The 51478-nt window shown below is 44.3% G+C and overlaps 1 protein-coding gene across 1 annotated transcript; it reads left to right on the forward strand.

Annotated features, from left to right (window-relative positions):
- The first annotated feature begins 5387 nt into the window (after positions 1-5387).
- On the forward strand, positions 5388-50386 carry LOC117702542 (cytospin-A-like). The gene is made up of 7 exons (XM_034493629.2): positions 5388-5505; positions 12554-12637; positions 14989-15145; positions 18969-19071; positions 44681-44797; positions 45994-46053; positions 47732-50386. Exons 1-7 carry the CDS (start codon positions 5394-5396, stop codon positions 47819-47821), a joined length of 723 nt encoding a protein of 240 aa, XP_034349520.2. The 5' UTR covers positions 5388-5393; the 3' UTR covers positions 47822-50386.
- Positions 50387-51478: the final 1092 nt, after the last annotated feature.

The raw sequence follows: 51478 nt of genomic DNA on the forward strand, positions 1-51478 counted from the left end.
TAGACCCTCGTTTTCAGTTATGGCCACATGTCTCAGGTAAACACATGACTCCCCTCAGAGGATGTTTTGTTATAAGATTTGGTTGGTTGGTAAATACATGAATATCCTAATTGATGCGATTATAAATGTAATTTTGTGTGCTTCTTCTGGAAACTTGGATATCTTTCTGAGTAGTCTGTAGGTGGCACATTTTATCTTTTGCTGTCTAATAGAGAATTTCAAATTGTGCTGACTCAGTGGTTGGAGAGAGGGTTGAGCAGTAAGAGAGCTGTTCCCAGCACTCATGTGAGACCTCATACAGTACCCTGCAACTTGAGCTCCTGTGGCACATCTGACACCCTTTCTAGGCCTCCTTGGCACACCTGAATGTAAGCACACATATCTACACACTTGCACATACACAACCCAGAGTTCAGTGTTGGTCTACACAGGCATGGGTCGAGAGAAGTCCTGTTTATTGAAGGCCGTTTGTCGCAGTTAAGCTGGAGGATATGACATGCTGATCCACTATAAGAACTTTGAGAGCTGCTGTTCTTTGCCACTGTTGAGTGCATCCAGCAGCAGGCAGAGGGCTGTTCTCTGTGACTCAAGAGACCCTCTTGTCATGCCTGTTTTCTTAGCCACTGTCAGAATACGGCTGAATCACATACTTTAACAGGGTGAGAATAGCCAAATGGTGTTCTGTGAACACAGGGAGCAGTGGCTGACTCCTAAAGTTAGGCTTGGGATATTTTCTTTTTGATTTGAGACTTGATTGTTGTGAGTGACTTTGAAACTCTTACAGTCTAAGATGAATGCATCCTCTCAACCAGTGGCTTTGCATCTTCATGTTTATACGAGATGTCTTCTTCATTTTAAAGGAAGGCAAGGAAACCTCCACGTTTTGCCTGCAGATTTAAGCTTTTTAGATGTTCTTTATTAATCTGACTTGAAACCTACAGGTACAGAGCAAAATTCCAAGTCAAACAGCCTCAAATAAGCTGAATAATATATAGCTTCTATTTGTTTTTGTCAGGACACGGTTTCTCTGTGTAGTGCTGGCTATCCTATAGACCAGTCTGCTTTGAACTCAACAGAGATCTGCCTGCCTCTGCCTCCCAAGTGCTGGAATTAAAGGCATTTACCACTACCTGGGCAGGAATCCTTGTTACACTGGCTACAACAACATCAAGAGTTGTCTCAAACAATGGAAGCTGGATAAAATGTAGGAAGCCATTGTTGTCAGATACGGCACTGCTGTGGTCCCTGAGAAACACTGCTGACAGATGAGGAAGCCCTGCTGCAGCTCTCTCTTCCTGAGGCAGTTTCTAGGTGATGGTGTAGGAGGATGATCCATCTTGGAACAGAAAAGGACAAACCAGTTAGATCTGAGGACACAAACCAACATTCAAGGAAAATGAAGTCGCTAGACTCTTCAGGGCAGAGCCCCTGAGAAGAGGAAGCTACACAGACAGGGTCCAGACATTTCCATAAGAATCCTTTTAAGTCTGCCTGAAGTTGGCTGGGTGTCTTTTTCTGATTGGAGTGAAGTCCTATATGGCCGGTAGGAAGACTTTTCAGACAGATGCTTTCCATAGTGTATACAGGTCAGGGAATCCTGTGATTCCAGTCAGCCACTATGAAGAACCTCCTGAACAGATAAGGGAATAAAGTACTGTGTAGCTAGATCTCGAGCGCTTGGTAGTTAGTCTGCCCAAAAGACTATAAAAGTAACTTCCAAAGGATTAGAGAGCCGCAAGTAATGTCGTAGGCAGTCTATAAGCTCCCAGCGAGTCAGGTACTGGCAGGCATTGTTTGTGTGCTCCGCTCTTGTTGAGTGTTGGCTGACTTACTCCATGATTTATTTCTAATGAATAGAGTATCGCAGCAGTAATATAATGGCACTTCCCAGAGAAGTCATACAACTGGCTTCTGTTGAGTGCTCCTCTTACGTTCACTCTTCTCGATACTTAGGTTCACTCACTCTGCGGGAACCTCTAGTTGCCACATTGTGAGCTTGTTCCTTGCAAAGGACCATTGAGTAAGCTTAGAAGTGGCTCTGAGTCTCATCAACAACCGCTGCTGACGGACTTGAAATTTGGAGCTCTCCCCTGTACCTTCCCTCCAGTCTGTCTTTGTGATAACCGATAGCCAGATTTACCTGCTCACTGAAGACTGAAGCTGCAGTTACCTAGCTAAGCTCTTGACCCATAGAAATCATGAGATCATAAACCTTTGTTGTTTAAAGTCACTGTAAAATATTGGGGTATTTTGTCATACAGTGTACATAAATAATATAGTAGGTTATTTCTCACAGTTAGACTGCCAGAACAGTCTTACAAATTTTTAACAGAATCCAACAAAATGAAATGTAATTTTGTATTTATATAGAAATGCAAAGGGACTTGAGTATGTGAAAACATCTGGAGGATTTGGAGTACTTGATTTCAACATTTACAATATGACACTTTGTTGAGGCCCCCAGCAAAATGTTGAGGCCCGGGCTTGCCCCCGCGTTTGGCGGCCACTGTATCCCGACCCAAGCTGCCGCTCCGGTCCGCGGGTCGGGGTTCAGCAAGAGAGAGAGTGAGGACGGACTCGAAGAATGGAGACCAGACAGAGTGTGATTCAATCCCGTTTATTCTTCAGTCTCTCTTCCTAGTCCAAGTCCCAAGTCTAGCTGTGCTCTCTAAAGAGTCTCCCTAAAGAGTATATCTCTCTGCCGTCTGCCTCTGCCTTTTATATGTCTCATGTCTTCTAAGCCACGCCTCTAAGTTACACCTTTAATCATGCCCTTAGGTCTTGTCTCTAAATCTGATCTCTAGGTCACACTCTTAAGTCACACACCTTTAATCTCACACACCCAAGGAAAGTCCTGGGTATCCAAAGCAAGATGTTATCAGAGTGTGCTCAGCTGTTGTAGGCTATTGTAATCCAAGTCTCATGTCAGGGTATATGGCTCAAGATGGCTGCAAAGCTGATAGCCGCTTTCTGCTAAAAGTCGGCCCCCAACAACACTTAACAGTATGTTTCATTGAAGAGAGATTAGAGAGTAGATAGAGACTTGCGGTAGACAGCTGACTTCAGCCCAGCTGTCGGGGTTAGTTAGTATGAGGGTAGGAATAGTCTGCACAAGGTTCCGAGTAACTAGATATCCATAGGACATACTGTCAGGATTAGTTAGTAGGAGGGTAGGAGTAGTCTGTACAAGGTTCCGAGTAACTAGATATCCATAGGACATACTGTCAGGGATAGTTAGTATAAGGGTAGGAGTAGTCTACACAAGGTTCCAAGTAACTAGATATCCATAGGACATACTGTCAGGGTTAGTTAGTAAGAGAGAAGGAGTAGTCTGTACAAGGTTCCGAGTAACTAGATACCCATAGGACATACTGTCAGGATTAGTTAGTAGGAGGGTAGGAGTAGTCTACACAAGGTTCCGAGTAACTAGATATCCATAGGACATACTGTCAGGGTTAGTTAGTAGGAGGGTAGGAGTAGTCTACACAAGGTTCCGAGTAACTAGATACCCATAGGACATACTGTCAGGGTTAGTTAGTAGGAGGGTAGGAGTAGTCTGTACAAGGTTCTGAGTAACTAGATACCCATAGGACATACTGTCAGGGTTAGTTAGTAGGAGGGTAGGAGTAGTCTGTACAAGGTTCCGAGTAACTAGATACCCATAGGACATACTGTCAGGGATAGTTAGTATGAGGGTAGGAGTAGTCTACACAAGGTTCCGAGTAACTAGATATCCATAGGACATACTGTCAGGGTTAGTTAGTAGGAGGGTAGATAAAGTATATGAGATACTGAGGTTGGCCAGTAGACGCAAATTATAGCATTGTACATAAAGTTTATAGACAAGAACAGTAGTGAAAATCTTTGTATTCTTTGAGCATGCAAAGGCTTCTTATTTAGGACACACACACACACACACACACACACACACAAATGAGTCATAAAAGCAACTGATATTTGGGCATCAGGATTTTTAAAATTTGTCCTAAACACGTGGCAAATAAGCAAAGGCATACCATGCATAAGAGCATCTATTTATAATGTTTACTTGTTGTAGAAAAGACTTGCATGCAGTAACTTGAAGACAGCATGTACTAAAGGCTGGGTGATTTATATGTAAGCATATGCAAGGGTGGCCAGCATCAGCAGTCATCAAGAAATGGAAATGAAGTTCACAGTAAGGTACCAGTCCATACAGAGTAGAAGGTTAGCAGTGTGAAGATGTGGAGAAGCTGAGCCGTTTGCATATCTCTTAGATAGATCTTATGGGAAATCGAAGCAAGTAGCTGGAGGTTAGTTAGATTTTAGAGAGATACAGCTGAGGGCTGGGATGTAGAGGCAGAGGTAGGTGGATCTCTGTGAGTTTGAGGCCTGCCTGGTCTACTAGCAAGTTCCAGGACAACCAGGGTTACTTAGTGAGATTTTTGTCTTTAGAGTGGCTTGGGGGCTGGAGAGAAGCCAAGCAAATAGAAGTACAGAAGGAAGCATGGAGTTACATATCTTATAGGTTGGTGCAGTAGTGGAGGAAGGGTGTTTAGGCTGCTGTATATGCTTACATCAGGGGATAAGGAAATACCTAATAGTGATTTTGGCAGGGGTGCTGAGTAAAAAGCACAGCCTGATCTAGGGAAGTTGTCGAATTATTGATTGGGAGGCATAGTTGAGGTCTGTTTGGCATGGGGACAAGAAAAACAATAAAACCACAATAGAAACAATAGAAACACACCCATAGTTCAGTTTGGAACTTAATTTTGTGTTTAGTGAATTGGCATATGGTTGTTTAAGTTTTTTAAATAGAAGAATTAAATTGTAGAGTGCCAGAGCTGTTAAGGTCAGTGATATATGTTAGTATAACAGGGTCCCAAGGAAGTGTCTTTGTGTAGAGGAAGTGTCTTTGTCTCTGACTGTGCCAGTATTCTAGTTTTAATAATGTATGTTTAATAATGGTGTTTTAATAATAGAATTATAAGATGCTTCCATTAAAGGAAACTGAGTGATGAGGATGCTGGTTATATTATTTCTTAAAACCACATAAGAATGGATTTTTTTTTTAATAAATTTATTTTTTAAATGATTTTTTATTTTATATGCATTGGTGTTTTGCATGTACATTTATCTGTGTGAGGGTGTCATATCCCCTAGAACTGGAGTTACACACAGTTGTGAGCTGCCATGTGGGTGCTGGGAACCCAGGTCCTCTGGGAGAGCAGCTAGTGGGTGCTCTTAACCACTGAGCCATCTCTTTAGCCCCCAAGGAATTTTTTTTCAGTCTACAGATCATATACTGTGTCTATTGTGTGTTTATACCTTACCATAGCAGAGCAGAGGAATTATTCATTGTTTATAATTAAGTATCTGCTCTTGAAAACCTTTGTTTTTTCTGTGAGTCTCACATGCCTTTGCTTTCATTTCAGAGACATTCCATAAGTGGTCCAATCTCAACCTCCAAGCCTCTGACAGCCTTGTCAGATAAGAGATCAAACTATGGAGAAATTCCTGTACAAGGTACAGCTAACATGTTCATATCATTTTACTTTTCTGTTAATCTTTGCATTCTTTGGTAACTTATTTTCTTAGTGCTGACGTTATGCCAGCTGATCTGATGTGTCAAAGTTTTCATTGACGTGTCCTAACTACACTTAGGGAAATGAGCTGTTAGTTCATGAAGCTTTCATGATATACGTGTGTGTGTGTGTGTGTGTGTGTGTGTGTGTGTGTGTGTGTTTTGAGACAAAGTCTTGCTATGTACACAGACTGGCCTTGAACTGACTTCAGGGTCTTCCTGCCTAGTGCTGCAGAGTGTGGAGTTAGTTACACGTGTGCCCCTAGTGCTGCAGAGTGTGGAGTTACACGTGTGCCCCTAGTGCTGCAGAGTGTGGAGTTACACGTGTGCCCCTAGTGCTGCAGAGTGTGGAGTTACACGTGTGCCCCTAGTGCTGCAGAGTGTGGAGTTAGTTACACGTGTGCCCCTAGTGCTGCAGAGTGTGGAGTTAGTTACACGTGTGCCCCTAGTGCTGCAGAGTGTGGAGTTACACGTGTGCCCCTAGTGCTGCAGAGTGTGGAGTTAGTTACACGTGTGCCCCTAGTGCTGCAGAGTGTGGAGTTAGTTACACGTGTGCCCCTAGTGCTGCAGAGTGTGGAGTTAGTTACACGTGTGCCCCTAGTGCTGCAGAGTGTGGAGTGAGTTACACGTGTGCCCCTAGTGCTGCAGAGTGTGGAGTTAGTTAGTTACACGTGTGCCCCTAGTGCTGCAGAGTGTGGAAAGTGCATTACTGTCCCCCATTTCTACAGATACTGTCTGAACACATAACAAAGTTAAGATCCAACAACATGCTTTTAAAGACTCACACTTTAATATACAGACATAGATAAAGTAAAACAAAGGAAAAGATGTACGAGGCAAAGCCAAGTATGGTACTACACATCTGCGATCCCATTACTCAGGTAGGCAAGGCAGGAAGACTGAGTTCTAGGCAAGCCTGGTCTACACTAGGACCCTATTTCAGTGTAACTATAAATTTACACCATTCAGTGTTACCATGCTTATTCATGAGTCTGAACTAAAGTCTGCCATCTTGATAAATGTTTTCTACTTGCCTTGTCCTGTTCTTTTTCCCCCTCTATTAACATTAATACACTTTTCTCCTTCTCCTCCTCCTCCCCCTCCTCTTCTTCCTCCTCTTCCTCTTCTTCCTTCTTCTCCTCCTCTTCCTCCTCCTCCTCTTCCTCCTCCTTCTTCATCTTAAAGATAGTTTCTCTGTGTAACAATCCTGGTTGTACTAGATCTTTTTCTCTGTAGACCAGGCTGGCCTTGAACTTATAGAGAGCCTGCTTTTTCCTCCCGGGTGCTGGGATTAAAGGCATGCACCACCACTGCCTGGCAACATCCTATTTTTTAACTTAAAATTTTTATTAGGAGGCTGGAGAGATACTTCAGTGGTTAAGAGCACTGACTGCTCTTCCAGAGGTCCTGAGTTCAATTCCCAGCAACCACATGGTGGCTCACAACAATCTGTAATGGGATCTGATGCCCTCTTCTGGTGTGTCTGAAGACAGTGACAGTGTACTCACATACATAAAATAAATCTTTTGAGAAAATTTCTTTTATTGGATCTGGAAAGATGGCTTGGCAGTGAAGAACACTGCTGTTCTTGTAGAGGACCTGGGATCAGTCCCTGGCACCCACATGGGAATGGTAAAAAGTATGCACGACCATCTAGGCTCTCTAGTCTGTTTTCTTGTACTTTCCATTTGTCCATAGAAATTAGGAAAATAAGACAAACCATGAGAGAGTCATTCTCTAGATTCCTTCAACTGGAAAAAAAAAAAAATCTTGATTCCCAGAGGGACCATGTGGGTGCTAGCACTACCCACATGCTGCTACTCGTGTGAGCTTACCTTTCACTGTGCAGAGGTCACAGATCCTGCTAAACACCCTCCCCTTCACAGACAATCTCCACAACCAAGGTCTGTACAGCCCCAAATGTCAGTAGGGCCAAGGTTGTCAAACCTTATAACAAGTAATGATTTTCTTTAAAGATTTATTTATGAGTATGTGGTGATTGCCTGAATGTATGTATATACAACTGTGTGTGTGCCAGGTGCCTGCAGAGGCCAGAAGAGGGCTCTGGGTTCCCTAGAACTGGTTAGAGGCAGTTATAAGCCACTCTCTACATTCTTCAACATTCTTTTCTCCTTTGTTTTAAAATTAGTAACTATCACCTCCAGTGTGTCTGTCCATATACTTCTGGGTCTGTAGCCGTCTCCTGAAGCATGGTCAGTATACCAGGAGAGGAGCTATATCCTTAAAAAACTTGGCTCCCCCCTTTATATTCATTCCCCTTCTCTGGTTTTAAAGTCTTTCTTTGAGACAAGGCCTCATTGTAGCCTAGGGTGGCCTCAAAGTTGCTATGGAGCTGAGGACAACCTTGAGTTCTCTATCATGAGAAACCCTGTCTCAAAAAACCAAAAAAAAAAAAAAAAAAACAACAACAAAAAAAAAAACAAAAACAAACAAACAAACAAACAAAAAAAACCACAACAACCATGCTTAGGAGAGTGCACTCCATGAAGATTGCTGTGTCTGTGCTGTTGAACTATGCAGCTTCGTACAAGCCCTGATACAGGTGATGCCTGCATCTTCCCATTGTTGAGAACTCAACCTCACTATCTGACATACTGGCTAATTGAAGTAAAGGAGAAAGGGGTAGGCCCTTCTCAGGCTGCCTCTGATAGAAAACAAACCAACCAGCCTGTTTTTCACAACTGGTGACTTCTTAGTCTTTTCTGGACGTCTCAGCCCAGTCTCATCTGCTGTTGGGTTCCCAGGGTCTTTCTTTTCTCCCCATGAACCCTTTACTCACAGAATAGTGGCTGTCATGGTCCTACTCTAGCCTCCAGGTTCTGTGACAAGCAAGTTGTGTCCTCCTTTCTGTGACTTTTGCAGTAAGCTCAGTACCCAACAAGTAGGAGGTGCCCACATGATTTTTTGTTTGATGAATGACTTAAAGGTGAGGCCTGTGGGGTTCTCAGCAGGCAGAGATGCCTGACCCCACATCTGAGGACCTGACTTCAGTACCTGGGACCTGCACGGTGGAAGAAGGGAAGGAAGCAGCCTCTCTAATCTCAGGCTTCTACATGTGCCCACCACACACTAATACAAACATGATTAAAACTTAAGACTGCTTAAAAAAATAGCTTCAGATGTCAACACAGTAGAATTTATCACTATAAAATGTAAAACGTGAGTCACATTTCCTGAAGAGGGCTGACCCAACTTTACATGAAGACAGAACCCAGCCTGCTCACTGCAGACATACATGGACCCGCGGTCTTACTATGGCATGTGTGTCTCAGCTTGGGTTTCTAGAGTGAAAATTCGTTAGGAAACGCCCATGGCCTGCTTGACAGCTGCTCAGTTCCTAAGGGTGCTTTTACTTTTTGCAGTGGGAATGGAGCTCAGGGTCTCTCCCATGCCCTTAAGTAGCACTGGGGAGCTACTCCTCTGGCCCTGCTACACATAAGAAGAATAACTTAGCCAGGCATGGTGTTGCATACCTGTAAACCTAAGACTTGCGAGCTTGTTGCAGGAGAATAGCATTTGAGGCCAGTCTGGACTACATAGTGAGCTCCTGCTGCAAAAAAAAAAAAAAAAAAAAAAAGGTTTTGGTACATTTTGTTTGTTTGTTTGTTTGTTTGTTTGGTTTTGGTTTTGGTTTTGGTTTTTTTCGAGACAGGGTTTCTCTGTGTAGCCCTGGCTGTCCTGGAACTCACTCTGTAGACCAGGCTAGCCTCGAACTCAGAAATCCACCTGCCTCTGCCTCCCAAGTGCTGGGATTAAAGGCGTGCGCCACCACCGCCTGGCCTAGTTTTGGTACATTTTTAAGAAAGGGCAGCTGTATTATAACAGATTATCTGCTGAAATGGGACAGAGGCAGGGACCTTCAGAATGCAGTATAAACAGACAGGCGGATGAAGAGCCTGGTGCTGAGTGGGTGAGCATTTTCCTAGTTGCGTGTGTGTAGGGGAAGATTGAGTAAGGGGGCGGATTCTCACAGTTTCCAGCCAAAACTGACACTCCTGGGTTTGGAACAGGGTCACATTGTGTGACCTTGCTGGCCTGGGACCTGTTTAGACCAGGCTGGCCGTGAACTCACAGAGACCTATCTGCCCTGCTGTAACTAAATGTATATGCTATCATGTCTGGCTAGATATCTGTTTTGTTTTTATAACTTTTGTTTTACCTTCTTAATTTGCTACGTTGTTCTTTGGGAGACTAAAGATTTTTAAAGAAATGATCCTTTAGGTTCACAATTGATTCAATGTAAGACATTGATTACAGGACTAGATAGATAGTTCAGTTGGTAAAATGCTTTCTGTGTAAACTTCAGGCCTTTGGTTTGATGCCTAGCACCGATGTAGAAAGCAGAGCATGGTGGTGCACTTAGAAGTCCAGCACTGGAGAGGCAGTGGCAGTCAGATCCTTAGGGCTCACTGGCAAGCCAGTCTAGCCTAATTGGCAAGACCCAGGCACCAGTGAGAGACCCTTTCTCAAAAGCCAAGGTAGATGGCTCCTGAGGAATGACATCTGGTTTTTGACCTCTGGCCTCCACATGTGCATATGTACACACATACACGTAAATAAAGAAGTAAATAAAACCTTGGTTTCTGTTTCTGTTCTGTCCTTTAGAATTTGTACTTGAAATGTTCTTCCTTTAAAAGCTGATAGGATTTGGGATTCTGATTGATACTTGTAAACTGTTTGTATAAAAATGTTTGTTTAGTCAGGTGTGGTAGGTAGTACATGCCCTTAATCCTAGCACTAAGGCAGGGCAGAGGCAGGTGGATCTCTCAGTTCAAGGCCAGCCTGGTGTACAGAGAGAGTTCCAGGACAGCCAGGGCTACAGAGAAACCCTGCCTTGAAAAACCATCCAACTCATCAAACAGTTTTTGTTTATGATAATATTACTAATGATTTTAAGCCCGTGTGTCCTCATGTAGAAAGTCAGCTTTCCTTCCCACTTCCTGGGCCTCCTAAGTAGAAAGTAACTCTTTTTATTTCAGACTACATGTTCCTAAGACTCTTGCAGAATACTCCGAGGGGCTGGGGAGATGACTCAGTGGTTGAGTATGTGCTGCTGTTTCAGAGGACTTTGAAGCAGCAGTATTTTAATCTGCTCAAAACTTTTCAGTGGGTGCACACCTGCTTCTCGCTACTGTACCCCAGTGTTCTGGATTCCCCAAAGACAGACCACATACACAGCCTTATATTTTCAATACCTTAAACAGCTCAATGGCTGGGCCACTCCCTAACTCCACGTGGCACACACACACACACACACACACACACACACACACACACACACTCCCCTCTGATACTCCTGAGTTAATACTTACTAAATTTATATTTTATCTTTCCTGTCCTAGACCCTGCTGGGCAACCCTCCTGCAGCTGCTTTCCCCCTGCACCTACATGTCAGCTGTCTCTCTCTCTGCACCTTTCTGGCATAATCCATCTCCTATGCCCACATCATGGTGGAATCCCCTCTTCTTCCTTCCTTGGTTCCTTCCTGGGAATCCTAAAAGTCCCGCCTCTCTCTCCCTGCCCAACCTTGGCCTCCAGTAGATTTATTGATCAGTCAAAAACCAACTGGGGGCACTGCAAACAGGATAATATAATTAGCATGAAAATACAAGCTCCTCCTGGATTTGAGTGTGGTTCCTACTGCCCATGTTGGGTGGCTCATAACTTTCTGTAATTCCACCTCCAGGGTACCTGTACTCATACATGTATGCGTGCACATGCACATACAGACACAATTAAAAATACAACAAATCTTTTAAAAAAGAATTATTGGGACTAAAATATGTGATACTCTTAAAGTGATACTCAGTACTGTATGCCATATTTTTTGTTTGGTTGGTTTTTGCTTGTTGCCAATCATTGAACCTAGGGCCTCAGGCATCCTAAACCATACTTCATCATTGACCTGCTTTTCCAGCTACTAAATAGTTAATATATTAAGAAAAGAAATGGGTGGGCATTCTTGGAAAGTAAGGCTAATAATAGTCTTTATTAAATACAGGCGTTATTGTTTAGTTTTATACTAGTCATTTATCCCTAACATATCAGATCCTGGCTAGGCAGAACACATGCATTCATGTCTTCTGGCCTGAGCACAGCCTGTTGGGTTCGTAACCCTAGATAAGATGTGTGCAGGAAGAGGGAGTTAGCAGGACAGAAAGATTGCGCCAGTGTTCCAGGAACTAAAGAGACTCCTAAGCAAGTGTAAGAACCAAGCTGAAGCCATAATAGAGGCGGCGGGTGGCATCTGATTGTGTCATTCCTGGCTGCACAGTAGCAATGACACTAGCTAGACTAGTCCTCAGACCACAGAGTGGGTAGTGAAGGCTCTCAGTGTCATCGCCTTGGACAGCCTCCTCCCCTGCTGTCCAGATAACCCATGCTTTATCAAACCAGACTCTTACTTTCCCTCTCCTTCGTATCTTTTTTCCATTATTGTCTGGCTGAAATGCAGTTCCCAGCCCTTCTTTCTGGTAAGGCCCAGGCTACTCCACTATGGTTTTCAACCCTTCTCTGCTGCCTGAAATAAGAATGAACTATTTTCCTTTTTTTGGCTGTATTATGGAATTCTAACTATACCATATATCAATGGATACTTGTATATATGATGTCCCTTCTAACTGTAGGCATAGAAAGGCAAGGTTTTTTTTAGTTTATGCCTTAGGCCAGTGCAATAAGGAACCTCTTAATTTGATTAAGTTGCTTTGAAGAATTAATTAAGTGGCACAAAATGACTTAGAAAGAGTCAGCTGCATAGCATGTCTCACCATCATCTCTAGAAGAGGTCCGTATGGTGCTTGTCTGTGGAGATCATGTTTAGTAAACGTGCTGTTTTGGCGGGGTTGAAGTGCCTTTAATTAGGAGGAGGGACGAGCCTGAAGGCTAAGAACAGTAGGAGTCACCTTCCCTGTACTTCTGCCACCTCAGCATTCATCCATGTTGTTTTTGTGACCTTTCCACTTTGTGCAGAGCATCTACTAAGAACATCTTCAACTAGCCGACCCGCCTCTCTCCCAAGAGTCCCTGCTATGGAAAGTGCCAAGACCATCTCAGGTAATGACTTTTATCTGAAAAATTATTAAAAACAAACAAACCCCTAAAACCCTCCTAGAAGTCTTCAGTTGCCCACATTGTAGAGATGACGTGTTGAAGGTACATCTTTCTGAAAGTTGAGAGTTAGATATGCAATGACTAATTTGAAGAGTGAATCAAAGCACACTAAAAATTCCTGGAAGCTGCTTGCTGGTATGGTAAAGCCCCACACAGCGAGGGCACTGGAGGCTCACTGTGTTTGTCCTCAGTGTTTCGGCTACCTATATTACTCTCCCTTGTGGCCTTCTCAGTTGTACCTGGAAAGGAAAAGTCCTGATAGCTCCGCTGTGGTCTGGCTACTGTCCCCCTTGACATGGAGTGAGCACACCCCTCCCTGTGTCCTCTCACTCTTGATTCCGACTGACTACAGTGAAGGGTTGGCATTACTCACATAAAATGTTGTCTCATCTCAGAGTCTTAGCACACCACTTTAAAAACTTACTGAGTTAAGACATACAATGTACTTGGGGAAAAAAAAAGAATAGCCATAAAATTATGCCTAAAACCATGTAAGTTTGATATTCTATAGTCATTTAATATGAGAAAGCATCTGCCCCTTCAGGATCTTTAGGGTAACACTTTACTAATGCTGCCTGTTTGTCCTGATTTCATCCCGACCTTGTTAGCCCAGCATGAGTGTGGCAGCACACACCTGTGTTCATGTGCAGAGGCTGAGGCAGGAGCGTTCCAGGATGATTTTTTTTTTTTCTGTGTCAGCCTTGCAAACTTAGTGATAATTGACTTGATTGATACTTTTTAATTTTTGTCTTCCTGGTATGTGTTTGAAGCTGCATGCATCTCTGCAGAGATGCCCCTCTCCCTCCTCCCTTTCAGCAGTTCTGCATTTAGAGGGGTGTGTTTATTTTACTTGTAGGTGCTGGGTAGGGGTGGGTAGTTGCACATATTGCTTTGGTTTTTAGCTGTGTTTGTGTAGCTCTCACTGTGTACTAGGTAAATACTGGGAATGTTGCATGTTAATAAGGCACTTGTTCCCTTAAGATGTGATATGGTTTGTATTTCTACTACCAGCCTTTTCATAGATTTTAAATCCTTTAATTTTTTATGATAATGTCTCATTCTATAGCCCAGGCTAACCTCATGTTCATGGTGGCCTCCTGCCTCAGTTTGAAAGCACAGGGATTCTAGACATCAATCCCTCTGCCAGCTGTATAAGTATTCGGAATGAAAACTAAACCCAGTCATGAGTGGGTTCAAGGGTTAGCTCCTCCTCTCACAGGGTAATAGCTGTTCTTTAGGAATCTTCAGAAGAAATTCTCAAGCTCGAACTAAAAAATTTAAAGCATGTATATCACTCTATACTCTTAAAAGATATGCAATTGTAATTGTCAATATATATATATACAACATTTAAAAATTATTTGACAAAGCATTTTTTTTCTAAGAAAACAATCTAGATGTCAAAAAATAAAGTAACTCTCAATCTTTCTAAGACATTTTATCCTCAGAATTTTTAAACTTGTTTTAATTGAAATAGATTTTCTAGAATATATTCAGATTATGATTTCTCCTCCTTCAACTTTTCCCAGACCCTCCCCACTTACCCACCCACTCAAATTCACTCCTTTCTCTCATTAAATAACAAACAGGCAATAATAATAATAATAATAATAATAATAATAATAATAATAATACCAAGCTAACAAGTAGAGGGAAAAAAACCAAGAAACATAAACAGATGCCAGATCTGAGATGCACAAATTCTCACACACAGAACTCTTTCCTTAAATTAGAAAATGCATTGTATTTATTCATAGTACTTGGTATCATGTGACATAAGATTTTTGTACAAATACAAAAAGTTGATCATTTCCCTATCTTCTTCCCATCCCTTTCTTTACTTCTCTTTCTTCCCCTATACAGTTGTTTTCTCATATGTACTTAATGATTTTATGACTTGTATAGCATCCAGGAACCACAAGTGAGAGAAAACATATTTGTCTTTGTGAGACTGACTTAGTTTGGGTAATAATATAAAATGTTGGGAGACTGTCTCATTAGAGTGTACATCCCTTTCCCTGCAAATGATGAAAATTTGTTCTTTTTGGCATGAAGAAAAAAATCCACTGTGTGCGTATTCCCGGTTGCTTTGTCCCTTCCTCTGTTGTGAGACCTAGCTTGGTCCCATGACTTGGCTACTGCGACTAGTGCTGCAGTCCACATCGAGGAACCAGTTCCTCTAGGATACATTGATTTGGATAGATGGGAGCTCGAATTTCAGTTTTGGGTGAAACTTCCATGTTGAGTTGCACGGTAGTTGGACTAGTTTATATTCCACCATGACTTTCTCACAGTGTCTCGACGGAGTAGTGAAGAAATAAAACGGGACATCTCTGCATCTGAGGGAGCGTCACCAGCCTCTCTCATGGCTATGGGCACCACGTCGCCGCAGCTCTCCCTCTCTTCCTCTCCCACTGCCTCTGTCACTCCAAGCACCCGGAGCCGAATAAGGTAGGAAACATGTTCTGTGTACTGCTCCTGGCCTTTCAGAGTGAAGGACCTGCTTACAAGTCAGTGCTGACTGTCCCTCTTTCTTTTTTCCTGATACTCGGTGTTGAATTTTGTTTTGTTTGAAACTGGAAGTGGCTCAGTAAGTGCAGGTGAGGCATCTTAAATCTAAAAACCCAAGTGCATGCCCTTTTGAATGCCAACATGAAGGCTTGAGCATTTCAGACTTTGCATTTTCAAATTAGAGATGTTCTACTGGTAAATTCTATGAAGATACTTCAAAATTAGGTACTTGCTTTTGGGGAGAGTGTTGCTCAGTGGTCAGATACTTACTTAGCATGTGTAAAGGCCTTGGGTTCAATGTCCAGTGTCATAAATAAATCAGTAAATAAGGTGTAGGGAGGACAAAGAGAAAGAAGTAACACAAAGTAGACACAGGCATGCCCACACTCAGCACTCAGAGGATGGAGGCAAGAGAACTGTGCTAAGCTTGGCTACGTAGTAAGACTGTCTAAAAACAGACAGACAAACTGAAAAAAAACCTCTGAAATCCAAAATCCTATCCAAGCATGTATTATGAAGTGGAGTTGTGGGCATCCTGGGAGAGTGTTAGAGAAGGCTTCCCAGGAGGTAGAGCCTGCACGGAGTCTGTGAGCACTGTGGCTATGGACATTATTGGCAGGATAAGTAACTTGAATACATGTAGGAAAGGGATGACTGAGCATGTAGTCTGGGCACATACATGATCTGTAGGAAATGCTAGGGTTTAGGAGACAGAGACAGACAGCTAGAGGATGATGGCTACTGTCTCAGGGCAGAGAAAACCTGGTTGAGTAGCTAGGTGATAGGACCTCTGTGAAGTCAAAAGGCTCACTTTGGTGAGATGCGAGGTAATGAGTGGAGTGAATAAATCAAGGTGATGAAAGAAGTTTTTTCTTCTGCAGCAAAGTCCAGAAAACTAGTTCAAAGGATATTTCTTCTAGTATTATGGGTTGAAGTTATCAAGTCTGATCAGGGTAGTCACAGGGTTAGAGAACCCAAGAAAGGCTGGGTTCAGGAGTTTTATTGCAAAGGCGACAATGACTTTAACGACAGGTTTCTATGTAAGGAATGCAGGCATAGCAACTGTGAGTGGGGGGCAGCTCTGATTGGTCAGACTGGATCAGACAACAAGGTGCTGTGCTCTTCAGTGAGCAGCACATAGGAGTGTGAGTTCATGTGTTAGAAGTGCTTAGAGGAGTGGTGATACATAGTGTAAATCATAGCACACAGGACACACAAGCAGCTGCCCCTGTGAGTTTGAGGCTAGCCAGAACAAATAAATAATCAAAGCTTTTTTTTCCCTACACACACACACACACACACACACACACACACACACACACACACACACACAGAGCTTTTTTAGGTGGGAAAAAATATTGGAAATTTAGCATACATTGTAGGAATGAGAAAAACTGTTGACAAGTATAAGATTAAGAACAGGAGTAATGGAAAGGGTTTCAGAAACTTCACTGTTGCCGGGCAGTGGTAGTGCATGTCTTTAATCCCAGCACTTGGGAGGCAGAGGCAGGCGGATTTCTGAGTTCGAGGCCAGCCTGGTCTACAGAGTCTACAGCTTGGTCTACAGTTCCAGGACAGCCAGAGCTACACCTGTCTCGAAAAACCAAAAAAAAAAAAAAAAAAAAAAAAAGAAAAGAAACTTCACTGTCTGTTAGGTTCTAGGTTTTAAGGATAGAGTGTAGCACTTGACCATTCAAACTCAAATTATGAAATTTAAAAAAGATTTTTGCAGAGACAGGATCTTACTTCATAGTCTAGACCTGGCTTGAACTTTAGATTCTTCTATCTTAGTTTCCCAGGTATTGAGATTATATATAGGCTTATGTCACATGCCTGTTATATGAATATATTTTTATTTATATTTCTTTCTTCCTTAATTGTCTTTATTTTTATTTTATGTGTGTGTTTTTCCTGACTGTATGCCTGTGAACCATGTGTATGTAGTCCTCACAGAAGCCAGAAGAGGGCATTGGATTCCCTGGGCTGGCTAGTGGTTGGTGGGAATCAAACTTGGGTCCTCGAGAACAACCAATGTGCTTAACCTCTGAACCATCCTTCCGGCCCCATGAACTAACTTTTAAAGCCATACCTCTTGTGTGACCAGCCTCTGAGGAGTGTATACCCATAAGCAGTACATTTTATGAATAGGTAGACAGTGCAGGGCCACAGCAGCTTGGCCATTCTGCCATGCCAAAGACTTGGTAGGCACAGTGGAGCACACATGTACTCCTTCTTAGGACTCAGGAAGATGAGGCAGAAAGGTGAACTCAGGAATTTGAGCCCAGCCTGGAACATAGTGAGCTTTCATCTTAACAATCAGGTTATACAGTTTAGCACATACTTAATATCTCCTTAGAAGTGATATATGTTTTTGTTTGCAATGGTGGGGATTGAACCTAGACGTATTCTAGGCAAGCACTCTAGGACTGAACTACAGCCTGCCTAGCTAGCTAGCTACCTTCCTATCTATCTATCATCTACCTACCTATCTATCATCTATCTATCTATCTATCTATCTATCTATCTATCTATCTATCTATCTTTCTATCTATCTGTGGTGGTTTGAATATGCTTGGCTCAAGGAGTGGCACTGTTAGGAGGTGTGGTCTTGTTGGAGCAGGTGTGTCACTGTGGGGGTGGGCTTTGAGATCTTCCTCCTAGCTTCCAGGAAATCAGTCTTCTCCCAGTTTCCTTTGGAACAAGATGTACAACTCTCAGCTCCTTCTCCAGCTCCATGCATGCCTGGTTGCTTTTTTTCTCCCGCCATGATGATAATGGACTGAACCTCAGAACTTACAAGCCAGCCTCAATTAAATGTCCTTTATAAAAGTTGTCTTGGTCATAGTGTCTCTTTACAGCAATGGAAAGCCTAACTAATATACTATCTATCTATTTATCTTGAGGCAAAGTTTCCCTAAATCACCAGGCTAGCGTAGAACTTTCACCAAAGCCTAGACAGGTCTTGACCTTGTAGTCTCCCTGCCTTCACCTCAGAAATGGTGGGGTGGGAGTACAGGCCTACTCTACCAGGCTAGCTTAGAACTTCACAGAACTCTCCTGCCTCTGCCTTCTCAGTGCCTCAGCACATAGTATAACATGTGTTGTTAATGTTTATTGCTACCTCTTTTTTTTCCTCCAGGTCTTAAAACATAGAGTAAACTTATTTTTCCTATATGATGTTTTATGTATGGATATTTTCTCTGAATATATATCTGTGCACTGCATGCACACGTGGTATCTGCAGAGGCCAGAGGAAGGCACTGGGTTCTCTGGAACTGGAGTTAGGAGTTAGAGACCATTGTGAGTGGCCATGTCTGCGCTCGGCACTGAACCTGGGTCCTCTGAAGAGCAGTCTGTGCTCTTAACCACCGAGCCATCTCCAGCCCTTATTGCCATGCCTTTTCTGTCTCATTTGTCTAATTTTGAGCTCTTCATCTCACAAAACCTTGTTGATGAGAGCATTGAGGACATAAGGAAATAAGAAGGGTGGAAATAAACTAAAGCATTTTATAGACTAGAAGGCTCAGAGCAGTTTGTGTGTCGCCATATCGTGCTGAGCACCCTGATTCTATCCTGTTACTCCATACAGAGTGTTTGTGCCACGTGTGACCAGACTGAGAACCGATGGTGAAATTAAATAAAAGGCTATGGCGTAGCATTGATTAGTTTTGTGCATTTTTCTATTTAAAAGTGCAGAGTGGTGCTGTGATCTTATTGTGGGACTCAAATATTTCAACTTGGGTTCCTTATTTTCACAAATTAGGGAAGAAAGGAAAGACCCCCTCTCAGCATTGGCGAGAGAATATGGAGGATCCAAGAGGAACGCCTTGTTGAAGTGGTGTCAGAAGAAAACAGAAGGCTATCAGGTAAGCATATGGTTCTCTCATTCCATGGAAGCAATTGCTGCACAAGTGCCACCTACCACAACTGACTGTGTTCCTTACATTCAGATGGCTCTGTTTGGTTGTTTTCAAGACAGGTTTTCTCTGTATCCCTGACTGTCCTAGAACTCACTCTGTAGACCAGGCTGGCCTTGAACTCAGAGATCTCCTGCCTCAGCCTCCTGAGGGCTTGGACTAAAGGCCAGCACTACTACTGCATGGCGTACTCCTCTTAAGATAGTTTAGCATTAGGTTTGAATCTTTGCTTTCACAGCACTTGGCCATTCCTGTTGGGGTTTGTAATACCTGCCACTCCTTCCTCTGTCTTCTAGCATTTTGCTCAGGGTTTATTTTAGATGATGTTAAATGTGACTGAAGATTTAATTCCACACAAATTAAATGTATTTATTACCCTGCTAAGAAATGCAATTTAGATTCCTGGTATCCTCACATAGGATTTAAGTTACAGAGACTATTTCCAGATTGCAATTGATTTTCCTCAGAAATGTACAGGAATACATGAGAAGGTGATCCGAGTTCTGTATTCCTGGGCTCATAACAAAACGGCCAAAAAAGACCTAACCAACAGAGATACCAAAGTAGTGGAAGAATCAGTGAACAAGGCCTACCATTAAGAAGCCTCCTATGGGCAAATTCGTATACAACTCAGGCAGAGATTGTCAGGTCCTTTAGGATTAAAGACCCACGTGTATGCAGCTGTAAGAAGGCAGTCAGCACTGAGCGTCTACTAGTGGTCTGCTGTTTGTCACTCATTAGTCAAGTGGAGTTAGAGTGAGGGTGTGAGGGGCTGGGGAGCTGTGCACTGCCAGGCACAGTGTGGAGTGTTAGGACGGCTGTGAAGGGACCATAGGATCTGACTGTCACAGCAAGGACCCAAAGAGACTGCTTAGGCATTCTGCTCTGTACAGTAGCTTAATTCACAGAGGCCAAGATAGTAGAGGCATCCCAGGGTCCACTGGCAAATAAGGGCATACAAAGGTATTCTCAGTCCTTTGTATGTAAGAAGGCTACTGATTTTTACGCGTTGATTTTTATCAGTTGTAGAAGTGATTGTTTATGTATAAAATTACATCATCTGCAAATAAAGGTGCTTATGCTTCTTCCCTTCCATTTGTCTCCCCTTGATCACCTTCCATTGTAGTGAAATGGATGCTCCATGCCATTCTATTATGACTTCATGTACTAACAGACATCCTTGTCTTGTTCCTGATTTAAGTGGAAATTCTTGAGTTTCTTCTGTCTAGTTTGATGGGCATTGGCTTGGTGTAGAGTGCCTTCATTATGTTGAGCTGTATCTTTTGTATCCCTAGTCTTGCCAGGACTTTTATCATGGAAGGACATTGGGTTTTGTCAAAGGCCTTTTCTCACCTCATGAAATGATGATGCGGGCTGTCTTGCAGTGTTTACATGGTTCACTACTTGATTGTGGCGGAACTTGCATTTGATGTGTTCTTGAATCCAGACTACAAGCATTATATTAAGAATGTTTGCATCTATGTTCATAAAGGCGATTGCTGTGCTGCTGCTGCAGTTGTTGTTGTTGTTGCTGTTGTTGCTGCTGCTGTTGTTGTTGTTATTGGTGGTATTTGTGTGGTTTTGGAATTAGGGTAATTGTTGCCTTGTACAAAGGATTAGAAAGTGTTCTTTAGTTTCTCGTTTGTGGAACAATTTTACAAGTGTTGCCATTAATTCTTTTTTAAAGGTCTGGTTGAATTCTGTGCTGAATTGTCTGACTTTTGTTTTCCGTTTCTTTCTTTCTTTATTTTTTTATTTCTTTCTTTCTTTTTTTTTTTTTTTTTTTTTTTTTTTGTCATTGTTTGATTGGGAGACTTTTAATTATTGCTTTTGTTCCATTAGGGGTTATAAGTCTGTTTGAATTGCTTATTTGATCTTGATTTAAATCTAGTAGATTGTATATATCAAAAAATTAATCCATTTCTTTTAGGTTTTCCAGTTCGGTAGAGATTGTTAAAGTTTGTCCTTAGGAGTCTCTGAAGTTCGGTGTCTGTTGTAGTGTGCCCCCTTTCATCTCCGATTTTATTAATTTGGATCTTTTTGTTTTGCTAAGTATCTGTCAACTTTTTTTCCCTTTAAGAACCACCTCTTTGTTTCCTTGATTCTTTGTACTTTGTTGTTTCTATTTCATTCAGCCCTGAGTTTGACTGTTTTTGAACATCAACTCTTTTTGAATCAGTCACCATTTATTGCAGGTCGGTTCTCAGTCAGGATTCTGAGATTTAGCCACAGCTGAATTCTTCATGGGTCGGGGCTGAGTAGCCAGCTGCGCTCAGCCATGCTTAGCTGTGCTGTGCCTCCACGCTGACCCTCTTCAGTGCTACTTACTTCACTAATCATATTTGAGTTTCTTGTAAGAAATGTGGAAGCTGAAAACCACACAGGCTGCCAGCACCATGTTAAGCTCACAGTGCTGCCTTTCTGGATTTTGATGGACTTGTGATACTGGCTGTGACCTTTCTGAGCAGTTCCTATGATGCCACTGGGGCTGAAATTCTGCATCCATGTCCAGCTTAGCAGCTCTCCAAGTTTAACCTCTGTGGGTTTCTCCTCCAGTGACACAAGTGACACCATCATGCAGTTCTGTTGTCCCAACAAATGTGGATGCTGGGGACTAACTTCAGGTCCTCTGTAAGAACAGTACGTGCTCTTGACTGCAGAGCCATCTATCCAGCCCTAACCATAATTTTTTTAAACAAAAAGACCAATCTGTTAGAGCTCTTAATGTGTCAGATACCACGTAAGAAGTGCCAGAGCCCCTGTCCAGGCTGGCTGTGTGCATGGTAACATATGTATCCTTAGGCACTAGCAGTTGGTTCAGGCCTTTAGTCTCTGCCGCCTCACAAATCTCTGTTCAGAAAGGGCACGTTGTGACACTTGACTGTTGAGTGGAGTAGGAGCTGTTACGTGACACTTAGTATGCACTGTTGTCACAGACCCCTAAATGGACCACGAATGCTTTATGTCAAGAAAACTGTCTAATCAATGGAGAGAGATTCACTAATACTCATATCTTCTGTCATTAACTCTTTTAAGTGGCATCCTCAAATTACTGTGCTGATGACTGTAATCTTATTAACCATCCATTACAAAACAAGTCCCTGTGGACTCACCTTTTAGTTAACAAATACTTTTGTCTACTTTAAATCATGTCCTGCCATGCATTAACAACACTGTAGAATAGCTAACTCTGGAATATTAGCATTGGAAGGACCTAGATGTTCTGATTTATTGAGGGAGTAAAACCCTCTCAAAGATAAAGAACTGCCTCAGTTATATTGTAATTTCACAAGCGACTTCTAGATTTTTCAAGACTTACTTTAATAAAGCTTCTTAAACATTTCAACCTCCCTTCTAGCCCACTGATCAAAGGTAGGAGAGTACGGTTAATAGGAAGAGGAGGATGTGGACCTGTTTAGAAGTAGTTCTTTGGGTCCATTCCAATCTTCATTGTCAGCAGTCCAGTCCACTCAGATCAGCAGGAGGGGCTGCAGAAGTCCTCTGGGTGCATTTCTTAACAAGCAAAGATCATCAAAGAAAGCAAGGCAAACCAATGCCTGAACATTGTCCACTGTCTGTTGGGTTATACTTATCCTCTTTTCAAACATCGAGTGTCCCCTCACGTTGTCTGCTCCAGGAAAACATCTCATACTCTTTCACCAGACAGCCTCCAGAAAAATATCACATGTCTGCTTCAGCAAAGCATCCTCTCATAAAACAGCTGCCAGAAAAATGTCACATGACACAACTGTGTCTCCAATGAAACCAGAAATTCTCACCTCAACAGACTCTTACTCTCTGCTCCTCACCCAGTTTTAGATCTGTGTCGGGCATCATCTGCTGCATACATAAAGAAGCTTCTTGAAGACTTAAAAGATGCACTAGTCTATGGATAGAATGATAAGTCATTAGGAGTCAACTTAATACTATGTCAGCTTAGTAGAATAATAGTAGAAGGTTCTCCCCTAGGGCCCAAGACTATCTGGCCAGAGGCTCTTGGCCGATAATAGTGTCAGGTATAGGTTTCATTTTGTAGAGTAGGCCTACAATTTGACCCGAAAGTGATTGGTTTCTCCCGTGGTATTTGTGACATTGTTGAATTAGTGGGCTTGTAGTTCACTACCAGGCCAGTAGTCAGAGAATTCACAGCTAAGTAAGACTGGCTGCTTTTTTCTTCCAATAGTATGTGTAGCACCTTGTAGCACCTTGTAGCACTATGAAATCTGAACAGTAGTGATGAATCTTCCAGGTCAGTACCTGCTTGGGTTCGCTATGTTCTGTGACTCAAGTATTTGATGTTTTCAGCAACAGGGTCTTACCACCAAGTTCTAGAGGGCAACCAAGAGCACTGGCAGTCTCTAATGTTTGAGGGTCTATGGGTCCTCAGGAGCTAACAACTCCAGAAAAGCTAACCTAGTGCTGGCACTCAGATATTTGTTAGCCTGTAGTCTCTAGTAGGGACATTGTTGGTAGGGTAACTATCTGTGTGCCCCTCACCCCATATAAACACATGCACATATAAAGTTTGATTGTTCTTTTGTTGTTGTTGTTGTTCATTTTGGTTGTTATTTTTTGGAAGCTTCTTTTGTTTCTGTGTGACTTTCGGGTCTTTCTTAGTGATTCCTTCCCATATTTCCTCCTCTACCCTGCTTTCCTGTCCCCTACCTCAATCCTTTGATCCTGTCTAACAAATTTTCAGAGCTGTTAGTAGGGGATCAGCATCCCCTATTTCCTTACGCCTTAGTTAGCTTTGACTGTTCGCTTGTCACACCTCGAGCTGAGCACCACGTTTACCCTGATTGATTTATTTATTCACTTATCTTTTGCTTGATGACATCAGTAAGTAAGATTTCCTTTTATTACTATTTTGCTGAGGATTCCTTAAAAAAAAAAAAATCAAGAATGAGTCAGGTGTGATGGTGCATGGCTTTAATCCCAGCATTCACTCGTGAGGCAGAGGCAGGGGGATCTGTATGAATTTGTGGTTAGCCTGGTCTAAAGAGTGAGATCCTATTCCAGAACAAGCGGAGGGATAGTTGAGTGGTTAACAGCAGTAGGGGCTCTTCCAGAGGACCCAGGTTTGGTTTTCAGCACCTATGTGGCAGCTTTTAAGTGTCTATATCAAATGCCTTCTTCTGCCTTCTGTGGGCATGAATGTAGTGTACAGGCAGACATGTAGGCAAAAACCATGTATATAAAATAAAGAATAAATAGCCTCTCAGAAAGAAAGGAAGGAAGGAAAGGAAAGAAGGAAGGGAGGGAGGGAAGAACGGAGAGGGGGGGGTAAAGAAATCAGGAGTGAATATTGGGTTTTGTCAAATGTTTTGTCTGTATCTATTGAATTGACCCTATAGTTTTCCTTTCTGGCTTATTAATAGAATTACACTGAGTTTTGTATGTTAAATCATTTGTATTCAAATGACAAATTTCAATGGTTAATGGAGTTTCATATTTTCTCTTTATTGCTAGAACCTCTTAAGGTTGTTGCTTTATACTTTGTCAGGATATGGTATTAAGATATGTTGACTTCCTCAAATAAACTCTTAGGAATTACCTCTTGAGGTTTATGGAGAAATTTGTGTAAAACTGGCATTATTTTCTTTATATGTTTGATAGAATTTTCCAGAGAAGCTTCTGAACCTGGGGTTTTCTTTGTTGGGAAGTTTTTAACTACAAAATCTGATTTCTTTAACAGTCCAGACTGTTTATATCTGTCTGTGAGTGAACTTGGGTTTACATGTGTGGCTGTTTCATCTGTGTTGTTGGTGAGTTTTTCATGGTGTCATATGATCCTCTATATCTAATAGTGTGATTTATGTAGTAGTGTCTTCTTTCCTCAGATTAATCTACCTAGAAGCTTGTCAAATATATTTGTCTTATCAAAGAATCAATTTGGGGTTTTATATTCTCTGTTATTTTTATTTTCTGTTTCATTGAACCCACTGTAATTGTTATTTCTTTCTTTTTACTTTAAGATGGAACTCAGAAGCCACTTGGGTTTCAGTTTCTTATGGTGAAAGATGTTATCTTGATTTGAAGCTTTTCATCTTTTCTGTTGACATTCTGTAAGTTTTGGTATATTATGTTTTAATTCAGAAAACTCTTTTAGTTTTTCTTTCCTTTTTTATTTTTATTTAATTTTATTTTGAAACAGAGTTTTGCTATGTTGCTTAGGCTGGCCTTAGACTCCTGATTAGGAGTCACTCTCCTATCTTAGCCTGTTACTTGCTAATTTAGTTTTTGACCCATGGGCTGACCATGGGCTGCTTAGAAGAATAGCATTTGGTTTCTAAATATTTGAGGATTTTTCCAGAGATTTTCATGTTTCTAGTTCAAGTCCAGTGTGCCCAGTGAGTTCTTTCAGATTTTTTTAAGACTCCTTTGGGATTCAGAAAATGCTTTGCTAATATTCAGTGGCCACTGATGTACCATGGCTGGAGAGATGCTGTGTAGACAGAGGGCAGCTCAGTTTCATTTGTTAGAGTGGTGCTCCTGGCTTCCCAGCCTCAGTTGTGTTTGCTTACTCTGTCACCTGTTGAAAGGAAGGTATTAGAATCTCTTGACAATGACTGCAGCATTCTCTACCTGTAGTTGTAACAATTCAGGCACTTTGATGCTGGTTGGTGGGTTGTTGGTTTCTCTCTGTATTTCAGGCTGTCCTAGAACTTGAGGCCATGTCTTGTCTCAGCATACCACACACTACGGTTACAGCTGTGCACTGGTTTGCCTGTGCACACCACAGATTTACCGGACCCTTACACGTTTAGGATTCTTTCTCTTTGCCTCTGCTGTTAGGAAATGGTTTTGCTTTTCATCCCTGATATTTTTATTCTTAATTTTACTTTATCTGATAATATATCTATTTTCATTTTCTTTTATTTATTCAGCATGATTATGTATTTGTATGTGTGTGTTTGTGCATGCACACGTGGGCAACCGGTCATGCGAACTTGTGCCTACCACATGTGTATCTTTATGCATGTGGAGGCCAGAAGTCAAGCTTGGCCTTCTTCCTTAGGTGGTTCACCGTTTTTGTTAGTCTGTTTTATTTTAATTATGTGTACATGGGTATGTGCACACAAGTAGGTATCCTTAGAGCCCAGTCCCATAGGCCTGAAGTTGTGAGCCCTCTGACATGCCTGCTGGGAATTGAACTTTGGTCCTCTGGAAGAGCACTACATTTTCTTATCTACTTCTTACCCTCTCCCTCTTCTTCCTCTCCTTCCTCTCCTTCTCCTCTTCTTTTAGACAGTCTCTCATTGACTTTGGGCTTGCCGGATAGGTTAGACTGACTGACCAACAAGTCCCAGGGATCCTCCTGTTTTTCCTTCCCCAACACTGCGATTACAAGCATGGGCCTGTGCCCAGATTTTTGTTTGGTTTTGGTTTTGGTTTTGGTTTTGGTTTTGGTTTTGGTTTTTGTTTTTGTTTTTGTTTTTCGAGACAGGGTTTCTCTGTGTAGCCCTGGCTGTCCTGGAACTCACTCTGTAGACCAGGCTGGCCTCAAACTCAGAAATCCACCTGCCTCTGCCTCCCAAGTGCTGGGATTAAAGGCGTGTGCCACCACTGCTCAGCTATGCCCAGATTTTTAAGCTGCAGCGCTTGTATTCACTTTTCCAACTGAAAATTATCTACCCAGTTCCTTTATTGGGCTTCTTTTTGATGGCAGATAATTTATTAGTATCTTTATTAATGATTTTTCTAAGGTTTACACTATAAATTTTACCATAATTTACTTATTGGTTGTCCTAATTTTCCTTTAAAAAAAAAATTTAAAAAGAAAAGAAAGAAAGAAAAAAATAGCAACTTTGCTCCAGTATAGCTTTGTTTCTTCTTTCTCTGCACTGTCAGTCTCAATGTATCTCTGTGTGTTACAAACTTGAGAGCAAAGTATTAGAAAAAAGGAGCTTTTAAAAGAGTTTTAACAAGAGGACCACACACACTATTTTTACTTCCTATTTTAGCCACTTTTGTGAATAATACTTCTTCATTTGTTACTTGCCTTTAGTTGGTTTCCAGTGCTCCAAATAGTTATTGTTTGATAATTTTGTTTTTGGATTTGATTTTTAGAGGAAGTATTTGTCTATATTTTTGGCTCTACCACTTCCAAAAATCTCCTAGCATGTTTTTGGGATTCCTCTCCCCTAACCTCAGCCCTCTTTGGACTAAGCAAATCAAAGGCAGGGACTTAATCTTTCATTCTTTTAGGAGTGTGTATCTCCATGGTTTAGAGTCAGCATAGTCAGAAATAGTTAACAAATAAACCTTCCTACATCCTCTGGGACCACAGACCATTCCCAAACAAGCAGGAGAAGAGGAAGTTCTTCTGATAGACATGATGAAGTGATCATGCTCAGCTCTCTAGGGGTGTGTGTATGTGTGTGCGTGCGCGCGAGTGCGTGCGTGCATGCGTGCGTGCAGGCAACTCAGCCTAAGGAGACTGCCTCCAAAGCTTAGGTTCCTCCATTCTTCCTGGCTCCACACGATAGAGCAGAGGAGGATTCTGTAGGAACAGAGGCTGCTTCCCTCAACTCATCCTGTGCTCTTACTCCTATTCTTCCCTTACATTTGTCTGGGAAGACTTAAGTGTCTTTCAGAAAGACAGGACAGCATGCTGCTCCCCTCACACCTCCATCTGTCCTTCTCGTTCTCCTTTCTCTACCTGAGACTGCCTCCACTTCATGATTAGAATTTGGAGCAGGCCAGAGGGAGTGGGAAGAGAAAGGGCAGGCACAACAGTTACAGCACATTAGAACTCCCCAGAGTCAAGGCAGAGCTTCGTTTCTTTACTCCCCAGAGTTAAATGAAAAAGGTGCCAGTGTAGATAAGGTTTCAATCTGAATCAAATCTAAGTTAAAAGTCTAAGTCTTTTTGTTTTACATTGTCTTCTATGTGGAAACTGAATATGTGAAAAGATCTTATTGTTTGTAAATATTACTGTGTTCTAGGGGTTAAAAATACTCCAACAAAGAATGGCCCACTGTGGAGCCCCACCCATTCGCTCTGTGGAGTGTGCCAGCTAAAATGGACACAGTCAAGTACGAATGCAGCTTTCACGTAGCATCCTCCGCCCTCATGGCAAGAGATAGATCATCATCTAGAAAGAAATTACAGAGGAGAGCTTCACATTTCCTCAAGACACCTCAGGGAATAAAAAGAACCCAAATTTCAGGGCTTTTCCTGGGCTCGTGTGCTTTGTACACTGCAGAGGTCAGATGATAGCTTTGTGGTCACAGTGGAGTGAGAGAGCTGCTTCCTGTTGTCAGGGGATTCCTTTTAATGCCAAACATAGCAGCGGGGGAAACAAAATTTTCCCAGAAGCAAATGCACTTACTGCATTTTGTCTAAACATGATTTTGACAGCGACTATTGACATCTATTTCCAGAAATGTCAGTGCTATAATTTTAAAAGTTCATTTCTTAGTACCATTGCATAAATTACTTTGATCATGTCCTGTGTTTTGGCTCTCACATTGTAGCCCAGGCTGTCCCTCAGGCTTGCAGTCTCCCAAGTGCTGAAGTTGAGGTATGAGCCATCATGCCTTGCAAGTGCCCTTTAGCACGCAGGGGAGGAGCCTACTGAGCCACTAACCCTTCCCTGGCTGACACAGTTTGGTTTTCCTGCATGGGTTCAGGAGTAGAGAAATGACAAGACCAATCCTTAACTGCCCACTTCATTTCTTCATTATAAATATTTTGATCTATATTTAAGGACCATAAAATTGGGGAACTATTTGGTAATGATGCCCTTCCAGCTGCCTGACAGTCTGGCCATCATACAGCAAGAATAGCTGTATAGATATAAATAGTATTGCCTCACTAGTGGGTTCCTGAGAGATCGGAAGAGAGACTGGCTTAAAGGGTTTGAATAGGTTTCTAGGTCCTTGTCTTTCCACTGGATGCAGTCGGTTCATTCTCCCTGCACTTTGTCTCTGTATAACTTCCACCCATGATGTAGAACAAATTTGCTGATTATAGTGACATGGTTGGTTCCCATTGTTCTTGGTTCACTTTAAAATAATTGTCTTGAGAATGGATTTCCTTAAAGGACCCAACACCCTCTTCTGGACTCTGAGGATAGCTACATATGTGCACTTACCCACATTTACATGATTTAAAATAATATAAAATAAAATAACAAAGAAGGCAGACCACTCAAGGAACAGCAAAGCAAGACACTAAAGCCACATGTGGTGGCTCATGTCTATAAGTTCTAGTGCTTGGATGGTAGAGGTAAGAGGATCACAGTTCAGTGGTGCTTTCTAATGCAGACTGAATTTGAGGCCAGCCTGAGCTACATGAATTTGTCTTTAAAGGGAGGGGGACACTATATCTTGGTTTGGTGGCACATGACCTTGAACTCAGTATTTGGAGGCTGAGCAGAGGGATTGTTATAAGCTTGAGGCCAGCCTGGGCTACATAGCTACATCGAATAGAAAAGCCCTGAGTGTCTCAAAAGGAAAAAAAAAAAAAAAAAGATGATAAATACTAAGTCAGCACTTCAAATTCTAGCCTCCGAAGTTAGAGACTTATAGACTTAGGTTGGGGGGTGGATCGGGGGTGGATCGGGTGGAGGGGTGGATCCAGCTACTGCCTGGTTACACACTAAGCTAGCCTACACCCCAGCAGCAATTTGATTTTTCAGTATGTTTTCATAAGTATGGTTTTTTTATTACAAGCAATGCTAAGAAATAGAAGGGAAAATAGCTAAGTAATGTTTTTAAGAGCTGCTTAATTTTACTAAAAGAAGGATCATTGAACTATCTGATTCAAATAATTTTAAAAATATCATTGTAAATAAATGTGTACAGTCCCCGTTTCTTCTTGTGTTTCATCTGGTTTGGATCCTAGCTTAATAGTATGGCAGCTGCAGAGGAGCTGAAGTTTGACACGTTGATTTCATTATATACGTGACTGCTTGAGTCTCATAAATGAGTGTAGCCTGAGGACATCCTGGGTGTTTGGGGTGATCTCTCCATTTGTAGAAGCAGCTTACTTATAAAGATTGTCACCTCCTGATAAATAATTATGGAGAGGGCAATCAGCTATTAGGCGTTGTCAGGAGAGGAGAAAGAGAAAACTTCTTTTCTGAATGGGCCTTTTAGGTCTGCGAGACGGCAGGCTGGCCTGCTCATCTGCACGTACAGTCCAGAACTTAATGGCTTCAGATAATGACTTCATCTGTTTAGCTCATCACTCTGCAGTCTGGGTGGGGCGTAATGGGTATCTCTCTTCATTTAGTTTCCTCAGAGGTGGTTCAGTACTGCCTGGGGCTGGAACCATCTCTCAGTTTCCTCCCTCAGGACTGGCGGTTGGTGACTAATGGCTGTGACAGAACCTCTATACATAGCCTCTCTTAGCTATACCTGCCTTCTAGGCACAAGTGTCTTCAGAGAGACAGGCAAAAGAATCTCTCCTCCTGTGACCTAGTTTTGATCACAGTGTCCTTTCCGTCATGTTGTTTTTCACGGGCAGTAATGAAGTGATGCCCGTTCACGGGGCAGGAAGACGGCAGGCACAACTTGAGGGAGGGGATGACAGGTTCTAAAGAGACTCTAGAAAGATTGCTGCAGCCACATGCCCCCTGAGAGACCTCTCTCTCTCAGATAAGTAATGAGAGGAGCTAGTGGACAGGGTGGACACAGCCTGAGACTCCTTTTTAAAATAAGCCTGACTTCACAAGAAGGAACACTGGGGGAGCTCCGCAGTCTGAAGGAGAGGATAAGCAACAGCTGAGGGAGCCGCTCACTTCTTCAATGTGAATGTGTCTCCAGGACTCTGCAGCAAGTCACCTGACATGTAGCTAGTGTCCTGGAGCACAGAAGGAGGTGAGCCCTGCCCCTCAGTCGCCATCCACATTGTCTTTCATCAGACATCACCTTTCTGTCAGAGGTACTTGGGCTGTGTCTGTGCTGACCATAGACCCTCCTCCCCTGGTCTCCAAGCCACGGGGAAGGGGTTATAGGTGCACACCAGCACAGCTGGCACGGCTCTGAATGGCTTTCGATTGTTTGTTTGTGGACTTGGAATGCCTTTAGAAAAATAGATGTATTAAGGCATAATTGATAAATACTAATAAGCTACATGTAAGTTTTAGGTCAGTAACATCACATTTATATACAGACTGTAACCTGAGGTATTAGACACATCAGTGCATGAAGGTCCTCGTGCACTGGGTATCCCGTAGGCCCCACGTCATCCCTCATTACCAGGCAGCCATCCATCTGCTAGCATTGTGCATCATTTGTACATTTTATAATTTGATGAAAGTGGGAATAATTTACAGACTGGGAAACGCCTTTTTCACATAACATTATTTTTGAGAATCAGTTCTGTTGCACATGTCCATAGTTCATTTCCCTCTCTTCTGAGTAGTAGTCCATATTATAGGTGTCTCTTCATCATCTACCCAGCATTTGGGTTGTCTCCAGTTACTTCTTACTGTAAGTAAAACTAGGTACTTTCATGTGCGTATGTTTATATGATAGCTTAGATTAGCTGCTCTTACAAAGTATCAGAGATAAACAAAGTATCATTTGTAAACAGACAAATGTGTTTTTTAGATCTGACACAAGAGTCTGAGATCAGGGTGTCCAATGGTCAAATTTTGTGAGGTCCATGCCCCAGGTTGTAGCTTGCCGTTGATCTCCTGTGTCTGCCTCTTACACTCCAGGTTACAGACATGCAACCACTATATCTGGCTTGGGATTCTTCTTCTCTTCTCTTCTCTTCTCTTCTCTTCTCTTCTCTTCTCTTCTCTTCTCTTCTCTTCTCTTCTCTTCTCTCTTTCTTGCTTCCCTCCTTTCTTTTTTTCCTCCTCTTCCTCTCTTCTTTCTCCTCTTCCTCCTCCTCCTCTTCCTTCTCTGGAGATAGACTCAAGAAATCTTCCTGCCCATCACACAAGTTTGCACGTGTATACACAGACACAGACACACACAGACACACACACACTTAGGGTCACAGGCATGTACTACCATATTCAATTTGGGATCCTTTAGGACACTAAAGCCATTCACTGGAGCTTTACTCTCCTGACTTGATGACTTGCTCAAACCCTGGCTCCTTATGCTATCCACCATAGGAGTTCAGGTTTGAATGTATGGCCTTGGGGAGTGACTAGAGCATTGTCTACATATCTATGTGCACATGTAAAGAGAGGGATCTGAGGTGTGCAGAGGCAGCTTAAGGAGCTGCCAGTTTGTCCATGGGAGGGGCTGCCTCACTTTGTGTTTCTACATGTGTTGGAGGGTTCTGGTTATTTCTTATCCTCACAAGGCCCTGGGCAGCTGACGGCCTTTAGAAGTGTGCAGTGGAGTTTCCTTGTGCTTTATGTTTTGTAGCACCTTTCCATAGTCTAGTTTATTACCATATATTTTATTTGGTGAATTGTACAGTTCTTTTGCTTAATTTGTTATTTTATGTTGTTTGTTGATTAGGATTTCTGTAAATATTCTGAGTTCAAGTCCTTCATTTGAAGTACCTGGCTTTCAAATATTCCTCACTTTCTATGACTTGTTTTTACTTTTAATATCTTATGAAAGACCAGTTTTTATTTTAATAGCATTTAATTTTTGAAATTATTTTTATGAAAAATATTTTATGGATGCCTTGGTATGATATATAAGTGTTTGATTAACCTGAGATACCAAAGAATTCTTTCTTTTTTCTGAAAAGTTTATACATTTAGGTCTGAGTTTATCTCTGTATATGGTTTAAGACATGAATTAAGGTGACTACTGTAGCCAATAGGCTCTTAAGTTGGGGAGGATTGTGTGTGATAGAACAATTTTAAAGCATCTTAAGGGCAGAGCGCACGGTCACACTGATTTATACCGTATGCCTATTATATCAGAGACAGCAAAGAGCACACACCTTCCCCAAGAGGAGAAGGTCTCACCAGGATTGGCAATGGTGGCTCTAGAAAGGATGGAAGACAAAGCAGATTGTGGGGAAAGGAAGCAGATTCTAAATAATGGGTTTGAGTCTCTACTGTTACTGTGCAGAGCTTTCATCTCCACGCTCCTCAGAGGAAATTCAGTTTAGAGAAAACAAAGGCTGTGACCTTGCCGAGAGTGCCAAGCGAGCTGGGACGAGGTATTGCTCCTGGTCTTGGTGCCAACTGACAGGGATTCTTTGGGGTTATGCTTCCAAGGTGGGGTGCTTGCTGGCAGTGTCTCTGTGATGCCAGCTCCTTTAAGCTTCTCAACTTGTGAAGAACTTTTTTCCTGTTTCTGTTCTAAACCATGAACTATGTACTTAGCACTTAGCACGGACAGCCAGAGAGGTAATTAAATACAAGCAGGAACAGCTGGTAATCTAGAACGGGACCTTTGTCCTCAGGAACTTCCAAATTATTTCTGAAACTATTATTTCCTAGCCTTTTAGAATTATGCTTTTTCCTGGGCATACTTTAACTGTTTTTTAATGACTCAGATTTATCATTATAAATATTTTTGACTGGCATCAACATCTAGTTTTATGTTGCCTTTGCTTTTCCATTAAGGTCTTCAGTGCTTTATATCTTGCTGCGCCCTGTGTCATATACCAAGAAAATGTCCAGGACGGCTGGTAATGGACTCATTTGCGAAATAAAGTCAGAAAGAGTTTGGAGTCGGGAATAAAGTGTCCCACATGGGGCAGCTGTGGTAGAATGCGTGCTCCCCTCTAAGGGCCTGTCACCTCTGTCCATCAGAACAGTGGTGTCTGTTGTATCTGGTCCAAAGTAAAATCTCCTATGGTTTCTCTTAACAATCTGTTGTATTAAAGGAAAGTGACTGGTGGAGTTCAGGGCTTAGCAGGAACAAGCCATTTTCTTGTGCCAGAACGACTCCAGGTATACAGTAACACACTCACAGGTTTAAGAAAACAGCTTGGTTCCTGCTGTAAGCAACAGAAGAGGTTCATCGTAAGGTGAGCATGCTACACAGAGCATCTCTTTCCTGAGATCATTTCCTTTCTGAGCTCCTGTGAGGCCACAGGCATTTCATGTCAAGGATATCTGCACTTGAATGGCCTGGCTATGCTATGTCAGGCTAAATGCAGCACCTACATTTCAGAACTAGCAAGAGTCACAGCAACAGAGGTCAGTGGTCCTTCCAAGTCTCCTGTGCCAGCTCAGTGTGAGGGCATTAGGCAAACAGGTAACCTTCTTGAAATGTGAACCCCAAGAGGGAAGTAGTGTGTCGCAGGTGTACAGAGCAGTTCACCATCAGTGCAGTAGTGCGGCTCTGCTCACCGTATATTGAATTAGCAGCGTGCTGTGGCTTGGGGGATACATTCACCCTGTCTCTGCTTTTAGGTGCTTTGGACTTTGTTTCTGGATTTGTACTTCTCTTGATATTTTCTTACTCTGCATATTATTCAGCAAACCATGGCTGACACGAGAAAACCATCAGATTTTCTGCTCAAGTGCTTTAGTAGGATGAAGCCCACCTTTGAAGAGTCTCTTTGGGAAGCAAAGCTATATAAGTGTAATTCTCTTGAATGTATGCTTTGAGGGCTCATGATAGAGCCTTTCTTCATCTCTGGGCATGGCTAGAGAAGAGAAATTGGAAACCATTGTGGCTGTCTTTTGATACCCAGTGGCCTCTCCTGAGGATGGGGAAACAGTGTTTTATATCTGTTCTATGTTTTGGCTTGAATGAACACTGTCTTGTGCTCCAGCAGGAGAGTCTGCATGCTTTACTAGCTGTCCTTTTGATCCTCATACATGCTTACTGTTTCCTGCTGCTTATGACAAAGGGGAGGCTCACTCACAAGAGGGAAAAACCATGCGTTTCACGAACTCTTCTAGGTGGTGCAGAGTGATGCCAACATTGAGGCCCCGTCCATAGGAGGCTGGAACCTTTGATGCTCTGACCTCGCTTTCCCTTTTCAGTAATGCTCTACTGAGAGGTGTTTTCAAAACCATATGACTCACCTTGATTTAAAATAGAGTAGTTAACCGAAGAACTGCATCTCTTAACCAAAGCTCTAGCATGAATGGAAGAGCCGTCTTGAAGCATGTATTTGAACAGGGTTTCTGTGTTGGTTGCATACGATGCATTGGTAGAGTCCACACCGCACACTTCCAGATCCTGAACACAAGATTGATGACCCCCTCCTTCCGAGAATATACTGAGAGAGACCAACAGGTGTTTAGGAATGCTTCATTTTCTTCTCAAACATGCCTGTTTTCTTAGGAGTTTGGATAGGCAGTGACTTCTACATTATCACCCTCCCATCTTGCTTTGCCAAGCCCTTCCCAGAACACAGTCCAGGGCAGCTGTTTGAGGGTCCCTATGAGTGCCCATGGAAGTCAGAATTTTATCTTGGTGAGTAATAACCCTGCCAAAACAAAACTAAAGTCTGTGGAAATATCAAGTTTGTAGAAATGTTAATTAAGAAAGACAAAACTAATTCTTAAGCTGCTAATAAAAGTGCTTACAAGTTGCCCTTAGTTCATTAATGGGCAGCAACCCAGCCACCAGCTTTGGCCAGTTGCATGGCTCTTTCTAGCTGTACTCTCCTGAGCTCTTGGGAAGCAGACATTGCCGGACTGTGTGCCTCCATTCAGAAGTTACTCCCTGTGAGAAGGGTTCATGGGAATCAAAAGGCAGGATCCTTATTTCCTACAGTGACCTTTGCCCTGAAGCTGCCTTGAACTGTTCCCTCAAAATAGGTTAATTTGGCTGAAAAAAACATAGTGGCCATGGTAGCGTGCTGAAAACCTGTGAGGCTCCTCCTCAGTGACTTCAGGGCCTGCCACTTTTCTTTGGGCTTTGGTGGTGGAGATGGAACCCAGGGCTTTGCACATACGAGCATCGAGCCTACCACTGAACTGCACCTAGCTTATTTCCCATTGCTGTTTTAATGGCTGTCTTAGTGAGTGGGAAATGGTGTCTTGTGGTGGCTTCACGATGTGTGTTCTGAAAAGTCAGTGGTATTGAGCACTGCTTCATAAGTGCATTGGCCACTTCACTGTCTTCTTTGGGGAACATGATACAGTTCCTGTCCATTTACATTTGGACAGGTAGGTAGGTTTTCTTTCTAGATTGTACTGTGAGTTTGTTTGTGATGAGAATAAAGCTTTCTCATGTACTCCCTGCAGCTGCCTGCGCATCATCTGCGTAGGATCTTCCTACCCCTTCACTATCTGGAGCACTCTAAAGCCAGGTCCAGCCATTCAGTCTCAGACTATACTATTGACTTGCTTAAATTAAGATGCAAATAAGGTTCCACATTACATTTGGATAGCATGACCTTTTTAAAAGTCTGTCTGTCAATAAGTTCCTTCTTTGTATTCTCAAGGTTTATATCAGAGGAACTGTCATGTGTGCTGTACCCCAGGGTGTATATTCTTCTCACTACGCCCAGTGCTTCTGTCCCTTGTTGTGAACTGGTGGGTAGATCTGGAGGGCAGATCTGGTTCCTAGTCACGCCTGGCAGAAACTCGGCTGAGAAGCTGTGCTATACAGTAGGAATGTCCGTCTTCTGGGGTGCCATTACTCCTCATTGTGTTACACTTATTCTTTTCCTCTCACTCCAGCAGGCACCAGCTCATTAACATAAACCTCTTTACAGAGATCTTCTTAATTGTGTTCCTTGATTTCCTGGCTTCTAGGCTGGCTTGCATGTGTTCCTGTGACCATCCTCATGAACTTAGGGTGCATGCTCTGGACCGTCCTGGCTAGTGCACTTTCTACCTGACCTTGGTTCTCCCTCACATCACCTAAGGGAAAGGTTTAAAGAATATCGGTGCCCTGACTTTCTCTAAAACAATTGGATCAACAGCTTTAGGGTTGAGCCAGGGAGAGGAAAAACCTTGGCAGATGATTGTGATATGCAGTGAGAATTAAGGGTCTCCAGTAAGACAGCAGCCCCGCCTTTGGAGGCTCACCAGCTCTGCCATGGCTATCTGACAGGAACTTCAGGAGGAAAGATTTATTTTTGCTAATGGTTTCCTGGCTGTTTAGCCCCGGGTGTTTGAGCAGAGCATCAAGCAGCTAGACTGTGTAATAGAGAGGGCTATTTACTCCTGGTGATGAGGAATCAGAGACTGTAAGAAGAAGGAGCCAGGGATAATATGCCTCAAGTCCCCACTCCCAGTGGACCTCCTTCCTCCAGAGGTAAGTCCTACTCCTGAAGTTTCTACAACCACTACCTGGGAAGCAGCTGTGAAAAACAAGCCTGTGGGAATAGGTGATATTCAAACTGTGACAGCAGGTCCCAACATCTGGACTTCATAGAGGTCTTCTTTCCTACCTTACAACAGCTTGGCTCAGTTTCAGGAAGGAAAGACATAGGAGCACAAGGCTGCTACATCTCTCCCCTGGGCCTTACTGGGAGGGATTAATAAGAGATTATTTTCATTTTTTTTATAAATTACACCCCCTAGCATATCATACCCAGGCTCCCAAACAGCCTACAAGCCCTGCCCCTGGTGTGAAGGTAGGCACCTGGAGTGACTCATTCCTGTTCCTGCTGTAGTTTGGGGGTTTTGTTTGTTTGTTTGTTTTTTCCACTTTACATCCAAAACTGGTTCTTAATGAAGATGGCCGTACTGTGTGTTCTGCAGACTCTGCTTTCGATAGCCAAGAGCATACGGAAGTAGATGATGAAAGATGAATCATGCCCTCTGGCTCCTTGCCAGATGCCCATAAAATGGCATTTCCTTAAATAGATCAGACCTTTAATAGCTTTTTAAAGAACATGTGGTCTTTCGGGGTGTATTCTGTGGTCCTTAATTAAATTTTAGACAAATTCAAACATTTTCAGATATGTGTGTATGTGTGTGTGCGCGCACGCATGTGCAAGCACCTGCACCTGCCTGCCTGTCTGTACCTGTGTGCATATAGAAGCTAGAGGTCTATGCCAGGTACTCCTCTCCAGTTGCTTTCCACCGTGGTTTTTTGAAACATGGTCTCTCACTGAACCTGAACTCAACAGCTAGGCTAGACTGACTGCCTGGTTAGCAAGCCTCAGGGATCCTTTGTCTCTGTCTCCCCAGTGCTGGGATTACAGGCACATGCCACACACCCAGCAGTGTGTGGGTGCTCGGACCTTAAGTCCTTATGTTCACATGGCAAGTACTGTACTAACTGAGCCAGCGGCTCCTGAGTCCCCACTTTTAGGTATTTTATAGCATCTTAAACATAGAGAGAGATGTATGTATGTCTTGGCTTTCATATCCTACCCCTAAACTCTCAGGGCATTTAAAGGGGTAAGAAGACAGGCCTTCCCCCTAGGCTCATCTCCTAGAAAAGTAAAGGGGCAGGGGACTGGGCTTCTCTGCTCCAGGCCCTCCAAGGTAGTATCACAGGTGACAGCATGCATAACCAAGGAAAAGGTATTATCTATTTACATTGAAGATGGATGAAACTGTGTGTGGCTTTTTAAAGATGTCATTGCACTATGTAGCCCAGGCTGGCCTTTTCTGGTTCCCCTACCTCAGGTTCCTGTGTCACCACAGGTGAGCTCATTGGACCTTTCTCGAACTCCTGTGTTCATACACATCACAAACTTGTTTCTGTGTTCTGCTGCAGACACAGAACCAGCTGGTCTGCCAAGTTGAAAAGCCCAAAAACAATGGGAAAACTAAGTGGAAAGTATGAATTCAGAACTAAAACTGGAACTATAACTACTAGTATATGCTCACTCTGTTACCCAGGCTGGCCTCACACTCAGCATCTTCCCGCCTCAGCCTCAGAATGCTGGAACGCAGGCGTGTGCCACCTGCCTAGCCTTTCCTGCTCTCTGTTGTTGTTGTTGTGTAAGGTACTTCTTCTTCTTCTTCTTTTTTTTAAGATTTATCTTATCTTTTTATGATGATGATGATGTGTGTCTGTGTGGCATATGTACAGTTGAGTGCAGGTGTCAGTGGAGACCAAAGGCAGTGAATGCCCACGGAACCGGAGCTAGAGTCACAGGCAGTTATGAACGGCCTGATGCAGGTGCTGGGAACCAAACTTGGGTCCTTCGGAAGAACAGTACATGCCCTTCAAAGCTGAGCCATCTCTCCAACCTCAAGCTTTCTCCTCATTTTAATTATGTGTATACATGTAGGTAAGTGCATGTGACTGCGGGAGGAAGGCAGAGGTGCCCAGGGAGCTGTGAGCCGCCTGATGGAGGTGATGGGAACTTGCCAAGCATTGCCAGTGTTGCCTATGAACACTAAAAAGTCTATGCAGAAATTAGTGGACATATTTTTCTCTAGAAAAGTGAACTTGGGGACAATGAGATGGTTCAGTGGGTAGAAGTATTTGCTACCAAGCCTGATGACCTAATTCTGATCCTTGGGATTCACATGGTGAGACAGCCAACTCTTGCAAGTTGTTTTCAGCTCTACACACATGGGATTGGCTAGCCAGCACATCGGCTGTCCTGTGCGGACTGGAGAGTAACATCCTCACCTGTAACCCTTCCTTAATCTGCAGTATAGACATCACTGAGGACAGCCCTGGAGAATTCGGATTTGCCTTGTATACTAAAGGCTATATTTTAAAAACTAGAAATGTCACTGTAGATCTTTGTGAGAAAGTGCCTGGCAGGGTTGCAGTGGTACAGGTTCGAGGCCTCTGTACTGTGCTCCCCTCACAAGTGGCCGTTCCCACTGTAAGTGCAGAGGTGTTCTGCCCCCAGCCTTTGAGCAGCACTTCTGTGTTGCTTGCTCTCTCTTCTTGGCTGTGCATTTCCATTCATTTCCGTGGTGCCGGGGATTACACCCAGGCCCTCATGCCATGATAGGAAAGTTCCTACCACCAAGCTGCACCACAGCTCTTATCTCTCCAGCACTCTCTTCCTCTGCTTACAAGTTCCTCTTCAGTTCTTTGCTCCTCTTCATGCCCCATTAATGCTTTTTGTCAGCATGGCCACTGCTTTAGAGAGCTCCAAGGTCTCCTTTCCCCTTACCGCCCCACTGTGTCTCCTGGGTGATTCTCCTGGGGACACCGATGGTCTTACTCTGTCACTGGGTTCTCTCTCATGACCCCTGCACCCATGTCTCAATGCCTCTAGGCCCCCTCTGTCTATTTACAAAGTACCTTAAAGTTAACACACCCAAAATGTACCTTCTTGTATGCTCAAACCCTGTTTTCAGTGAGTTCTGCTTCTGTGAAGGTCACTCCAAGTCTGTGGTTCTGCCAAGAGAAGCTAGGGGCTAGCCTTAGCACTACATGCACTTCTCCTTCATGTAGTTAACCTGTTTCCAAGTGGATTTACTTCAGCTCCCATGTACATCTGTAGCCTAACTCCCTTTTCTCTGCTGTCACAGGCCTCTACAGTCAGCAGACCTAACACAGCCCAGCCTGCCAGCTCCCATTGGCTCTTCCGAGTCCATTCAACCACACTTCATTTGGCAGCTTTCTGTTGGCTCTGGACTGTGTCAGGTCACATGTGGGCTTCTGTTTTAATTGTCAACCACCCCTGAGTGTCAAGGCCTGACTCCAGGGCCTGGCCTCAGGTGAGGATCCATCGAATGGGCAAATAGTCCTCAGAAAGAACGACTCCATCCCCATACCCCTTCCTCCCACGTCATCTAGCAGGCTCAGTTCCTAGTCCGGGTGCTGGCTAACATGTAAGCTCGTGTTTAGGTGCAGACCTGAGGCCATCACTGTCTCCTCAGGTTGTCAGTCAAGTCCCCTTTACTTTCTGTTTGTTTAGTTCTTTGAGACTTTCACACAATGTGTTTTGATCATAACCCCCACACACATACACACACAGCTCCGTCCAGATTCGTTCCCCTTTCCCTGTCCATTCACTTTGTGTCTTTCTTTTCCTTAATATTTCTGTGATAAGCTAGCTTATAAAGCTTTATTTAAGGCCTGCAGAAAACAGGTCCACCTGAGGAGGTAATACTCATCTTGCTGTTTTGAAACAAATGATGATAGATTGGGTGTGTTATGTTAGTACTTGCTGCTTTGTAGTGAACAGACAATGTGGACTCTTCATGTGTCTCCTAGAGGCTTAGCAGTCCATCATCAGAGTGGACTGACATTTACCTATCTACTTTACTGAAGCCTGGGACAGCTGCTATCAGTTATGTGTTCAGGAAATGTGAGGCCTGGGCCTCCCCCATCCACAAGCTTCACACAGTGGTGTTAAGTTGGGTTTTTTCTGAGTCACAGACAGTTTAAGTTTATACCAGCTAGTTGACAAGAAAACCGCAGGTTGCCGTTTCATTTGACCACCGTGAGCAGGTGAAATGACCAACCACAGGACTGTATAGAGCAGCAGTCCCCAGACAAGTCTGGCTGCCTTTGCTCGTGACCTGAGAGGGGATGTTGAGCTCTGTACTTGCAGAGACAGAATATCAGACTGCGCCTGCTGCACTCGGTCATCAGACTGTGAAAGAAACAGTGAGAGGTTGGTTCTGGTGACAACAGACTTGGTGAAGGGCCCAGGATTCCCCCATCGCGCCAACCTGGAACCCACTCGCAATCCAGCTTTGGGAACAGATGGTAGCATCTGCAGGGTGGAGCCGTTAGACATGGGTGATGAAGGGAAAAGCTGTTTCTCTGGTAACTTGGTATGACTTGTTATTATTCGGTGTTTCTTCTCCAAGCTGCTTACCAGTCTTGTCATGGTATCACTGGACTGCAGTAACCATGGCATGGAGAGCTTCACATGTGGACACGTGGGTGGGGGCTTCCCCTCTTCTCAAGCACCCCCCCCCCCCCAACCTTTGCAAGCCAGCACAGTGTTTGCAGACCTTTGTAGCAAGACTTTCAGCCCTGACCATTACAAACAACAATAGTGGTTGGGGTCAGTAGACCTGCTCTCGCAGGCTTGTGGGCTTTTCCCCACTTCCTAAGGAGCACCCCTGTGTTTGAGCCTAGCATCCTTGAGTGTTTTGGGAGCAGCTCTGAGCAGAGACTAAGCTGGCTCATTGGGTTCACTGCTTAATGGACTCATAGTCCTTAGTCACCACCTGACTTCTAAATAGCTCACCTCCAGCCACCAGGGTGGGCGTGGGGGCTCAGTACTCAGCCAGCTTGTCTACATTTGGGCTTTATTTTGCTCTGAAATGTTATCATCAACTATCAAAAGCACCTCTTACCTGGAACCCCAGGAATCCTGGTCCATCCAGGAGCCATATCCTGTGTCTATTTTGAGGGGAAGAACAGGGTAAAGAGACACCAGCAGCTTTTCCCCCAACAGGGTGGGGTTTGTCAGGAGGAAGCCAGCCTTAGCCCAGCAGCTGGGGTGCAGGAGCTTCTGCTGTGCATGCAGTGAAGCCAGGCACGTCCACAACCCTGTGAGAACCACTGTGTCCTCAGGAGCAAAGGGGCACTGACACAGGAAGAAGAGGTTTGTCTTTCTCCAGCAGTCAGTGACCTCGAGCGAGATACTGCTGCTGGTCTGCAAGCACAGAACTCTGCGTGTCACTAAGACACTTCCTGCCGTGTTGTCTGTACAAGGCCTCTGCTTCAGTCACTTGGATGCAAGTCCTGGAAGCATAAAAAGGGGTTTTCTTTTCTTTTTTTCTTTTAATTTTAGTTCCATTAAAGGACTTTCCTCCTTAGCATTCTGTAAACAAAAGACCTTTCAGTTTCATCTTATATGGGACCTTGTATACCATGCCGTTCATCAGGCCTGGCCTGTTGTTTGTCTGACGTACCTTATAGGCAAGCTACCAGCAGTGAGAACTAAGGCTGAAGCTACCACCCTCTTTTAAGACTGCTCCAGGGTGAGCTGCCCAGTGGTACAGCATGGCCTTGCATTTGTGGGGACGCCCAGCCCAGCGCTGCAAAAATGATAGTAACAGAAAGCTCCAGCTAAACAAGACTTAGATGCTTCTTCTGTAGTGTTTGAGACAAAGGCTCCAATCCCTGTGATCTCGTCTGCTGCAGAGAACCCTGGGTTAGTGTTTCATCTCTTAGGTCCCAGTTTTCCTCAGATGGAGCTGGCCACCTTAGATGGCTGCTTGCTAAGATTCAGATGAGAAAAGAGACAGAGAGGCAACTGCACATGAACATATGCTTACACATTGTGTACATCTATGTCTGGAGGGGAGGTGTCTTCTAATTGGCAACTGTTACACACCATTTATTTCAAGGTGACTAGAATAGCATCAGAAACCCCTTGGGGATAGTAGCTATTAGCCAGAGTAGAGACTGTGGGGAGGGGAGGGAAAAATGGCCAGAACAAAAAAAAAATGGTCAGACCCAGGCACTTGGGGAAGAAAGATACCAATGAACACTGGTGGGAGCACCTTTCAGTTGCTGTTCACACTGGGTGGGAGCACCCTTCCGTTACTGTTGACCCTGGGTGGGAGCACCCTTCCGTTACTGTTCAGGTACAGCACTTTGGCCACTGCCAGCTTACGCCACCCATCCTTCCAAGCCCAGTCAGGTTGCCAGCTTTCTCCATACTAGTTTATAGCAGTTGAAGTCAGCCAGAGAAGTGGGAAACAGCAGGTGGTCAGGTTATTACCCATTGCTTTTGGAGCCTCTGCACTTAGCAAGGTGTGCTTGGTGAAGGTGCTGCCCGAGGGCAGTGCTTTGTGTACACAGACAGGGCAAAAAAATGCACTTGCTGGTGTAGCCTGTGAGAGCTGGGCCCCATGCTGCTCCATGAAGGGACTGTTTAACTGTTAGACACTGGAGCATGGGGACAGCCTCCAGGCACAGAGCTGGTGTCCAGTGTTTATGAAAAGAAGTGGAGGTGGTAAATGCTTTGCCAGCTGTTAACCTGGAGCTCCATGTAGTTGTGGAGGGTTCTCAAGGCTCGGTTGTTTGTCTTACATAGTGAAATTAGACTCTGTTGCCCCAGGAGACTGACTCTTAATGCAGTTGAAGGAGACATGCTATAAACTGAGATGTGAAATGAGGAGTTGGGGAGCTCTTCATAAAGTGTGTGCCAAGGCCTGATGGATTTGGGGTGCTTCACACCATCAGTGTACATGTCAGTCCCCGTGCAGAGCACACTTTTATTTATTTATGCACAGTGGCTAGAAGGATGGGAGTTTACTGGGGTTCCTTAGAGGAGCATGAGCAAGCAGTTTCTTACTGGACCATGGGTCAAAGGCAGCAGTGTTATCAAAAAAAGCCCACTCTCGTGTAGACTGTTCACCAAAGCCAAATCTCGCAGCTCCTTACACAGCTTGCAGGCAGATAGGAGAGTCTCCTCAGTGTTGCTAGTGTTTGTCTATTGCAAGCTAGCTTTGAACTCAGTCTCCCTGAGCACCAGTTGCAAGTGTGTGCCACATTGCCTAGCTTGAAGACCTTTTAAATGCTTCGAGAAACAAGAGGGACTTTACTGGTTATCATTCACATCTGGCAGTCTACATTGTTACCACAGCAGGCATTGGAGAGGCCTTCCATGTGTGGAGCAGCTTATAGATTGTGTCTCAGGCCCAGGCTTTACCAGGCAGGAACACAAATCTGAAATTGGTAGGTAGATGGGTAGAGTGGGCGATCCATAAAGATCCATGGTCGCAGTGTAAGCACTGGACGTGGCCCATATTGAGGTCACGTGATGGGGTGGGGGTGGGGTTCTGTGTCCTGCCTTCTTGAGAACTGAGAGATCATACTCATCATCAGAAAGATCACGCTGCATCCCTCTTTTTCTTTTCCCTCAGAATATTGACATCACAAATTTCAGCAGCAGCTGGAACGATGGGCTGGCTTTCTGTGCATTGCTTCATACCTATCTCCCAGCCCACATACCTTATCAGGAGCTGAACAGCCAAGATAAGGTGAGCCAGAAGGATGGTACCTTGTTGGTGGGTCGCTCATTCCAGCCTTGCCTCACAGTAGCCTGTCCTGGCTCATTCCCCTGGATGCATTGTTTACACTTCAGCCAGCCAGTCCCTGGTCTACCCACTGCCCATGCAGCAGCATTCCTAGTGGGAGTAGTTGGCTCTCTTTGGTTGACACATTTAGGATCAAGGGCTTTAAGAAGTCCCAAAGAAAGATAATAGTGATATAAATGGTTGTGGGGCAGTGGGGCTGTGGGCTGTGAGAAGCAGCTGGGTGCTTGGTCAAACATAAGCCTGGAACCCCGGACCCTTACTGGACGGACCCTTACTGGACGGCAGGAGTTAGGCTCTGCTCCCAGGCCCTGGTTCTTTTCATTTAGCTTCAGCCCTCTACAACCCCTCCCACAGAGAGGTCTATGACCTACAGTCTCCAGGAACAGGCCTCAGGCCCTAGAGAGATGTACATACTAATGAGATGCCTGAAGGCCAGAGGGTGGAGCCAATTAAGCATTCTTCCCCCGCCCCTCCCCCTCTCTCCCTCCCTATTTAACTCAGGACTGCCCTGAGTTTCAGGGGGGTGCATCCAGATCCATCTGCATCGGCCATGACATTAAAGCCTGTAAAACTCGGGCTTTCTCGTGTCACTGGGGCTGTATCGTGAGGAACTGTGGAGAAGGCCTTTAATGAGCTGCTATAGCCACAGCCACCGCGCCTAGCTTCCCTCCTGGAGGAACCTTCAGTGCTTCCAGCCAACTACCCACAAATGGTCAGGGCAGTGCCAGCTAGCCTGGGCTAGCCTCCTATCACCTCAGGACCAGCACTTCTGTTCAAAGCCTATTCTACACCATGGGCCTCAGAAATGACCAGTCTTGTGGTCCCAAGCTATGGTTCAAGGTGTCCCACCCTGAAGGTTCTTCAGGTCCTTCCTGCTTTCCTTTATGGCAGCCAAATCCTGTAGAAAACCTTTGGAGATTCCACGGGGGAACGGTCTTTAGATAGGTGTCTGCTTCTAGCTTTGAGGGTCTGACTCCAGTTGACTTCAGCCGTTTTGCTAGAATACAACTTTCTGAGTGAGGGGGAAAAGTAGCTAGAACTGGAGCTGGCCGCAGAGGAGAGTCAAGGCCCTGAAGGTTAGTGTCATCCTGCACGATCTTCAGTTGTCTACACGCCCACTGACCTGATTTCTCTTACAGAAAAGGAACTTCACCCTGGCTTTCCAGGCAGCTGAAAGTGTTGGGATCAAGTCCACTCTGGTAAGCCTTTACTGAGGAAAAGTGGTCACACTGGGCTGGGGATGTGACACACAGGATCTCAGATGCAGTACAGAGTGCTTCTCTTGAGGAAGTATCCAGAGGAATAGGTAGCTCTGACCACAGTCCCAGAAGCCCTTATATGGGGCTGTTCTTCATGATTGTCTGTTTCTTAGCAGAATCTTTGGGTTCAGGGCAAAAGTGCCACAGAGCTGTGTGCCTTTTGTTGGTCTGGAGCAGTGTCTCTCAACCTGTGGATCATGATTCCTTTAGTGGTCAAATGACCGTTTCACTGGGCTCACCTAAGACCATCGGAAAGCACAGATATTTACATCACAATTTATAACTGTAACACAATTACAGTTATGAAATAGCAATGACGAGAGTGTTATGGTTGGGGTCACCACAACGTGAGGCACTATAGTAAAGAGTCACAGCATTAGGAGAGCTGAGAACCTCTGGTCTGGAGGATGAGGGCCAAGGGCATCCTGAGCCCAGAAGACATCTGAAGTTGATGGCACTGTCCACAGTTCCTCACAGGGGCTGTAAGAAGGTGCCGAAAATGCTGCTTATGATGCAAAACACAGGTTGTGGGAAATGGGGGACATTTTTAGGCTTCTGCCCTGCCTGCCCCTGCTGGGCTCCCACAAACAGACATCTGTCAGTTCTTGCTGTCCTCTCTAAGCCTACCACATCTAGATGCAAAGAGATGCCTCTGCACCAAGGGACTTGCTCCACGTGAGTAACAGTGACAGTACCCAGACCCCCTGCTCAGGGCTATGTACAAAAGAAAGGACCCTGTTGGACTAGACCATTCTTAGGATCCTAGGATACCTGCAGGTCTCCAGGTCTGTCTGCTTAGCTATAGGTACCCATTTCCTTGACTTGTAGCAACTGTGTGACAGGAAGAAATATTTACATTAATAGTTACACTGTAACAGTGTTCACCTGTAGTGTGTCTTGGAAACTCATGAAGCATGCTTGCTTGGGTTAGTTTCTATCCAGCTGTATAGGAAGAGGTCAGCTGCAGTTATTGTAGTAGAACATTGCACACCATGTACAAAGTGTTGTCACACATAAAACATGGCTAGGTGTTTTAGCCTAACAAAGTCTTGTAGTCAAGATTTGTTCACAAGCCAACTGACTTGTTTCCTGTCTTAACTTGCTCAGGACAGCCCTTCTCATCCCATATGCTCAGTGACATTTCTGGGTTCCTTGACTATGGAATAGTCTCTCTGAGGACCTGACCCTGCTCCTTAGTTACAGAAGGCACTTGTTACAGGTGCTGAGACTCTGGGGCGGGAGCTGCTCTGTTTCTACACCACACATCACTAGTATTCTACAGAAGGCAGCTAAAACAGAAAGTCTTTGATAACTTGTGGCACACTATGGTGCTATGGACCTTACAGTGTCTCCAGAGAACAGCCTAGAAAGTCTGGGGAGAGTTTCCACTTGATAAGCTGTGGCTGGGGCAGAGAGGAGTGTGACTGGGGTGATGATTCCGGTACTCAGGAAGGAGATGCTCACAGGGACCTTTGCGGGTAAAGCAAGTCTGGAGGCCTCTACTCCGAAAGAGGCTGCACGCCTTAGACTAAAGGCTGTCTGCTGCTTCCTGGGACTAGAGGCCCATTGGGGTGGCCTGGGAGGGGAAACGAGTCCTAATTCGGCTCCTTCTCCACAGGACATCAATGAAATGGCACGCACTGAACGGCCCGACTGGCAGAACGTCATGCTATATGTCACGGCCATCTACAAGTACTTTGAAACCTGAGCATACAGGAGCGGCTGCTACCAGCTAGGGACCTCTGCAGTCACCAAGTGACACCAACACCATTAGCTAGAACCCCTAAAGCTTTCAGCGACTCTGGGCCTCCCGGCAGGGAGTGTGCTCAGCTCTAGGCCTCTGCATTGGAACTGGAACTGCAGACCAGGGCTCTTCCACATGGCCGTCCTCGGGATCAGAGTACAACACACTGCCAGCCTACTTGGGAGACCATCCAGCTCCATCAGTGCCTGGAGTGTAAAAAAACATAAAGGCTGTGCCCAGCTCATCTTGGGAAATGGGACTACGTTGTGGGGACCACGGGTTAGTGAAAGCTTTAGCCACCGAACTCCTTGACTGTCATCCACATGATTCCCAGTGCTGGGACAGAGCTGGTCTTGGTCCCTTCATGTGGGCCTGGGTTCTAGGAGTGTGTCAGAGAAGAGGGTCAGTACCCCTTCCATGTGAGAGGACCATCCTAACCCATGCAGTTAACTTAGGAGTGTTAAAACCTAACTTATAGGCCCACAGCTAGTTGAGTCTACACTGCCACCAAGCAGATTTTTGTCAGCAGCAAGAAGCAGGTGGCACACTCAGTGGGTGCTCAGCCACTTGCCGGTAGCACCAGGGAAAAGACTGGTCACAGGAGTTCTCCTCGTTGAAGTTGTTGTTTTATTATAAGCAATATTGGTGAACTAGCTCCTATTCTGTTAGTACCAAAGTTACATTGTTTTAGTAAGCATAGACATAAAACACAGAATGTGGGCATTAGCATGGAAAGAGTAAGGAGTCATGCCGGAGGGAAGAGGACGTGCTTTAGGGAGCCACAGATTCACGTCACACTGATGGCTGCCCCTCCAGGGCAGGAGTTAAGACAGTGCCTTAGCCCTGCACCAGGACAGCAGAGCCTACACCTGCATGAGTATGCTGCATGTTGATGGGGGTTCTAGGAGAGGTGACTCCATGCTGTGCCTGGGCCATGGGGCCTACATCACGAGCCACGGCCTTACTCGGTTCTGTTGCTTTCTGGCTGGAATTGAGCAGCCTCTTTTTGAGAATTGGAAGCCCTTATTTCACGTGCCTGACTCAGAAGCTGTTGTTTGAACAATGTCAAGACCTGTTGCTTCCAGGATACACTTATTTGCCACGTGCAAGGCAAGGCACCATGCGGAAGACTGGCCATCAATAGAACTGGGGCCACAGCTTTAGTAACAAGATGGATGTTGGGAATGTCTCCTAGGAGGCATGCCTGGCCAAACATGGACTGAGTGAGGTTCTGTATTCGAGCATAATGCTACAGACTGGGAATTTGTTGTATCTATGGAACCTAGAGAAGGAGCAGTGTGAAAGAAAGTAGTTATTAGGAAGTGGCCTGTGTCTGTATGTGTGGCCATCAGATGGCCAGTCCCACCCATCCACCCTGCTTAAATGTCCAAATCTGGCAGCTCATGCTGCAGAGTGTACCAGAAGACCCCTATTGTTCTGTCTGTCCCAGTGCCTCTCTGGTCCTCCTTGGCCCAATTCTGTTCTTGCTCTTGTTCTGCTGATGAACTCCTGTTGGGATGACTATTGCGTGAGAATCACTGTTTCTAAATGAGTCTCCACTGACTTTCTCTGAGCTTCCAGCCTCTGCTGTATTTGCCTTCACTGAGGCCTGTCCACTGTGCACCAAGGTGTTTGGTCTGAGGCCAGGTTTTATTTATTCTTATGAAAAAGGCGTGTCTTGTTAAAGAGACTTTCCTGGGCTTGCAGTTCACAACTTCTGTCCCTTGCTGGCTATATGAGCCTCATGCCAGCGTAGAAGCTGCCAGAGTTTTCTGAAAGGATTTGGAGTGAGTCAGCTGCTGCTGAAGGGGTATGTTCATAGAGAAATAACACTGCTGTTCTGGAATCTGGGGCCCTGGGATAGGCCCAGAGCCAAAGGCAGGGACAGATGGTGGGCTAGAGGAGACCCTCTCGCGTGCGCGCACGCACACACACATACACACACACTGGGTGCCCATCACAACCAGGGCCAGGCTGCCCATGTTTGTGTGAGGGTCCACAAGTCTACAGCTGTCTCCAGACCATTGCTTTTTGCCTTCTCCAATGGGCCCCTTGAAGAGCACTGTTGGCCCTCTGGGCATGCTTGTAGACAGCCATGTGCTGTTAAAAGTAGTATCTGGGAGTTGTTAGAGTGCCTGTCTACAACGCACGAGGCCCTGGGTTGATCCCCCCCACCCCTCACCACATACACCGAGTGTGGTGCGTACCTATAATTCTAATACTTGGGAAACAGAGGCAGGAGGATCACGAGTTCAGTGTCACTGTTGATTACATTGTGAGTTTGATGCCAGCCCTGGCATGTGAGACTCTGTCCCCCAAAAAGGTGATATTTGGAGGTTCTCTCATTCTAGGGCTGCTTCCTGGGAAGCTCCAAGATGTAAGCACGCCTCTTTCCTAAAGCACAAGCTTCACTACAAAAGGGCCAGTTACCTTTCTACTGTTCGCAGTCACAGGCTTCTGCTGATGAATGATACTTTGTCATTTTGTTCTAGTAAATACTCTTGAATGTATTAAACCGTCATGCTTTGATTTCCTAGTTTGTTCTCCCTCCCCGCTGTCCCTCTGACCTTACACAAATCATAGCTCTCAATCCTCCTGTGGAATTGGAGTGGAAGGCAGGTGTGCCTGCCTCAGGTTCACCTGCTCTAGCACCCTGCCATGTGGGCCCAGGCAGGTCTGAACAGAGGCGGGAGGAAATGGATGAGTCCAGAGGTTCCGGCCTGCCCTGAAACCACGTGGTAACTATGGTGGGTATCAAGATCCTATCTTCAAGCCAGCCCACACGTTTGATCTGGATGTCCCAAGAGTTAACATTTATAAATGCTAACTTCTTAGAGTTGGATTTTAGGGTGTATAAAATTACAGGGGTGGGGATTTCTACCTAGAGGCAGCTACATAAGTAATTTTTCCCTGTGCACCCTTTTGTTTTAATGTCGGGGCTCAAACTCAGCAGGATATTGCACATGACATGCAAGTACTGTGCCTCTGAGCTGTACCTCAACTCACTGGTTCTTGTGTGTAGTGTTTTCAGATCCAGTGTGATCAGGTTAGACAATGCTGTCTTTCAACTTTGTACGTAACACATGCAGAAAGAAGTCTGTGGACTTACCCACCTGCACTCCGGGTATCCATGATAAGCTGCCTGGACCTGTTGTTACTCTCTAGGACTTGGGGGTCCCAGGAAGTTCAAGACTCTTGCTGGGCTGAGTTTAGATGGGTTCTCAGAGTGCCCACAAGCCATGACGTCTAGTGAAGCCAACACTGCAGGTGCCCAGGACAACCCATGAGACCCTCACTCAAGCCTGGAATAGAGTACCTATGCTGAATTCTTGGAGCAGTCATGGCAGAGGCTGGGCAAGGGATGCTGCAGCTCTCCCTCAGTGTCTGAACACTGCATTTGTGTCCTAAGGAAGACACTGAGAACTTGCTGTGTGGCAAGAGGAGAGCTGACCCTGCCCGTGGGTCTCTGGTCTGTCCCTGAGACAGTATGGGCCCCTTCAGAGAAGGGGTTTCCTCAACTCTGCCCACTTGTCATATGCTGACCCCGAGGGGCTCCTATGTAACTTAGTTTATCTAGCAGGAGTCCCACAGTGATACATCTTTCTTTATCATAGACCTGTT

The sequence above is a fragment of the Arvicanthis niloticus genome, unplaced genomic scaffold, assembly GCF_011762505.2.
Source record: "Arvicanthis niloticus isolate mArvNil1 unplaced genomic scaffold, mArvNil1.pat.X pat_scaffold_956_arrow_ctg1, whole genome shotgun sequence".
Lineage (NCBI taxonomy): Eukaryota > Metazoa > Chordata > Mammalia > Rodentia > Muridae > Arvicanthis > Arvicanthis niloticus.

Bases quoted from the DNA above. Each gene is read 5' to 3' on its own strand.
- LOC117702542 (XM_034493629.2), top strand. From the start codon at position 5,394: ATGCCTTTGCTTTCATTTCAGAGACATTCCATAAGTGGTCCAATCTCA. The intron at 5,506-12,553 runs GTACAGCTAACA...CACTTTGTGCAG, and splicing joins TGGAGAAATTCCTGTACAAG to AGCATCTACTAAGAACATCT. The intron at 15,146-18,968 runs GTAGGAAACATG...TTCACAAATTAG, and splicing joins AGCACCCGGAGCCGAATAAG to GGAAGAAAGGAAAGACCCCC.